We start from the raw sequence: 72,089 nt of genomic DNA on the forward strand, positions 1-72,089 counted from the left end.
TCCTGATTCTAAAAATATGTACTTCATATATTAGCTAAATACCCTTTTAAAGCAGATGCAGCAGAGAGAAGGGCACCTAGCTATCACACTACTGTCAAAACCTTGTCTTAAATGTCTCGTTATTTAATTTTTCCGCCGATATATTTATAGCAAATGGTCTCTATAATATTTCTGAAGAACGTATCAATAGTGCTATGAGCAGCGATTTATTGCAATCGATCTTTCTGTCGATACAAGTAGATTACTTGAGTTGACTTATGTTTTACGCGTCTGTTCGTTTTGTACACTTGTTGTCACCGCATTTTTCAACGTTTTATATTAACAAATGTCAAAAACTAAGGAGTTTCATTGCTGTGGTATATTTGTCACAGGAATTATCACAAGCCCGTAATAGAAATCTAATTAAAAATGACGAAATTCTTACTTCGCAGCGAAGCGAGCTTAGGCCTAAACGTTCACCAGGTAGTGCTTCAAAACGCAAGTTGAAACTTCTTTCCGTAAATGAACAAGTAGTGTAGTAAATAGTGAAAATAATGGTTATATTATAATAACTAAATGCAAGCTTTCAGAATTGCTTTTGTCTGTCACACAATGTAAATAGTGTAATAGTGAAAGACTCCTTATATTCAGGAAAGACATAAGTAAGAGAAAAAGCCTGTGTAGCAAAATTATAATGAAATGCCAAGTGTGTAAAGTTACGGAAAGTACAATGACATCTCCTGTAGCACGCACGAAACACCACGACCAGATAAGGCATCTAAACTGGGGACAACATGAAAAATTGGTTCCTGCGTGTGTGTAGGCAACGTGTCGCTGAAGATGAAAAAGCTGCCGAAAGCATGATGGAGGAGGCCAGAATAGCAAAGAAAAGGGAGAAAACTAAACAGCGTGAGACCAACACTCAGAAGTGACAAGAGTATATAGCTTGAATGTTTTAACATGTTATCATTGAGAAAGTGACATGCAAAAATTTTGTCGGATAAATCAAAGGGAAACGGACTTGAACCATGTTATTTATGCGTAAGTGAAAACCGATTCAGGTTTTTGTTGAGATATCTGAGGTTTCATAATATCCGTGATAGAGGTGTTCGCAGAGAGATTGACAAGTTGGCTGTTATCAGAGAGGTACTTTAACTATTCACGTACAATTGCCAAAAATATTTTTCACCAAGTCGATATCTTACCGTTGACGAAAAGCTTTTGATATTTTGAGGAAACTGCCCATTCAGACAACATATTCCTGGCAAAGTATGGGTTAAGTGTTTGCTTTGGATCATGTGAAACCAGCTTACACTTTGAATTTAGAACCGTAAGTCGGTAGGCAACCAGAGGAACCATGTAATGTCACTAATTGAGCTGATGATATTGTTCTTCGAATGGTCGAACTGATTCAAACGTTAGAATATATTATACTGTCTACGAATATTAAATAAATCACAAATCAGTCATAAAGGCCGTTCAAAGTATACATATAGACCGCTCGCTTTGTGGATGACACTTGTCAACCACGGGAGTGACACTGTCACGAATTTTAGCGCGAGTAACGGAGGGTTAACATCGAATATAGATTTCAACAATAGGAAGTATTTATTGAAAACATTTCTGTGGGACGTAGCCATGTATGGAAGTGAAACATGCACGATAAACAGATTAGACAAGAAGAGGATAGAAGCTTTTGAAATATGGTGCTACAGAAGAATGCGGAACATGAGACTGATAGATCTTGTAACTAATAAGGACGTACTGAAGAGAATTGGGAAAAAAGAAATTTGTGGCACAGCTTGACTAAAAGAAAGGAAGAACAAGAGATGAATAGAGTTAGCAGATTCAGAAGGATGTCGGCTGCTTTAGTTCTCCGGAGATGATGAGGCTTGCACAGGAGCATCAGGCAGACTTTGGACTGAAAACAACAACAAAATTTCAAAATGCTATTAAAAATAGAGATCGTGACGTCCAGGTCACCGCCTGACCACACGATAATTGACATAATTTAATTTTAGATCTACACTACTGGCCATTAAAATTGCTGCACCACGAAGATGGCGTGCTACAGACGCAAAATTTAACCGACAGGAAGAAGATGCTGTGATATGCAAATGATTAGCTTTGCAGAGCATTCACACAAGGTTGGCGCCGGTGGCGACACCTATAACGGGCTGACAGGAGGAAAGTATCCAACCGATTTGCCATACACAAACAGCAGCTGACCGGCGTTGCCTGGTGAAAAGTTGTTGTGGTGCCTCGTGTAAGGAGGAGAAATGTATACCATCACGTTTCCGACTTTGATAAAGGTCGGATTGTAGCCTATCGCAATTGCGGTTCATCGTATCGTGACATTGCTGCTCGCTTTTGTCGAGATATGGAATCGGTGGATTCAGGACGGTAATACGGAACGCCGTGCTGGATCCCAACGGCCTCGTATCACTAGCAGTCGAGATGACAGGCATCTTATCAGCATGGCTGCCACGGATCGTGCAGCCACGTCTCGATCCATGAGTCAACAGATGGGGACGTTTGCAGGACAACAAATACCTGCACGAACAGTTCGATGACGTTTGCAGCAGCATGGACTATCAGGTCGGAGACCGTGGCTGCGGTTACCCTTGACGCTGCATCACAGACAGGAGCGCCTGCGATGGAGTACTCAACGACGAACCTGGTTGCACGAATGGCAAAACGTCATTTTTTCGGATGAATCCAGGTTCTGTTTACTGCATCATGATGGTCGCATCCGTGTTTGGCGACATCGCGGTGAACGCACATTGGAAGCGTGTATTCGTCATCCCCATACTGGTGTATCATTCAGCGTGACGGTATGGGGTGCCATTGGTTACACGTCTCGGTCACCTCTTGTTCGCATTGACGGCACATTGAACAGTGAACGTAACATTTCAGATGTGTTACGACCCGTTGCTCTACCCTTCATTCGATCCCTGCGAAACCCTACATTTCAGCAGGATAATGCACGACCGCATGTTGCAGGTCCTGTACGGGCCTTTCTGGATACAGAAAATGTTCGACTGCTGCCCTGGCCAGCACATTCTCCAGATCTCTCACCAATTGAAAACGTCTGGTCAATGGTGGCCAAGCAACTGGCTCGTCACAATACGCCAGTCACTACTCCCGATGAACTATGGCATTGTGTTGAAGCTGCATGGGTAGCTGTACCTGTTCAAGCTCTGTTTGACTCAATGTCCAGGCGTATCAAGTCCGTTATTACCACCAGAGGTGGTTGTTCTGGGTACTGATTTCTCAGGATCTATGCACTCAAATTGCCTGAAAATATAATCGCTTGTCAGGTCTAGTATAATATATTTGTCCAATGAATACCCGTTTCTCATCTGCATTCATTCTTGGTGTAGCAATTTTAATGGGCAGTAGTGTACCATCGCATTGTGTTATGGAGTGCCCTGGGTATATGTAGCTCCGGCGGCGTGCAGCGCGCATCGTGTGGGGCAGTTATCGGCTGCGATACGGAACTGAGATATCTCTCAGTGAGCCGGAGGGACGGCGAAAAGCAGCCGCAGGCTGCGGTCCCTGACGGAAGTCTGGATGGGCTGCTGGTGGCCAGGATGGCACAACCGGCGCTGCTGCTTCCTGGGGGACTTCTGAGTGGCGACCGCCGACCCCGCCCCACCGAGGCCATCTGACGGTTCCCGTTTGCGCAAGCGGCCCTCCATACCGAAAATAAAAGATAGCTCGAACAGAGCATCGCTTTTGAAAGGAAACCTTCTGCGTTCGAGCACCGGCCGGGCACGTACACTGCCTGGATAAAAGAGTGGAGCATCCAGAAACCATGGTTCGATATCAGTGTAACTTCCTACTCCCACACACTGTTGACGTGTATCTAATGATAAGCGTTGCAATGCTCAGTGACAGGTAGCCACTCTAGCACAGCTGTTGTTCGTGCCCGGTGTTGTTATAGGCCTTTTATGGTATACGAAGTCTGTTCAAAACATTACGGAACATTCGTAATGTTGCTCCTGAGATGCGTTGGTGCGAAATGCGGTTGGCATCCCTGCAGACTGCCGGAAGTTTCAGTGTTGTATGTCTGTTAAGTTTCAGTGTTGTATGTCTGTTAGTTACTGTTCAGTGCTGTATTCAGTACAACGTTGCGAATTTGGAGATGGCAGAGTCAGAGGAGCAACGCGTCTCGATTAAATTTCTCGTGAAGCTCAAGAAGACCTTTAAAGAGACCCGCCAAATGATGCAGGAAGCCTACGGTGGTGAGTGCTTAAGCCGTACTCGGTGTTACAAATGGTTCATACACTTTAAAAACGGCAGTACGGAAGTTAAAGGTGAGTCCTGTTCAGGACTCCCTGCGACGTCTACCGACGATGCCAACGAAATTGAACACGCAAATCGAAGACTAACTGTCCGAGAGGTAGCAAAAGAATGTAACATTTCAATTGGATCATGTCATGAAATCCTGACACAGTATCTTGAAATATATCGTGTTGTCGCCAAGTTCGTCCCACGGCTCATGAGCCAAAGCCAGAAAACCTTCACCTCGCTATCTATGAAGAGCTATTGGATCTCGCAAATGAGAATGAGATGTTTCTTAAAAGAATCGTAACTGGTGATGAACGTAGCTCTACGATTATGACGTTGGACCAAGCTTCAGTCTTCAAAACGGGTCAGGAAAGGTTCTCCGAAACCAAAAAAAGGTGGTCAGGTCATGTCAAATGTCAAAGCCATGCTGATAGTTTGACGTTAAAACACTTGTTAATTATGAGTTCGTGCGACAGGGACAAACTGTTAACTGATGATACTACCACCGGCCGGAGTGGCCGAGCGGTTCTAGGCGCTTCAGTCTGGAACCGCGCGACCGTTACGGTCGCAGGTTCGAATCCTGCCTCGGGCATGGATGTGTGTGATGTTCTTAGGTTAGTTAGGTTTAAGTAGTTCTAAATTCTAGGGGGCTGATGACCTCAGACGTTAAGTCCCATAGTTCCCATAGTTCCCAGAGCCATTTGAAGCATTTGATGACACTACCGGAACTTGTTTTGACACCCGTGAGAAAATTTGAGAAGGAAATGGCTTGAGATGTTACAAGATAATTCATGGCTCTTGCATCACGATAACACACCCGCACTTTTATACCTGTTGGTGCGTGATTACTGCTCAGACAACGAAATCCCAGTGCTGCCTCATCCTCGGTACTCTCCTGACGTGCCCCCAGCGGATTTTTTTTTTTATTTCCATAGCCGAAAACCCCGTTGAAAGGACAATGGTTTGCAACGATTGACGAGATAAAAGATTCGCGGACGACGCTTCGCGATATCCAGCAAGAGACGTACCAAGAATGCTTTCGAAAGTGGAAACGGGGCAGGGAGCGGTATATTTATTGTGCAGAAGAGTATTTCGAAGGAGACCATGCACAACAAGGAAAAGATAAACGTGAAAAAATTTGTGCACGAAGTTTCGGAATTTTTGGACATACCTCGTATAAGGCATGTGAACAGATTCAAATGTTGACTAATCACTGTGAACGACACGGAGACGCACTGTACTCGTGTGAGCCAGCGTCATCAGCACCTGGCACGGTTTGAAAGGGGCCTCACTGTGGGATCTCCATTTGGTTGGCTGATCGAATCGCGCAATATCCATGATTTCGAACATTGATATGTCACAGTAGCCTGATGTTGGACTGCGTGGTAATGTGAAGACAGGCGTTCTTATCGTGGAAGTTCCAGTACTGTTGGCACAAACTAAATTGACACTCGGCGCAATGGCTGAGAGTGACCGTAAACGGGAATGCCTTCATGTTCACTCCCATCAGCCACCGCACCGAGTATCAACTTAGTTTGCGCGAACAGTACTGGAACTTTGGTGATAAGTATCACGTCTGAGCGCCATATGGGAAGGTGGCCTTATTTTACACCTGGCTCATCGTAACCTCTTCACAGCTGTGCTACTCGTTCGAGAACAAGTAGTGGACTTCCTGCTACATTTTATGTAATCCCCCTCCGTTACTCGGAGACCAGGAGCAGGTAGACTAGAGAATTACCATCCCACGTGTAGGCTGCCATTGAAACTATAACCCAGACAGTTGCGTTTGGAGCGGTGCCGTGACCTGGAAGCATTGAATGCTCATAAATGGCTTCACACTGTCTTCAGCGATGAATTGCAGAGTTTTGGTGAGGCGCAGCGTTGTTACTCCTGGGGTCATGCCGGGGTTGGTTGGGGTGTCACCGTCTACGTCTTGAGGTCACAGCTGGTGGTGACGGAAGGAACTCTGACGGCACACCATTACGTCGTGGACATGCTGCGTCCTCATGTGGTACTTTGCCAAGTATGTGTTTTAAGGAGACCAAATAACTAACTTCATCAGTTTCCTATTTACTCCCAGGACAGAAGCAGTGTACTCATTCTGCATGTGTAGAGTACATTATGCGTTCTGAATGTTTAAGTAATGTGTATCTGAAGCGGAACGTGGGGACCTGCTTGGTATTCATGTAGTGGGGTGTGGGAAACCGTCTAAAAACGGTATCTAGCAAGTCCTGCACACTGACCAATTGTCGATCTGTCGGGCAGATTGGATCCGGGTCCAGCATATTTCCCCATCCCACATTAACAAGCGTAGCTACCAGGGTGGGTGTGCTGGTTACATCTCATGTGGCAGTACTGTGGTGCCATTTTCTAACAGCACACTGCTCTACCACACTTCACACCTGCCTGTACAAACTGTGATGCTGAGATACTTCTGTGGCCAGTAATATCACCAGATACCCCAGATAAAACACCTGTGAGAACAGCTTGGACATCAGCCGTGTCCACCCCCAGTATCCAGGATACAGGGGACCCATTCCAACAGTTGGGGCCAGCTTGTCTCAACACAGATACCATGGCTTCATGTGACGCCCTTTCCAACATAATCATTGTATGTATCCAGGCCAGAGAAAGTGTAACACCGTACTGATAAATGGGCTGATACTGCCAATCTCTTTGTAAAATTACTCGATCTTCAAATCACTGCGATTCCATCGCATACCCTCTCAATCCGTCAAGTTTCGTTTCGTCACCCGCTCCCTTTTCGGATATTTCAATATTTTTGTGAGGCAGTGTAGTCCTAATCTTCCACTAAGTTTCATAACGTGTCCTCCATCACGAGTAGCTACGACATGAAAAGAAACACATTTCACGTGTATTGAAACTTAGTGGAAGATTAGAATGATCATATTGCATGGAATTATGGAGCACAGATTTGCTACAAACTCATAATTGAATAAATGATAACAATAAATTTTCAGTAGTAATATCAGTTGCCGACACGCTCCTTCGGAAACTATGCAGTTCATACAGTGGTGGCGCACTCGCTTCCCGTGTACGTTGTGAAGTGGAAGAGAAGTAGAATCTGGGGCAACTTTAAGTCCTTTTACAATAAAATATCTCTCACAGAATTAAGTCATTTAAACACAGAACTCTAGTTCTCATCAAGGGCTGTGTAATGAGAAAGACAGCAAAAAAATCCTGAGCAGTGATAAGATTGTAATTGTATTTCGCAAAAGCTGTGAGGAGATTCTTAATTGAGGTAGAATACTGGTCCATTCTTGACGAGGTTACTTAATGTTTCCGCAGAACAGGTTTTTCTGTGTGCCGTGCAAACACTTGCTGGTCTGCAGCCGTAGTTCCCACCCCCCTCCCCTCCCCTTCCACCCATCGACCCAGACGCAGCTCTGTTCCGCTCATTTCGCTCCTCCGTCTCCATTCATTTCATCAGACCGCTACAGTCTGTTGGGTGCGTTGGTCCGTGCGTCACAAATCTCTCTGTCAAATACGTAGAAGAAACACGGAAGTAGTGTATAGACGTAACCAGTCAGCTGTGTACTCTAATGAGGCGTTCATCACAGTCACCTCTGATATTTCAATCGGAAAACAATGATGGACGTGGGTTACTTTTTGCTTTGAGCTCCTACTTGCCTCACTTCTAGCTAGCACTTACTGGTACGCCACTAAGTGCTGGGTCAGTATTACAATGCAGCCGGGAGGCGAAATGTTGTAGTGCTGCCGACAGACACACATAAAAGTAAAACTGACGCACTTGCCTGTTTCCAGAACTAACACTTCCTTCGTTGGGACAAGCTCAGCAAGGTTGATAGAGGAAAGGCAGGTCACTGGCATCATACTATCAAAAGAATCCACCCACTGCGAAGAGATGAAGCGGGAGTTTGGTTACAATGTTCCATTGTTTTGCAGTCGAATTTCACTGTTTAGCTATAACGCTTCCATTTTTCTTCGTTTGTACACCAAATTTTGTTGCATGATTAATGTTTTTCTGTATTTTGTGTCAAGTCAGTTGATAAAATGTCGATATAACGATAGTTTCTCCAAAAATATAGACATACATCGACGACTTTTTTCACCTATATATCGATACATTTACATCTAAATGGCAATATCGGGTACCGATATTTTTATTTTATATTTTTTTCGCAATTTCCGGCAAATAGTTGAATTGGTTCTTTGGAAATTGTAGAAGAACGTGATTTCACTTTCACTGTGCGAAGGAGACTTAAAAGTTTTTGAGCTTTCATCAGTTCCAGTCTTTGTCGTTGACTGTGTGAAGCCATTGTAGGTGGCTTACGTAATCGGCGCTGAGCGTTACCAACAGAAACTGCAACATTTAACTTCACCACGCAGTTCTGACACTACAGTTGCTAGGTCGCTGGCGTTTACCAAAATGAGGAAACAGGGAAGTTGACATGAAGTGTTCCGAACAAATTCGATATGTGACGAAACCGGACGTACCCATCGGACACCTTTTACTGTGCCACTTACATGCAGTTACCGTTGTTAGCAAAGTGGTCATCGTCAACGCGCATCGTTTTCCTTTCAATTCTTACTATATGGGGATGAGTACGCTGCTAGCTTGTTGATGTACAGAATATCTAATAAAACATCAGTGCTTAAATATACAGCTCTAAAACCGGTAGTAAATTTACAATGTGCAAAAAAATTTTTATACAGCGCTTAGTCGATATTTTACCGTGGCCTATCGATACCTCTTTTCTATACCGATCTCCTGTAATACTACTTTCTTACATATCGATGATCGGATATCGAATATTTTTAAAAATATCAACAGTCCTGTTTAGTGTTATGACCATACGGAACTACAAGTATCTGGCAATAACTTTGAGTTCTTTGATTGCTCTGGGATGCGGCTCATTGAAACTGCAACATATGACAAATCAGTTCATTTTATTACATGAATGAATAAAAAGATTTAATTAACTTGATACAATCCCTTGAAATAGGAGTACTTTATAATTTACAGCTGTCATGGGCTATTAAAGCATAACTTGATGCACTAATTAAGAAACTCCTCTCTTGAAGCACAATGTTCAACATCTAGAAAAGTACCTTTCCAACTGAGACTTGAGTAACTCGATGATGTCGACCTCTTCATCTGTGGTCACGCTTCCCATCCTGGCTCTATTGACCTCCGTGTGAGGGCCCTGCTATGCAGAGAGAGGGAGTGTCCTCGTCAGGCTGTCCCGCATGTTGTCGCAGACTGTAGCAAGACATCACCAACGCCTGTGGTAGCGACGTGTATTGCATACTTTCGTGTGCCACCACGAGTTCTGAACAATACAACATTTGGCGTTCTTCCTCAATTTACTGATCGTCTTATTTTATTATCATTTCAATTAACAACTGTCTCATGTTTCGATTTTACTGTTTATTTTCCGGACATTTTTACAGCAGCCAATGAAACCTTAATTACTTTCGTAATTCGGTCATCTTTTTTGGTTCTTAACTGACTTTCCTCATGTTCAGTGACCTTTATCCAGTAGGCCTACTTATCGACCTCTTCTTACCTATTAAGCGATCCCTTTCCTTTGTATGCCGACTTTCCTCTTCATTTCGGGACTGTTCTCAGTGACAAACCTTTTTGCTTTGGCTGGAGACCTTTTTTCTTTATTTGACGATCGTTTTCCTTTGGAAGTTTCTTTGTTTATCTCTTTCTTTTTATTGTTCAACAGTCCACTTGTTTGTCTACGTTAGGAGCTTGTCTTTCTACGTTTATCAACAACTGTTCTTATTTGGCAACTGCTTTCCTGTATTTAGCTACCTCTTCCTATTTCTTCGCTGTCTTATCTGCTTTCCAGCTACCACTGCTGTGTAGTTGAGGACTGTCTCTTTTCTGTTATTTTCCGTGTCCCACGCAGGGACCCTCCACTCTGCCCTCCCCCTGGCTATTGGTGGGTCCCTCTCCTGCCAGGCCGGCCTCTCAGTGACCTGCCCTCCCTTTTTAAGTTCATCCAATCTGTGCCTCTGTCCTCGCCAACGGTGGAACGCTCTGCTTTATTAACGGCTAAAACGGACGTCTCATTCCAGCCGCCGTATTGCTGATTCAAAGGGCAACAAGTATTTGATTTTTCAGTACTACATATAATTATTGACCGAATTAACAAATTTAAAGTGATGTCATAATCCGGTCATTATGAGGTATATTCTTACTTTTAAAGGTTTAACACAAGTCAAGTACTGACGTTACAAACTCTGTACATGTACTGAAGCAGTGTAACTCATGGCGCGCAGATTATGCAGACACTATTCGTCCAGTATTTCAGAGTGACAGCACTTAGCCACTTCCAACAAACTTTGCACATAATTTCAAACATTTTGAAACTTTTTCCTCGCTGCCATCTTCAAATAAGATAATGAAAAAGACAAAGTTTGTCCATTAGTACATTTTCACTGTGCATACTGCAAAAGTTCAGTGCCAGAAACGATGTTTTATTTTCTTACCTCTTTACTGCTAACTCCATTCTTAACGCATGTCGCAGGCGAGTGTCCACGTATGCCACTGAATGTATGTGCAAACTTATACCGTTGTGCGACACACAGTGCACGAGAAATAACGTCATAAACATTGAGATTTGTGAGAAACCAGATTGTGCTTGAAGAGGACAAAGTTGCCCACGCTATGCCCGTCTAGGGTTGATAACGATAGCATTTGGCGACTTTCAACAACCTTTAAATATAATGCCAAAACGTGTCTATCTTTTCCCACTTACACACTTGACGTCAAATATTTAACGCAGTAACTCATTTGTAAAGTAATCAAACGTTTTAAACCGTTTTATACATGGGAGATTAGATTCTTTAAATATCGTTGTTGGAGGGCAGGGCGGGGTTAGTTCTAAAAGCTAGGTAGTGTGCTAGTTTTACTTCTGTCGACAGCTCTGTACATTTAAAATTCTGAACATTACTCCTGGTCAGTGACTGCGTCAAATTCATTAGTTCTCTCCATCGAATTTTCCTCTGATACAAGTACACTTCAACTGGTCGTTTCTAAAATGCTCTTTTTCACATTTTTTGGTAAAAGTGTTTTACAGCGGTTTTCAGTTCTACAAGGGTGAATGCAAGTTATCTACGTCTATACTCCTACATATTACGGTTTGTGGTGGAAGGTACTTCTGGTACCACTGTCTGATCTCACTTTTCCTGCTCATCTACATCTACGTGATTACTCTGCTATTCAGAATAAAGTGCCAGGCAGAGGGTTCAATGAACCATCTTCAAGCTGTCTCTCTAACGGCACTCGGGAAAAACGAGCACTTAAATTTTTCTGTGTGAGCCCTGATTTCTCTTATTTTGTCGTGATGATCATTTCTCCCTATGTAGGTGGGTGCCAACAGAATGTTTCCGCAATCGGAGGAGAAAACTGGTCATAGAAATTTGATGAGTTGATCCCGTCGCAAAGGAAAACGCCTTTGTTTTAATGATTGCCACTCCACTTCACGTATCATGTCTGTGACACTATCTCCTCTATTTCGCGATAATACAAAACGAGCTGCCATTCTTTGTACTTTTTCGATGTCATCCGTCAGTCCCGCCTGATGCGGATCCCACACCGCACAGCAATACGCCAGAATAGGGCGGGCAAGCGTGGTGTAAGCAGTCTCTTTAGTAGACCTGTTGAACATTCTTAGTGTTCTGCCAATGAATCGCACTCTTTGGTTTGCTCTACCCACAATATTATCTATGTGATCGTTCCAGTTTAGGTTATCTGTACTAGTAATCCCTAAGTATTTAGCTGAATTTACAGCCTTCAGATTTCTGTGACTTATCTCGTAATCGAAATTTAGCTGATTTCTTTTAGTACTCATGTGAATAACTTCACACTTTTCTTTATTCAGTGTCAACTGCCACTTTTCGCACCATACAGATATCTTATCTAAATCATTTTGCAAGTCGTTTTGCTCGTCTGATGACTTTACAAGACGGTAAATGACAGCATCATCTGCAAACAATCTAAGACGGCTCCTATGTCGTTACTATAGATCAGGAACGATACAGGGTCTACAACACTTCCTTGGTGAACGCCAGATATTACTTATGTTTTACTCGATGACTTTCCGTCTATCGTAAACGGTGCATGTGAAAAGAATGATTGTTGCTAAACCACTATATGAGCCCTAATTTGTCGCCTTTTCTCGCTGTGGTTATTACGCGAGGCAGATGTGGGACAAAGTTAATGTGTTGTGCGACTCTTCCCAAAATGTGCTCTCCCGGAATTTCAATAGTAAACAGCCGCTTGATGTGCAATGCCTCTCTCGTAGCTTCTGGCCACTCGAGTTTGTTGAGGATACCCGCAACGCTCTCGTGCCGACTAAAATTTTACTGGCACAGTTGTGTGATGTATCGTAAAGTGTAACACAGGCAAAAAAGTCAATTTTATATGTGAAAGCTTAGCTTTTCTTGTAGCTTATTAATGTCTTGTAGCTACATTGCGTACATTAATTTAAACCATTAACTTTTCCTATTTTTGTGTTCACACTATATAAAAGTGATGTTGCTATTGGCTGACTACGTCAACTCTCCTATGCCCTGAATATCTGCTGTCTTTCGTTCTCTGAAGTTCCACGCTGGTGTATAAAACATTTACCATTCAAGGGATTCATATTTTTACAGTTCCGAGGGAAAGTATACTGTCACTTATCATGGGCTCATCATGCAAAATGTGTATTTTTAAACATAGAAGTAGTGTAATTCACGTGGGAAAACTGCAATTTTAACCGGGAAATCCAAAAAAAATCCGGGATTTTTTTTTCTTATCCGCGTGTACACCATGTCAACGTAATCATCCTGGCGACGAACCCCTTTCTCCCAAGAGACCAGTTTATTGATACCGCCAAGGTACAATAGAAAGTTTGACTTTGTTGACGGAGCCACAAGCTCGCTTCTACTTGCACCGCTTCATCACTGTCAAGTCCTCGAAGCAGTCGTTTAAGTTTTGGAAACAGGTGAAAATCGAATGGGGCCAAGTCGAAACTCTATGGAGGATGATGGATGGCAGCAAACCGGAGAAGTCGCAGAGCTGGTGTGTGGACTGGCATTGTCGTGGTGAAGGAGAGGACGCCCCATGTGTGGACCAGCTCTTAGAATTCGAAACTCGATTACAGCACGCTTTTCTCACGCACCGACATTGTTACGTTATATATCGCCATATTACATTCTACAGTTTGGAGCAGTCTAGCGGCAGAGGACTGCAAATATGTAGACATGAAGAATAAAGACGTAGGATGTTAATAACGTCAGTGTTATTGAAAATGTCTTTGTGTTTGCACACTAAAAAAGGAGGCGTTACATTCCAGCGCACCCTCGCATCTTTTCAGTCTAACAGTGTACCCATCGTCGTGAAGAGTTTCATCCAGCTCATACAATCAAACACCTTTTGCTGATGAACAAAGCCTATCTAAGTATCCCGATACATGCCAGCGTCTCTATAGCAAGTCTGAGGGTAGACATTAAAGGAGAACAACCTAAAGCTAAAATCAGAAAAGGTGTACGACAACGACGTTTATTACCATCATATTTGTCTAACCTTTTCACCACAAAAGCCATGAGAATATTCAAACTAAAATCGTCTGGACCTCAAACGAACAGAATTTCTTTCCACTGCATAAACTTAGCGGACGATATTGATACGTGAGCGCTAAATACACGCAGGATGTGAGAGCTCGTTTCTCAGGATGGGGCAGGATGAGGTTACGATTGTGGATGGCGCCGTAATCAGCTACTCTCGGTTGCACAACAACTACGTAAACTTTATTCAAAGAAATTAAAATTTTAAAACAATCTATTAAAAAAACACAAATGACTGTATGACTGTATGACGGCTGAAGGCCTTATCACAGAAAAAATTCCACAAACAATAACCTCAAACAACAAACGGCTGAAGGCCTGAATTAGAAGTCAGAAGAGCAATTCCAAATAGCACACATTTCAACAAATACTTTGCTTTTAAAACAAGTTGCTTTAAAAAACGACTTATTGTAATACAGCTGAAGGCCTTATTATGAAAGAAGTGAAAGTATTGCTCGGCTGAAGGCCACACACAACTTCAAGTCACAGACTTCTGAAGGCCTGAATTAGAAGTCAGAAGAACAATTCCAAATAGCAGATATTAAGATAAATACTGCGCTTTAAAACAAATTGTAACACGGCTGAAGGCCTTATTATAAAAGAACTGAAATTATTACTCGGCTGAAGGCCATAAACAATAATTAGGAAATTACAAATATCCTTAAAACAAACATCACAATCCAAGGAACCAGGACAAGCGGTTCTCAGCAAAGTGTGCCAAGGATTGGGCTGGGATGGTAACTCAAACATAAGGTAAGGTGAGACAGGCAGCCAAGAGTTGTACTCACGTAACAGGATGGCAACTCAAACTAGGGGCAGCTTAAGCGCTGACCGACCGACTAACCAATCCGCCTAACGTCCAATCAACAGTTCAACAATGGAATATTTTTAAGCAATGGTGAAGAGACAGACGGCACTACGTCTTCAGGAAACACCCAACGCCGAAGGAAACACCAGAACCAAGGTAGACCTCCAAAAAGCATATGCACAGTACAATTCAATAGGCTGTCGAACTACACCCCGTGTCGGACAGCATCAACGCGACAAGGAAAGGTACACTGCCGGGAAAGTACACTAACCTCCAGGACAGGTAACTGGGGCGTTAGCGGCCCCAAGGCAGAAAATACCGCTGGCTGCACTTCACTAATAAGAATAATGCTAAATTCAATGATGAACTACAAGTAGAAAAAGACAGCTGCAATATTTCACCGCCACGGAAGACTTCACTCGTTGCTGCCAGGCTCAGTGGCCCTAGGGGCAAGAACCCGCCAACCAAAGGCGCGATCTGAGAATAGTCGAGGTTGCATTAGCAGTTGACTCTTCACTCAAACGTCCAGGGTTCGGTGTGCAACGAAGTCGTCGCTCCCGCAGCTGCCCCTCCTCGACCCGGCAGTGGCAGCACGCCACGCCACGCCGCCAGCTGCCCCGGCCTGCCCTCGCGCTGCACGGACCTGCTCGCTGCTGCTCTGAAGTGACGTCCGTTCGCAACTACCCCCCAATCCCTTCCACACAACGCGACCCGGAAATACAAGCGGGCGCTCCAAACGTAGTACCACAGCACTCGTATCGATAAGTGCTGCTGCTGCTGCCACTCACGGACAGGCAAGCCAGCAACATAGTGACGCCAGTAAATTGAATAAGATACGAGATGCCATAACCGCAATGACAAGATTCCAAGCAATAAACGGCATGAACACAAGCCACGCACGGCTCACAATATATTTTTTAAATTTGCAATAATTGCGAAAAAGTTTGGAAAGCAAAGTAGTATAATAAGCAATTGTAACATGAGGACACCTGACATAAAAATTGATACACATACAGTAATTACCGTGATTACTGAAGATAACAGATGCAGCATGAAAATCACAAAATGAATTGCAACAGGAAAGCGCGTTTTAGCGAACAAGTTGTTTAGTATAGGAAAGATAGCTTGTCAAGTCGTTCTTCTGAACTGTTCATCCATATTATTGCGAGAAAGGTGCGCACTGTTCAAGACAGTCAGAAAGTGGTTAGAAGTGACTGAAGAGCGGTAAGCGGGAAGCAGCTAGACAAAACACATCTACGTCCACATAGTATTAAACATGAGTGAAGGATTTTCGAGGAGATCAGTGAGCGAATAAACCACTTAGCAGCTGTCTATAAAATAAACAAATAAATAAATAAAAATCTTAATTATTGTAAATGTATGATAGTGATTGGTTGTAATTAATATTTGCTTATCTGGAACGTGGACGTTTACTTATTTGGTATCAGACGCTTGACCATGGCTTTTTCGTAAATGCAATGTTATTCGTAGTTGACCGTGAAATAAGACTCAAATAATTGGACTTCGCGTTTAAATCGTTTCCAAAGACTGCTGCGGTAGGTGCGGACTCAAAATCTCAATATTAGAATAATTTGCCAGCCATGTCAATACGTCGCACAGAGGTGACTGTCTACTAAACATAAAGTTTACACAGTTAGTTAAATCAGATACATTCAACGAATAAGCCTACAGTTAAATAATACAACTTACTTTCGTAAATATAGAATCTTTACAGAGTCGTGTGGTTAGTGAGATTGCAACTCGCAGTGTTCTTATATAACATCAAATATGGCGGTGTGCCAATTAATAAAATATACGTGCTTCCCGCACCAGTTATTGTACAGGACCTACTTCTTCTTAATGAAACATAAGAGTGTCGTAATTGTATTTTGTTTCATCAGCGGCATAGCGCTGCAGTTCTGTGCCATAGGCTTTATTTATTTGTCAGAGATTAATTATTTAATTAAGATTTCGTGTTTCCGAGGAAACTCACGCACGACATGCAAATGTGCCTTTATATGTCCAATAAAGGAAAACGGAATTTTTTGGATGTTTATTTAGGTACAATAAGTGTGTAACAAATACATCGGAAGGAATCATTTTGGAAAAGAAAACCAAGTTGAGGTTAACAAACAATTGTAAACGATTTATTGAAAGCAAAAACGAGTTAAAATTATCAGGAAATGAAGAAGACAGCCTTATAATTGACTGATATTTTCTACTATAGGTAAAATGCAGTTAACGTTCAGTTATCAGAATCTTCCGCTCAACTCATTAGCGCATTTTGCGTCACAGCTGAAACGATGTAAAGTTTTTTCTCTGCACTCTGTGTTGAGATCATTTTCACACACGCAATATCCACGCGGGACGTGCAGTGCTGTTAGAGAGATATAACTGGACGGATCAATGGGTTTTGCTTTTCAGTTTGACGCGTAAAGCCGTGCTCCATTATGCATCACACGGATTACCGCGTTGGCTTCTGAACTGCTGGTCATGAATATTCCGTAATTCCCCATTAAACTCGCCGTCATTCCAAATAACTGAAATTATGTGAAGCTCATGATGTCAATCACACATATATCTATTACTTTTTTATATGAAACAGGTAGAAGTGGCCACGCAGTATCATTGCCTCGCAAACACGCACGCAACCTTATAATACTGTACCCACCCCCTCACGTACTGTTGGTGCACACGTTCTTTCGTTTTCTGTTTTATTATATTGTTTGTTCCAACACATGCCTCACTTCACTGTGGTATACGTCTATGTATCCATCTATTCTTTTCCTTTTTACACCTTATACCCTTCAACGACTTCCTTTGCAGAATCTTATCGGAAGACCTGTTCCAATATCGGATAGATTCTAGTCGCATTCTTGCTCAGATAATATAACGATGACATAGGAACTGAAAGAGAAGGTAGTAAAGCAAATCTTGATGTACGTAGACAAATTTTTCTGCACGAAAAGAGATCCAAATATACTGGCCACTACAAAAATGAGTGATATAGGTACTAGCGTCAATGGCGTTGAAAAATAAGTATAATCGACAAAACTGAACAACGCTATAGAGCCTGATGGAAACCCTGTCAGATTCTGAACGGAATTTGTAGTTCTTTTGGTCCATCCCTTAACAATAATTTACTGTATATGCCTCTAACATAAAACTATGCCCAGAAGGACAAAAAAAAAAAAAACATTCACAGGTGACAGTCGTCTACAATAAAGGTAGAAAAATGTGACTCACAAAACTACCGTCCAGCATCATTGACTTCCTCCTGTAGTAGTACCTTAGAACATCTTCTCAGCTCAAATGTGGTGAGATATCTCGAGCATAATGACCTCCATGCGAACCAATGAAAAATACCTGTCACGAAAAATCCAGCTCTCATCTCACATGACGTCCTGAAAGTAATGGCTCATGGAAAACAGGTGGCTAGAGCATTTCTTCCTGAAAAATCTCATTTAGTGCCAGCCACACTAAGGCTTAACAAAAGTGCTACTGTGCAAGATATCGAACGACTTTGGTGACAGGACTGTCGACTTTTTGGAACGGAGGACGTACCACGCTATGACTTCAGATGTTTGTACAAAACAGAGGATAGGGAAGGAAAGGGATGGGCGGGTGTGAAACTCCTGACTTCCAGCCACATCAGCCGTTGCGGCTGCACAATGGCGCAAGTTGAAAATTTGTGCCTCTAGAAAGGTTGCCATCCACACACGCTTTCCGTCCGACCCAAATTCTGAACTTATCGCACGTTATAATGCAGAGTCCCTCGTCCCCTTAACCACCTATTCGCAAATTATCGATTCCCATAGGAGTTCAGACGGTACTAGTGCATCGGCACTGAAACAAACAGGAAAGTATACAGCCTCTCCCCTCCCTTCACCGTCCTTTTATATACAAACATGCACCAGCCGCATCATTGTGAATGGTGTCTGTTCTGACGGACTCGGATATATAACTTCGGGTGTGTCGCAACGAAGTTTTTCGGAATCCTCCATGATCGTGTTGTATATTAAATACCTAGTAGACAATATTGTTAATGACCTCTGACCTTTTAGAGATGACAGAGTGATCTACAGTGAAGTATTGCTGAAAAACCTGTGAAAATATCCAGGCAGATCTTCACAAGATTTCAAAAGAGTGCAAAGATTGGCAATTGCCTAAAAAATATACAGAAATGCTAAACTAAGCACTTAAGAAAAGCAGTAAGTACCCTGTGACTACTATATCAGTGAGTCGTTGGGACTCAAGTCATTCAAATACCTGAGTCCTCAAATTTGTGAAGATGGGAAATGTTATGATCACATAAGCTCAATCATACGGGGTGGGGCAAATAAAAGTGGCCTGGGGAACAGAGTTCCAGGGTACAAAGAAACAGCAGAAGAAAGGAAGTACAGTAGTAACCTGAATATAGGAGATGTTGAAAGTGCCCACCATTCTTCTCTTGGAAATTTTGGGCAGTTGTCTGCAGGTTGCTGAAGGAGGATCGAAGCTAGACTGCAGGAATTACTGCAATCTCATCCGAAGGATGAGATGTTCTGCTGCAGTTCTGGAAGGCTATAAGTGTTGTTGCGATACACCCTAGACTTGAGAGCTCCCTACACGAGGTAATCCCACATTGACGGATAAGGTGACTCGGATGGCCAGCTGGAGCCCCGACCAGACTGACTAAACCCTGTCAGGCGTGAAGATGTGTAAATGTGTAAATGTGTCCTAAGGTTCGGCCGGCTGTGCAGTTGCTCCATCCTGTTGGATGTTGGCGTTGGTGTGGTTGTTATGCATACATTCACGTCCAACTGTATCAACTCTTCCAGGCCACTTTTATTTGCCCACGCTGTATATGCAGCATGTGGCAGACTTGAGTTTATTCACAGGGAAAAAGTTTATCAGTCTTCAACGAAGATTGCTCACAAAACAGTCGCGGGGTGCGTTCTAGAATATTACTGAAGCGTGTAGGACCGATTGCAAATAGAACATAGGCACTATTGGCAGTACTTCAGTAAGTCTAAGCCAAATGACAAAGTGCTGTACTACAGAGCCAAAGGTCTGAGATTCGACTCGTGGTCCGTCCTGGGATTATTATCGGTCACTTATCACTTGATTGCCGTCTGGCAATATCTGTTACTGCTAAACATGAGTTGCACCGTGGTTTAGAGTTTACATCAAACTTTAGGTCGTCTGATAAACGGGAGGAGTAGTTCAGAGGTGACAACAATGCTAGGGCGTACTACCGCCAACAGGTGAGTGCCTTTGGTGGCCAAACTACGAGCGTCCGCAGAAATTTTTAGATGAAAGAAACTTACCAGTTGGGATACAACTGATTCGGTAGGTCTGAAGGCATGTCGAGGCCAAAGAGATAAATTTCACAAGAATTACACAAAACTTATTCTATCTCAAAAGATTAACAGTTAGTTACTCAGTATTGTAAGGTAAATTACTTTGCTACCTAAACAGTAAATACATTTCAATAGTGTTGCGACCAAACAGCTGTAATCGTCCGGTCATAACTGAGGGTACTTTGATTACTTGGTGAGGTGGCACATAGGAACTGAAACTAGCGAAATATTAGTTCACTTTATTACATTAATGAATGAAAGGTTTATTTGTTACACCTCTTTGCCACAGGAGTAATGAATAATTTGTAACTGTCATTGTCCTAAACGATGATGTTGACGCCTTCAGATGAGGTCACGAATTCTTCCATGCCTGTCACTAAACTGACTTGAGTGTGAGAGGGAGGCGTGGTCTTCTGGAGTGCCTCCCATTGGTTGCAGCGAGCCGTCGCTAATTCCGTGGAACCTATCTGCGTTGCCGACTTTGGTGTTGGACCGCTATCTCTGGGCGGTATCAGAAATCGGATGAGCAAAGTACGTCTTCTTATGTTATTAATAGGAATATGAATGTTTGATTCAACGATCTGAAATCGCATCGCATCCAGAGTATCCAACGAGTTATGAAATAAAGCTAGAAAATATCACAAAAATATTTTTTTCTACTCCCCTAATGTTGGACTGCAACAGACATTTGACAACCTGAAAACGAATATTCTACTCGATACCTTAGTTGCACTAGATGTGGAGAAACAGGGAACAAACTTTTAAAAATGCTTATTCAACTTCAGTATCACCTACAACACTTTGTTCGATTACAAAACTTCACAGTTGTCTACCGAATGTGTTACGAAAGTTACATTTTTTTGGAATGCTTTGACAAAGTGTAGCGCAGGCCCAATATACGACGAGCTAAGTGTGAGAATTCAGACCAAACCATCTAGAATCAACTTTTGGCAGCCTATGACTACACTAAGGTAATCCTCGTCTCTCCAGTTCGTCTAGTTATTGTGCAGCATGCCAGAACTGGTACCTCAATGACTACTTGCAGCGCTGTATTGCACCCATAAACTTTGTGAAAATTCCATTCAGAACAGTTTTTCGGCCTTGATACATCCCATTTTTACCCTTCTCGTGTATCGCGGAGTGTGGTATTTTATTTTTTCGATTGATACACTTGGGATTAAGCATACATGTGCAGACCTATAATGCAGCATGGCTGCGTTCTTCTGAGCTACCAAAATAGCTCTCTCTTGTAAAACTGAATGCAGAGTTACCAAGCCATCATGGGTTTCCTTTTCCCACAGACTGTCCCGATTTTGTTGTGCGAGGGGAGGATGCGTCCTAATGGAAATTCGAGACGAAGGACTGGTACGTACGCTGGTGCCACGTTTGTGTGTCGGGAATCGAAGACGGAATCCGTGACAGACCGACTGCTTTCCGTAGCTCACTAAAAACTAAAAGAGGAAGTAACAAAGAAAGACTGAAGACATTATTAGAGCACATTCCACAAAGGTTCGTATTCATATTGTCTGCAGATCAGCGCCAAAACCGTAGCCGCACCAAATAATCTGCAAAAGTTTTCGTGAAAATAGTGATAACTAACGAGGTACCTTTCGAGAACAAGGTCGCAACAGACCAATGATATTTATGGCATTCGACGCCCCGCATATTGTTTCTCATGCAGTCACAATATTGTCTGCTTGTGACAATAGGGGGCGGAACTGGAGGTACCCAATAGAGAACAGAGCATGTGACTACGGAGTGAGGTTGAGCTGCTTAGTCGACAAATAACTGACAGCAGTGCTACACTGCTAGTGATGTTGATACAAAACAGACCAACGGCAACGATAAACAAAAACAAAAATTGGACTATATCTACAACAGTTGCCGAAATCGACATTTAGTCAGAAAGGAACCGAAGGATTTGCAGAGAATGAGAAAGAATCAAATGGCTCTGAGCACTATGGGACTTAACTTCTAAGGTCAACAGTACCCTAGAATTTTGCAAAAACAGACATAATATCTTATGGGACAACCGCAATCAGTGATTTTATAATGTTACTTAAAATCCGTCTTGATTGCAAATTTTTTTTATTATTCATATGACCGGTTTCGGTTCATTCAGAACCATCTTCAGATCTGATATTTAAGTTACAGGAGTAACCCGTCCAATTCAGCAACTTTCACATGCTACGTCACATGTGAAAGTTGCTGAATTGGACGGATTACTCCTGTAACTTAAATATCAGATCTGAAGATGGTTCTGAATGAACCGAAACCGGTCATATGAATAATAAAAAAAATTTGCAATCAAGACGGATTTTAAGTAACAGTACCCTAGAACTTAGAACTACTTAAACCTAACTAACCTAAGGACATAACACACATCCATGCCCGAAGCAGGATTCGAACCTGCGACCGTAGCAGTCGCGCGGTTCCCGACTGTAGGGCCTAGAACCGCTCGGCCACCCCGGCCGGCTTTGAGAAAGAAGTGGATCATGAGATATTAGCATTTCTGCAATGTGAGTCAGTGGAATGTGTAGTGTTGTATACTCTCGAATGTACTGAAAACTCACGCGAGTAGCACAATGAGGACTATACGAGTTTAACAAGTGATGACGATGCTTAGTATGTTTGTGGGGCGCTGGACTGTACAGTCGAATCCAGCCACGTTCATGAATGATGGTGGAATGATGAGGACAGCACAAACACCCAGTCCCCGGGTAGAGAAAATCCCCAACACGGCCGGGAATCGAACCCGGGACTCCGTGATCCAGAGGTAGCAACGCTAGCCACTAGACCATGAGCTGCGGACAAGTGCGTAACAAGTGAAAATGATACTGGAACAGGTGTGAACAGTGTAGTTCATCATCCTTGTAGAACGGGGAGCAACAAATTCCGTCCCCAGTAAAGGACAATCGTTGTCCAAGGAGCGGGTACAAAGCATAATTACGTACATGAAAGATCATACGCAACACAATAAAAAAGTTATAAATGGATATCGAATAAGTCTGCACCAATATGAAAGTGTAGTGCGTAAGAATAACTGAGTATGCAACGGAAGACGAGGAGCACTTGTTACAAAAACTGTTGTTTGCGCATTTCAAGGATGCTCGATACAATTTACAGAATGCTCGCGATACAAATTACAGTGATTTCAAGGGAAGCAGCAGACGGTTGCGTAATTCCAAATAGTGCTACTCAGCTGCAAGACGTATGATAACGAGATTTCCAGAATTCGAATCGAGAACAGTTGCCAACATGAGTAACGTAGAAGAAAATATCCTCGGAGTAGTGAAGCAACTTAAATCACTTAATAAAAGCAAGTCTTCTGGTCCAGACTTAAGTATGGACCTAATGCGTCAGCATACTCCTAAAGGAACCTAATTGGTATACAATCATATACAACCGATCCCTCGACGAAAGATCCTTACCCAAAGACTGGAAAGTTGCACAGGTCACACCAATATTCAAGAAAGGTAGTAGGAGTAGCCCACTAAATTATAGACCCATATCGTTAACGTCGATGGGCAGCAGGAGTTTGGAATATATATTGTGTTCGAACATTATGAATTATCTCTAAGAAAACGGTCTATTGACATACAGTCAACATGGGTTCAGAAAATATCGTTCCTGTGAAACACAACTAGCTCTTTATTCGCATGAAGTGTTGAGTTCTATTCACAATGAATTTCAGATCGATTCTGTATTTCTGGAAGGCTTTTGACACTGTGCCACGCAAGCGGCTTATGGAATATCATCTCAGTTACGTGACTGGATTTGTGATACCCTGTCAGAGAGTTCACAGTTCGTAGTAATTGACGGAAAGTCATCGAGTAAAACAGAAGTGATTTCTGGCGTTCCCCAAGGTAGTCTTATAGGTTCTTTTGCTGTTCCTTATCTATATAAACGATTTTGGAGACCATCCGAGCAGTCGTCTTCGGTTGTTTGCAGATGACGCTGTCGTTTATCGACTAATAAAGACATCAGAAGATCAAAACAAACCGCATAACGATTTAGAAAAAATATCTGAATGGTGCGAAAAGTGGCAGTTGACCCAAAATAACGAAAAATGTGAGGTCATTCACAGGAGTGCTAAAAGGAACTGTTACACGATAAATCAGCCTAATCTAAAAGCCGTAAATTCAACTAAATACCTAGGTATTACAATTACGAACAACTTAAATTGGAAGGAACACACAGAAAATGCTGTGGGGAACGCTAACCAAAGACTGCGTTTTATTGACAGGGCACTTAGAAAATGTAACTGACCTACTAAGGAGACTGCCTACACTACGCTTGTCCGTCCTCTCTTAGAATACTGCCGCGCAGTGTGGGATCCTTACCAGACAGGACTGACGGAGTTCATCGAAACAGTTCAAAGAAAGGCAGCACGTTTTGCATTATCGCGAACTATGGGACACTTTCTCACAGAAATGATACAGAATTTGGGCTGGACATCATTAAGAGAAAGGCGTTTTTCGTTGCGACGGAATCTTCTCACGAAATTCCAATCACCAACGTTCTCCTCCGAATACGAAAACATTTTGTTGACACGGACCTACATAGGGAGGAACGATCACCACGATAAAATAAGGGAAATCAGAGCTCGTAAAGAAAGATATAGGTTTTCGTTCTTCCTGCGTGCTATACGAGATTGGAATAATAGAGAATTGTGAAGGTGGTTCGATTAACCCTCTGCCAGGCACTTAAATGTGATTCGCAGAGTATCCATGTAGATGTAGAAAGCGTCAACGTGGCGGTGCACAGCAAGCTACGGAATCGGCCCGAAAATTTGTAGATGAGATAAACAAACTTATTCCTCCGTTCAATAGGGAATTTGTTTTCAATTCTGACCAGTCGCGATCTGAAGAGGAAATGTTGATGGAAGGAACCCCGGAAATTAGAGGTACAAAGAGAGTTGTATCGAGATCAACTAACATCATTCTCTTAACTCATTTCTTATCAAATTATGCCGACTGTAAAAATATGGGTAGTAAAGTGGCTAGAAATTTATTTATTGTGCTACGAGAAGTTGGAGGTGCTGACCCCTTCGATTCTTTCTCGTGTACGTGATCTTGCACGGGAAGAAGGAAACATTTACTTCACAGAAAGCAAGGGTAGGAAAATAGGCATAAGAAAACTATAACTATGGTATGAACACTGCTTTCAGCCAATAGCCAGTCAAAATAACTTGCTTTTACGTGATTCATGGGCTGCGTACAAGAATCATACTCCGTTAGAACAAATCCCTCCTGAACAGTGTGTGACATTGCATTTCATACCACCTGCAACCATTGGACAAATTCAGCCTCTGGGTGTTTGTTTTATTGTGCCTATAAAACATACTATCGCAGTTTCTTCAGCTACGCTTTAAAGGGTGTCAGTTTCACGATAACCTCCACAACAGACTGTTTCGCATTCGGTTGCGTTCCATAACATTCCATCAGTTCTCATCACCCCGTTACATCAATATGCATTCTTTAATAGCGGGTACCCAGCTGAACGTACAGCTACAACTACAGGACTTCGACTTCAGTCTTGATGGTGCCAACCATTGTGATCACTAAAGACTGTGATTAATAAGTCTGAACCCGCGATCTCGCGCTCGAGGGTTTCTTTTTAAGAAAATCCAAGATACAGTGATTTCAAGAAATTCTAGAGAATTTCGTAGTGAAATTTTTAGAGTTGCTTCGAGTTGCCTAGGTGGACTGATATTTGAGTTCTGAATTGTAGTACATAAACATAAAAAAAAGAAAAATCCAAGTGCCAAGTGTTCTTCTAGTAAGTAGTGTTGTATACATTTTGGAAATCAAATGAAAAAATTACGTAAACTTTCTTTCGTTTGTCATTTATAAAGTCAGTAGATCACTTCAAACACAGAAGTGTAAAAATGGGTCTGCAGACTTGCTGGCCTGGAATTTTTTTCCTTTATTGTTAATATCATCCCCCTCGCCCCATATGGGCAGAAGGGGGAGGGTCCGTCAACTGTACAGTATGCAGTACTACAGCGAAGAGCATTTTTACAACTATAACAAGGATAAGATAAAGAACATTAGGACTGACTTACTATTTCAAATTAAAAAATCAAAGATCGACATCTAAAAAACGAAAGTACAGGTTGTACATAAAGTCCGAGAACTCTTTCAATTTTTTATTCCACAAGGACTAAACACTGTACAGATGTCATACATATTGCATTTTGAAGAGAAACTCTGAAAGCTTTTTTTTGCAAGCATTCGATATGCGAACCATGAGTGACCCGGAAGACGTCATAACGGTAATCGACTTCTTGCCATACCCGTCCCAGCATGGCATCGTCGACTGTGGCAGTCACTTCGCGTATTCTCTCCCGGAGCTCTGCTGCATCACGTGGTAGAGGCGTTACATACACCAGATCTTTAATGTGTCCCCACAGAAAAAAGTCACACGGAGTGAGATCTGGTGATCGGGGAGGCCATTTCGTAAAATAGCTGTCCCCTTCTGTAGCACGGCTCGCTCCGCACTTAACTCGTCTGTTTCCGACCACCGCTAGCGGCAATTTACCAAACTACGCTGTGGTGGTATACATGAAAAAAGATTTCAGGGTTTCCCTTCAAAATGACGTGTGTATGATAGCTGTTCAATGTTTGGTTGTTGTGCAATAAATAATTGAATGTGTTCCCAGACGTTATATACACATTGTATTTAAAGACACATTACAGAATGGTGAAACCCTTCTAGGTAAAAGTACTGATGCATTCAAAATCTGAAGGACCAACACTGGGCGAAAAGTATTTCTGGAGGACAGAATATGTTTCTTTGGATTGAAGGGTGGGAAAAACTATGGAGGGTAGGTGTTACGATGGATAGTGCGAAGACAGAAGGAAAATATAGAGGAAATCGAAGGATTTTGTGTGTGTGCATGGTAGTGGTAACAAGAGGAACTGGAATGGGATGAGTGGAGAGGGTGTAGGTAGAGTGCGGTGTGGTGGAGTGGGGTGGGTGGGGAAGAGTTGAAGTTGGTAGGAGGGAGATCTGATTGTATGTGAGAGGGAGGTGATTGAAGTTGCGTTGGCACAGGATATACAGAATGAGATTTTTCACTCTGCAGCGGAGTGTGCGCTGATATGAAACTTCCTGGCAGATTAAAACTGTGTGCCGGACCGAGACTCTAACTCGGGACCTTTGCCTTTCGCGGCCAAGTGCTCTGCCATCTGAGTTACCCAAGCACGACTCACGCCCCGTCCTCACAGCTTCACTTCTGCCAGTACCTCGTCTCCTACCTTCCAAACTTTACAAAAACTCTCCTGCGAACCTTGCAGAAGTAGCACTCCTTTCCGCAATATCCTTTCTTTCAGGAGTGCTAGTTCTGCAAGGTTCGCAGGAGAGCTTCTGTGAAGTTTGGAAGGTAGGATACGAGGTACTGGCAGAAGTAAAGCTGTGAGGACGGGGCGTGAGTCGTGCTTGGGTAGCTCAGTTGGTAGAGCACTTGCCCGCGAAAGGCAAAGGTCCCGAGTTCGAGTCTCGGTTCGGCACACAGTTTTAATCTGCCAGGAAGTTTCACAGGATATACAGTCTGTGTAGGTGTGCGGACGTAGGGATGTGTGTGTGTGTGTGTGTGTGTGTGTGTGTGTGTGTGAAGGAGCAGTAAGGTACCAGGGTTGGTGATCAGAGGGGAGGCAACGTTGTTATTGGAATCTAGTTTTCGAATAGTGATGGAGATGCAATGATGTTTGCTGTGGATGACAAGGGGTGGGAATTTGATTAGAAGATAGAGGACCTGTGTGTGGGAGGGTTAACATACGCGGAAAACGTGACGGAGCGCATGTCTTTCGAAGATTTGGAGGGACTTTGGCGGGGCGTAGATCCGTGCAACATTTTCTTAGTAGAGGATCGGTCGGATTAGGGTCTTGTAGGTGTGGAGAATAGTGGAGGGGTATAGTCCCCAAGTTCGGCCTGTTCGTAGTTTTAGTCTATAGCCCTGGAAAACCAACGACAAAAAGACAAGTAAATCCGCAGGAGTTGTCGTTTTGGGAATCTACGAGGGCTCGAATTAATCCCATTTCGAATCTCACCATGGTGTCACTAAATATAAAGTCTGAAAATCCTGTTTACCGAGGTTACAAAACGACGTGCTGTAGATAAGAGGAGAGGTGGAATCACGGAACGTGCGGGCTGCTGCGTAGCCCCCGCCGTCCAGATAGGACAGGTGGCGCTAGCGGTGGGCTTTTTAATTAGAACAGTTGGCGGATCGGCCGGCCTCAGTTTTGTAATTAGAGCCGCTGGCGCTAAGCGGGGCGCCAGCTGCCTCCGGTGTTTACGCTGGCCGAGGTGAGAACACGCCGGTAAGCGAGTTAGCGTGCGGCTGGCGAGGCGTGCGTGCCGGCCGGACACAACCGAAAGGGAAGCAGCAGCCGTCCAAGCAGCGGGCCAGCCGCGGTTAAAAGTGAAACCGAGCTTTCCCCTGAGGACAGAGCGCTCGAGTTAACAGAAATGCAGTCGGGTAGCGTACTCAGCGGCCAGGGATACGAGCTTCAAGGCACAGTTGCTACAAGGGATGACTGTGTTAGAGTTTGCTCTACATGCTCACCTGTAGCGGTTTTTCTTTATATTATTCTTAATTTCTAATTCTACACGTTTCAGCTCTGACCCATTTTAGAGTTTGGGTATCTTCTTCTCGTTCTTGTTCTCTTCAACCAGTCCAGGATTGGGCCTCGTGGCCTGTTCCGACCTCACCATCTCTCCTCGGCCTCCTCAGATTCCTTCTACTACGACTGTATCCCATCGCTTCTCGAGGAATTCCCTAAGGTGACGCAATATGAGCTCTTTCCCAACTCTTCTTTCGATGGATTACTTCTTCACTTAGTGGCCGTACCCCGAGTTCCTTCCTGATTTCTACCTTTCTTACGTATTACGTCTTCTGTTGCGCCGACTTGATGTTTTAAACTGTCTTAGCTCTTTCGATCTTAATACACAACTTTCTCTTCCACATAGAAATGTGGGAAATGTCCTGGCTTTATAAAGTTTCATTTGTATTTCACTTCTCACTACACCCTTTAATGTTAATATCCTGATTTGAGTATGTTGATAGGCGTTTTCTCATTTATATCTCTCTCTTCTTCAAAATTTATTTTACGTCATAGATACTGAAAATTGGCCATCTGTTCTATTGTTACGTTATTGATAACTGTTTTAGTCCTTATCGGGTGCTTTCCTAAAAAGGCCGTCGTTTTTAATATTTGGCCACACGAGAGGCACTGGACACTCAGTTGTGAAACACATGTCAGACTTGTCGTTTCTCATGTGTACACATGTTGTTGTTGTTGTTGTTGTTGTTGTTGTTGTCTTCAGTCCAGACACTGGTTTGATGCAGCTCTCCATGCTACTCTATCCTGTCTAAGCTTCTTCATCTCCCAGTACCTACTGCAACCTACATCCTTCTGAATCTGCTTAGTGTATTAATTTCTTGGTCACCCTCTACGATTTTTACCCTCCACGCTGCCCTCCAATACTAAATTGGTGATCCCTTGATGCCTCAGGACATGTCCTACCAACCGGTCCCTTCTTCTTGTCGAGTTGTGCCATAAATCTCTCTTCTCCCCAATTCTATTGAATACCTCATTAGTTATGTGATCTACCCATCTAATCTTCAGCATTCTTCTGTAGCACCACATTTCGAAAGCTTCTATTCTCTTCTTGTCCAAACTAGTTATCGTCCATGTTTCACTTCCATACATCGTTACACTCCATACAAATACTTTCAGAAACGACTTCCTGACACTTAAATCTATACTCGATGTTAACAAATTTCTCTTCTTCAGAAACGATTTCCTTGCCATTGCCAGTCTACATTTGATATCCTCTCTACTTCGACCATCATCAGTTATCTTAGTCCATAAATATCAAAACACTTTTACTACTTTAAGTGTCACATTTCCTAATCTAATTCCATCAGCATCACCCGATTTAATTCGACTACATTCCACTATCCTTGTTTTTCTTTTGTTGATGTTCATCTTATATCCTCCTTTCAAGACACTGTCCATTTCGTTCAACTGCTCTTCCAAGTATTTTGCTGTCTCTGACAGAATTACAATGTCATCGGCGAACCTTCAAGTTTTTATTTCTTCTCCATGCATTTTCATACCTACTCCGAATTTTTCTTTTGTTTCCTTTACTGCTTGCTCAATATACATTTGAATAACATCGGAATAGGCTACAACCTTGTCTCGCTCCCTTCTCAACCACTGCTTCCCTTTCATGCCCCTAGACTCATAACTGCCATCTGGTTTCTGTACGAATTGTAAAAGCCTTTCGCTCCCTGGATTTTACCCTTGCCACCTTCAGAATATATCTGTATATATCTGTTGACAAACACGTCCGCCCCGATAACTGAATGGTCAGTGTACGGATTGCCGTCCTACGGGCCCGGGTTCGATTCCCTACTGGGTCGGGAATTTTCTCCGCTCAGGGACTGGGTGTTGTGGTGTCTTCATCATCATTTCATTTCCAGCCGGCGCACAGGTCACCAAATGTGACTGCACCAAGGCGGCCGGACCTACACCGCAAGGGGCCTCCCGACCATTGACGCCAAACGCTGATTTCAATTTTTTGTTGACAACTATGTACTAACCATACGCTAAATAATAATATGTTCGTTGGTGAATGACGCAGCCAGCCACATATTTTTTGAATGTTTTATTTTATTGCCATAACCGGTTTCGGGCTGTCATGCTTATCTTCAGATGTCTTGTATTTTTCGTTATATCTATGTACCGAAAAAGAAAGAAATTAGCCATCTGAAGATGAGCATGGTAGCCCGAAACCGGCCACATTAAAAAAGTATTTGCGCCTGGTTGCGTCATTCACCAACTATAATTAAAGGCCGCGGAGCTCACAAGATCCAACGTGGATAAAATAACAATATGCTCTGTTAAGAATTTTTCTGCATACTTGGCAGATTATGTTCCACTCTGGCTTTTGATTTTTTGAAACAGGTGTCATGATAGCTGTGGTGTCACTGCCAGACACGACACTTGCTAGGTGGTAGCCTTTAAATCGGCCGCGGTCCGTTAATATACGTTGGACCCGCGTGTCGCCACTATCAGTGATTGCAGACCGAGCGCCGCCACACGTCAGGTCTAGAGAGACTCCCTAGCACTCGCCACAGTTGTACAGCCGACTTTGCTAGCCATGGTTCACTGTCTACATACACTCTCATTTGCAGAGACGACAGTTTAGCATAGTCTTCAGCTACGTCATTTACTACGACCTAGCAAGGCGCCATATTCAGTTACTATTCTGAACAGATAATATTGTGAATCATGTACCGTCAAGAGCGAAGTTCATCATTAATGGATTCGAGTTAAGTATGAAACTAATTACGTCCGCTTTCTGAATTCTAATTCCCTGTCATGTTCCAGACCTCACGTCAGTATAGGCCTTCCCTCCTCACGCCAGCCTGCGTGAGCTAAAACGCGTGCATTTCGCCCTCCACTCGTAACACGGTGTTGACTCTTCTGCCAACACAAAAATAGCAGAAAGCCGAAACCGGTAATTTTGTGTATTATACAGTATAGTAAAATTGGATCAAGACCGACAACAATTAATCTAGTGCTGCGTGAAGAGCCCACTTCGTGTGTAATTTTCTCAGTGGAGAGGAGACATCAAGAGAGCCACCTGTTACTCTGCTTTAGCGCCGTGGTGTATCGCGTGGGCGGTGGTCAGCGCGACACTGCTGGTGGGCGGGAGGCGCCGCGACCTTTGACGCACTGGACCGCCGGCAGGTGGCGCTGCACAAACGCGCTGGACGACTATAAAGTGCGGCCGGGAAACGCTAGTAGTGCGGCAGCGCCCGCCACCGCCACTGCAGCAGCCCCTCAGCCCTCAGCCGACAGCCAGCTGTCAGCGGCGCGGGCGAGGTCTAGGCTGGGGCTCAGCGAGTACTCCACCGACAAAACTTCGGAGGTCGCTGCCGGACGTTTCCTGGCAGACGGGACGCCGGCTTCCCGCCGCAGCTGTGGTCCAGGCGACCGCAGCTGTCCTCAGATAAGCCGCCAGACCCGGAACTGGAACTGGAACTGCCGGCGCCAGCGCCTCGTCTCTCACGGACTTCAGCTTCCCGGGAGTCGCCAATCGAAACGGGAACTCATTCCCAGGGGCGTAAGCACGCCACAACTGAGTGTCGACTTCGTATGTCTACGTTTCAAAACTTTCTGTCAAATGATTTCTCAAACAACGTGTGTTCTAAAAATAAATTCGTAATGCTGGAACAGATTACCTATAGACCAAATATTCACCCTGCGTCAAATTTTGGAAAAGAAATGGGAATACAATAAACCAGTTCATAATCTTTTCATAGATTTTACAAAAGCATATGATTCGGTATTGCAGTCAAAATTGTACAGAATTCTTTTGGAACTCGGAATACCAAAGAAGTATGTTAGACTTATAGAAGCGAGTTTGAAAAACACAAAAGGTAGAGTACGCCTGGGGAAACTGGAGGCAGAAGAATTTGTAATATAGAACGGACTGAAGCAGGGAGATGCCCTGTCTCCGCTACTTTTTAATTTAGTCCTAGAACATATTGTACGAATAGCAGCAGATAATTCAGAGGGCGTGGAGTTAAATGGAAATATTAAGATATTAGGGTATGCAGATGATCTAAACATCATTAGCGATAGGAAAGAATCTGTAACAGCAAATGCGAATGCGTTAATCAAGGCTAGTGAAGATGTAGGTCTAAGAATAGGTGAAGACAAAACTAAATACCTGATTACTACTAGAATGCCAACAGCAGTAGATAAGGAAATGTTAAGAGTTGGAGACATGCATTTTGAAAAAGTGAACACATTTAAGTATCTAGGCGTGGACATCACTTCGAGAAATGAGATTGAATCCGAACTGAAGAAGAGATTACGGGCGGGAAATGCGTGCTACTTCTCACTGAATAGATTACTTTTATCTCGGATATTGTCCAGGAATTTAAAGATTAGAATATACAAAACTATTTTCTACCAGTTATGCTGTATGAGTGTGAGACTTGGTCTCTCACTGTGCAAAATGAAAAGCCATTTCGAGTATTTGAAAACAAAATTTTGAGGAAAATTTTCGGAGCACAAAGGGATGACATTAGCGGAGAGTGGCGAAAACTGCATAACGAAGAGGTTCACGAACTCTATTCAAGCCCTGACCTTAAGCAGTATTATTAAATCACGTAGGCTGCGATGGGCGGGTCACGTAGCTCGCTGAGTAGGGCAGCGCGCAGAGTACTGGTAGGGCACTTAGAAGGAAAACGTCCTGTGGGGAGACCGAGGCGTAAATGGGTGGACAATGTGAAGGCTGATTTCAGGAGCCTTGGTATTGAAGGCGAATGGAAGGAAGTAGCCCAAGACAGGGACATATGGCGAAAATACGTTGCTGCGGCAATGGACACTAGTCCGGTACGACCAGTAGGTAGGTAAGTAAATAAGTAAGTAAGTAAGTAAGTAAGTAATGCTGATTCTGAAAATTACTCCCATTTTGCTCTACCATGTCGGGATTTTTCCCTATATAGGATGTCATATTTTGAAGATGTAAGTCATTAATGCCCAAATATTTAAAAAGTTTCAATCAACGATTATATTATTATGATTTTTGTTTTACTGTTTAGGCATATGCTAAAAATACTACGAGCAGTTCTATCCGCAACAGTATGGGTGCGCTGTTACAATTAATTTTCGAGCTTTCATTTTTTTATTTCCTCGCACACCATTTTTACCGTCCTCCTTCAACATCCAACAATAATGTGCCATCATAATTTAATTACGTCTTCCTAGTACATCTTCTTCCCCTCCCTCTTCCCTCCCCCTTAACATTCACGTGACCAAATTCATTATAAAATCACATATTACTGTAAAAATTGGTTTCCTGCTTTGGGAATGGATACTGAGTCATCCCATGTTTGTAGATTTTCATACTTCTACGCTTATTTTAAGTGGGACGCGTATGTTCCACTCAAATCGAGAAGGCATAAATAGCTCCCTAAATTAATTCCTCCTCTAGTCCAGTGGGACATATACGTCCTGTTTAAAAGATGAAATTGCCATTATTATGTCAAACAAATTTATTTATTCACAGCTAAAAATTTTTCAAAACATGACTGAATGCATAATTGTACTTAACAGCAGCTTTATATGAATACAGTCCGTATCTCTTGCTTCCGTGTGCTACATTGTCACCGGCCGGAGTAGCCGAGCGGTTCTAGGCACTACTGTCTGGGACCGCGCGACCGCTACGGTCGCAGGTTCGAATCATGCCTCGGGCATTGATGTGTGTGATGCCCTTAGGTTAGTTACGTTTAAGTAGTTCTAAGTTCTAGAGGACTGATGACCTCAGAAGTTAAGTCCCATAGTGCTCAGAACCATTTGAACCATTTTTGCTACATTGTCGCTTCCTTGTGTTCCTTGCCGTAATATGCAAGTATCATCATCTTAACAAAAAGGTGTGTTATGTGGCACAAAATGGCAAGATAATAAGCCAGTTAGAGTTTTCTCAGTTGTTCTCGATTAAAAGATATACTATCTGTCACAAGAAAAAATAGATATGGTACAATCTCAGCATCAATAGCAGAGTACATAGCTGTAGTGGAAGGTATACAGGGTGTTACAAAAAGGTACGGCCAAACTTTCAGGAAACATTCCTCACACACAAATAAAGAAAAGATGTTATGTGGACATGTGTCCGGAAACGCTTAATTTCCATGTTAGAGCTCATTTTAGTTTCGTCAGTATGTACTGTACTTGCTCGATTCACTGCCAGTTGGCCTAATTGAAGGAAGGTAATGTTGACTTCGCTGTACGTTTGTATTGAGACAAATTTCCAGAACGAAGGTGCCCCGACAGGAAGACGTTCGAAGCAATTGATAGGCGTCTTAGGAAGCACGGAACATTCCGGCCTATGACTCGCGACTGGAGAAGACCTAGAACGACGAGGACATCTGCAATGGACGAGGCAATTCTTCGTGCAGTTGACGATAACCCTTATGTCAGCGTCAGAGAAGTTGCTGCTGTACAAGGTAACGTTGACCACGTCACTGTATGGAGAGCGCTACGGGAGAAATCGTCATTTCAGCGCAAATGTTCTCTTTACGGATGAGGCTTCATTCCGACGTGATCAAATTGTAAATTTTCACAATATGTGTGAGCTGACGAGAATCCGCACGCAGTTGTGCAATCATGTCATCAACACAGATTTTCTGTGAACGTTTGGGCAGGCATTGTTGGTGATATCTTGATTGGGCCCCATGTTCTTCCACCTATGCTCAATGGAGCACGTTATCATGATTTCATACGTGATACTCTACCTGTGCTGCTAGAGCTCTTCGTGCTCGTATTGTGGACGGCTGTGATACAATACGCCATTCTGCAGGGCTGCATCAGCGCATCAGGGATTCCATGCGACGGAGGGTGGATGCATGTATCCTCGCTAACGGAGGACATTGTCAACATTTCCTGTAACAAAGGGTTTGAAGTCACGCTGGTACGTTCTGTTGCTGTATGTTTCCATTCCATGATTAATGTGATTTGAAGAGAAGTAATAAAATGAGCTCTAATATGGAAAGTAAGCGTTTCCGGACACATGTCCACATAACATATTTTCTTTCTTTGTGTGTGAGGAATGTTTCCTGAATGTTTGGCCGTACCTTTTTGTAACACCCTGTGTACCGGTTCGTCCAACGGAGGGATGGCTCTGAGCACTATGGGACTTAACTGCTAAGGTCATCAGTCCCCTAGAACTTAGAACTACTTAAACCTAACTAACCTAAGGACATCACACACATTCATGCCCGAGGCAGGATTCTAACCTGCGACCGTAGTGGTCTCGCGGTTCCAGACTGCAGCGCCTAGAACCGCTCGGCCACCACGGCAGGCCAACGGAGAGAAACACTTGCTATTGGCAGTAGGTCACTCAAATTGTTGTATTGTCTTTGTTTTCTTTTTGATGTCACAATATGGAACTGGAATAATGGAGGAAAATATGACTAACATTCTTTTCACCTTGCTCTTATAAAGCAGCTTTCAAATGGAAACATAAAGAGAAGATAAAGGCAAGCATTCGTAACAGAAAACAAACCAGGAATTTTTGGAGGTTCCTGTTTCGTATCAAATCAAGGGAAATAAAAGAAGTTTACAGTACTGAATAAAATACGTAAATGTAGAAACATGAACAAAAAGCACAAATCAAATTCTTTACACAGTGTCAATAATGCAAAACTATTAAACGAAATTAAAAGTGTTCGATCCATAAATACGTACAAAAATTTGTATATTTGTAGAAATAAAGTAAAAAAAAGACAAGAAATACGAGTCCCTTTACTGAGCTTATCAGTTGCAGACAGGAAATAAAGTTACATAAAAACCCAGAACACAAGGAAGAAAAAGCACAACTGAAACCATTATCTAATATCTCGCACATAGATGCCAAACAATGCGAGTGTGGTCTCCAACCAGTTGATACATTCAACACTGGATGGCGGCAAACTTTCATATTCCTTTGACCTCCGGGTTCAAATGGCTCTGAGCACTATGGGACTCAACTGCTGAGGTCATTAGTCCCCGAGAACTTAGAACTAGTTAAACCTAACTAACCTAAGGACATCACAAACATCCATGCCCGAGGCAGGATTCGAACCTGCGACCGGAGCGGTCTTGCGGTTCCAGACTGCAGCGCCTTTAACCGCACGGCCACTTCGGCCGGCTGACCCCCGGGAAATAAATTTGTAAGTGGGACACACATTCCCCTCTGGTCAATAAAGGGTTAATGTCCTGTTTGAAGCGTTCGTCACCTTTTTCACTAGAACATACTACATTTTAGGGGAACAAGTCAATATGTGAGGAATAAGACTTTTCCACTCCCTTTACAAACGAGTTTCTTCAAAGTTTTGCAACAAGGTTTTCAAACGGGTCTCGAAATTTGTGTTTTTTATCCCTGGAAACTTTTCTGTTACAGACAGGACGGCAGCCGGTACTTCTTTTTATGTAACATTCATTCTATTCTAAAATCCGCGGTCGACCAAACGTTTAGCATCTAATATTTTTGTTTTACCCAATTCCTCATTCACACAAAAAGCAGAACATTTTCATGTGTGCACCTTCCAGTAACCAAAAGTATGAGAAATAAAATATATTCTCTTATTATTATATGTGATAGAACAATTTTTAAATGACCATAAGAAAGGTGATCAAGAACACATATTCATCTTCAGTCATCTAATGTTATACAGACTTGTTCTCTGACATAATTAAGGATCGGGGAGTTCGAATAACTTAATTTTTGAATAAACAATCAATCACAGGTACAGTTCGTAGCACTGTTGGTAGGAATGTCAAAGACTGTAACACGAAACTTTATTGTAGAAGGTGTTTCAGAATTCTATTACCGGCCTCTAAGGGCTCCAGAGGAGACTTAGATAGTAGACAAAGTTTTGAGAAGGGACAACTATGTTACAGACAGTAAAGCTGAGAGCACTACAATGTAACGGTATAGAAGCAGAAGGAGGCTGCCCAAACTAGAAGAACGTTCCACAGACAGCTTTACTGTCTTTCGCGGTTGCCTATGATTACCTTGAAAAATAATCAACAGAGTACTTACGGACTCTCAGTGACATAATATTAATAACACATACAAAAACTGAATTAATATTCACGAAGCATTCACTTTTAATGACATAAAAAGGCAGATTTAACTTACGAAAGCGTTTATGAATAAGAAAACTATTCGTTCCCTTATCACTTACGGTGTTAGAATCTGTTAGAGCACTCTGAGTGTTATCTCAAAATTATTTATTTTCTGCGAAAAGGTAGCTTTCAGTTTCTGACACTGTCTTAGAGGCTGCCCCAACCCGTCATTCTTTCAATCCTCAAGAAGGAAACGTTCTGAGCATATCCTTGCATTACGGTCACTTACTTTAACCACCCGTTTGTACTGAGATGCCCATTTGCGTCGAACAACTGCGCTTTTCGGGAAACGATGACACGTAACGTCCCGAGCTTTATAGACAGTGGATAGAAAACAGTAATCACATTACAAATCGCAGCTCCAGCCGCACACGAAACCAGCACTACTTGGAGCTTCGACGCAAGATGACGGAGACCTTGCATGACGTCAGTACACTGAAACCAACATTTCGACCAGCTGACTGGTGGCTGCGTCCGTCTGCACGAGACTTCTAGAAAACTGTTCAGTTAATCTTACTGGTAGGGTTTCCATATGATTCATTTGCCACAATGGTGAAACTCAGTGCATCGTTTGGTTCCACCGAAAGATAGGTGGGAAAGGAAATAAAATTTCGTCCACAGATGCAATTAATTTAAAAAATGCAGAATAAAAAAATGGTTCAAATGGCTCTGAGCACTATGGGACTCAACTGCTGAGGTCATAAGTCCCCTAGAACTTAGAACTACTTAAACCTAACTAACCTAAGGACAACACACATATCCATGCCCGAGGCAGGATTCGAACCTGCGACCGTAGCGGTCGCGCGGTTCCAGACTGTAGCGCCTAGAAACGCTCGGCCACCAGCGGCCGGCAATGCAGAATAATTACGAACATTTCTTTTCACAGTATGTTAACGAATTTCCAGTACGAAGTTAAACAGTGGCAGCAGTAACAACGAGATGTGAATGGTCTACATCCTGAGGGTATTTATTTGTGTCCAAATTGGTGATTGGGGGAGGACAAAACGTTAATAGCCAATTAACTACAAGTTTTATATTATACTTATTGTCTCTATATTGTTTCGGAATATGTATTGCATTAAACGAAAGTTATAATAAACGTTCATTTGGTGTAAAAAATTGGGCATTATTAATAGAAACAGATGCATTTCTTATAAAAGCACAAAAGAAAAATTCACGTGTATTGTCGAGAAATCGTCAGAGAACTAAATTCATCCTGCCATACTGGTAATCTCATGCTCCTGTGAAAACGGAGAACTAAATGACTCACAGTCCCACAAATATAATAATTCACTGCAGAACCCTAATTGTGTCAGTTGTTGGTTGGTTGGTTGGTTTGGGGAAGGAGACCAGACAGCGTGGTCATCGGTCTCATCGGATTCGGGAAGGATGGGGAAGGAAGTCGGCCGTGCCCTTTCAGAGGAACCATCCTGGCATTTGCCTGGAGTGATTTAGGGAAATCACGGAAAACCTAAATCTGGATGGCCGGACGCGGGATTGAACCGTCGTCCTCCCGAATGCGAGTCCAGTGTCTAACCACTGCGCCACCTCGCTCGGTGTGTCAGTTGTAAAAGTAAACAACATTTCAAAATGTTTTTTACCTTATCTGGGCAAACGATAAACATCGCACTAGTATTTCAGTACCACACAATCGGCTCACAGTGAAATTGCGTGCTTATGGAATATCGTCTCAGTTATGTGACTAGATTTGTGATTTCGTATCATGGAGGTCACAGTTCGTAGTAATTGACGGAAAGTCATCGAGTAAAGCGTAAGTGATTTCTCGTGTTCCCCCAAGTAGTGTTATTGACTCTTTTCTATTCCTTATCTATAAAAACTATGTGGGAGACATTCTGAGCATCTGTCTTCGGTTGTTTGCGGATGACGCTGCCGTTTATCGACTAATAAAGTCATCAGAAGATCAAAACAAACTGCAAAACGATTTAGAAAAAATAACTGAATGGTGAGAAAAGTGGAAGTTGAACCGAAATAACGAAAAGTGTTAGGTCATCTGCATGAGTGCTAAAAGGAACTTGTAAAACTTCGGTTACGCGATAAATCAGTCTAATCTAAAAGCCGTTAATTCAACGAAATACCTAGGTATTACAATTACGAAGAACTTAAATTGGAAAGAACACATAGGAAATGTTGTGGGGAAGGCTAACTAAAGGCTGCGTTTTATTGAAACGACACTTAGAAAATGTAACAGACCTACTAAGGAGTCTGCCTACACTACGCTTGTCCGTCCTCTTTTAGAATACTGCTGCGCGGTGTGGGATCCTTACCAGACAGGACTGATGGAGTACATCGAAAAAGTTCAAAGAAGGGCAGCACGTTTTGTATTATCGCGAAATGTGGGAGAGGGTGTCACAGATAAGGATTTGTGCTGGACGTCATTAAAAGATAGGCGTTTTTCGTTGCGACGGAATCTTCTCACGAAATTCCAATCACCAACTCTATCCTCCGAACTCGAAAACACGGTAAAATAAGGGAAATTAGAGCTCGTATGGAAAGATATAGGTGTTCATTCTTTCCGGTCGCTATACGAGATTGGAATAATAAAGAATTGTGAAGGTGGTTCGATGGACCCTCTGCGAGGCACTTAAATGTGATTTGCAGAGTATCCATGTAGATTTAGATGTATTGGAAATTCTGGAGAAATTACATAAAATATGCTTGACTCTGGCTATAAATGAGAAAAACTGTCAACGTCGGCTCTACGCAGTGCTTATTTGAAGATGCTTTTTTGGCTTAGTCTTCACGACTAAGGTGTTGGTTTCGAAGCTTAACATGGCGTGGTCTATACGTAGCTATGGTGTAAGACTTGGAGACTGTTGCTAGCGACGATAGCCACTTTACCGAAGTGTTTCTCGGGGTACACGAGAAATATGGGACCCTCAGCGAACTTGTGACGTCACACTAGTTGCCTTGTCCGCCACACATTGTGAACGCTAGGCTCCATGTAATTGAAAAGGTACCCAGGAAAGGTCTTACCCTTATCGTGTACTATCGAGAGCTTGCATGCATTTAAATGCACAGTCAAGAATTATCAAACTCGTCTGAGATAGTCACTCGCTCCGCACTGGAGACAGATGCTGGCGCTCGTGAGACCGGCATTGTCACGTGCTTTGATGTACGCGCCACGACCTGTCTTTTTCGTGGGCATCTGTGGTGAGTCCATAGTGACGTCACAGCAGGTAGCGACGGGGCCAATGAGATAAACGGGTCCTCTGGCGTGCGTCACGGCACGTGACTCTACATGTCTTACGTGTTTCAGCTGCCGCCTCCAGCGGAGAGTGAGTTACTATTTTGGGCTAGTTTCATACTTTCAGCTCTCGATAACCCAAGACAACTATGACGACTCCAGCGGATGTCTTTACATTAAGACGCTAATTTTCCGTCTTACCGGGACGTAGACGGGCGTTCGTGTACATCACACCCCGCAAGCCACCTAGTGGTGTGTTTTGTGTTCGGTTGTATGTTTCCGATGTATGTCAGGCAACGCAACTAGTCTGACGTCATATGTCCGTTGCGGGGCCAGTATTTCCCGCGGTCCCCGAGGTAGCGCTGGCGGACACTGTGCCAGCCTGGAAGCCGGAACACAACGCAGCCCCCTGGGGTCCGCTGTCGCTCTGCCACTGCAGCAGGCGCCATCAGTCAGGTGGGCGGCTGGACATGTCTCCAGATCCGGACAGTTATCACTCAACCGAGCAGCTTGCTGCTGCGCCGTCGCTGCTGCCAAGCCGTCCATCGCTCTCCTAGTGACATATCTTCCATAAAAAATATCATGGTAGGGTTCTCCGCTCCACAGAATTAAGTTCATATCGAAACTTGGTGGCTACCTCGCCTTGTTGTCTTCCGCAGTTCTTGCTTCCCCCAGTTCACGGACGTGGTAAATGTGAACAGGTCGCCGTGATTTTAAATTGACTACCCATGCAGCATTCGACCGTTTAAGGCGTCGACAATGTTCCTACATGCAATGGCCCCTGCTTTGCTGGATACTGGATATGACAGCTCTAAGAAAGAAATATTGACTTACTCCGAAATTAGAATGAAGCGAAACATGATTTTTACCTACGACAGCTTGCACTGACGTTCCGCAGTGATAAACGACACATGCTCTGAAACCATAGTTGGGTTCACAAAACTAAGATCAAGCCACAGAGAAAGTATTGAACCGAGACAGCAGGTCACCATCACAAAGAGCCGTACTTGCGCTCGCCGAGGCGATGAAATAACACACGTACGCGAGAGGCATTTCTGTGTTCTGAGGTGATGATCAGCTAAACTGGTACTCGAGCGAATTACCTGAACAACTTTCTCTTAAAACTTCCTCGATTCGGTCGTTTCCGGAGCAGGGTCCCTCGCCTCAAATTAGTACACTTACCACCTTCCACAATTGTGAAATGAATTCGCATTTTGCGATACGGGATAGACATCAGCTGTCTGCGATACATAAGAATTTGTGACGGGCGGGACTCTGATTTGCCGCTAACCGCGATCGGTCGCCTTAACCATTTCGCCTGTTCGAGCACGCCTCCGGGACCTGGCCAAATTGAATATGTGACTCTTATGAACGCACATATGGGATTTTCGCACGGGGAGAAACAAATTTTTTATCATAGTTTCATCCCGTCAGGGAACGGATACATTTATGGCTGGCCGGCCGGTGTGGCCGAGCGGTTCTAGGCGCTTCAGTCTGAAACCGTGCGACCGCTACGTCGCAGGTTCGAATCCTGCCTCGGGCATGAATGTGTGTGATGTCCTTTGGTGAGATAGGTTTAAGTAGTTCTAAGTTGTAGGGGACTGATGACCTCAGATGTTAAGTCCCATAGTGGTCAGACATTTGAACCATTTATGGCTACAATGTCTATATTTATACTGTATCTCCATCTTCACATTACAATGTGACATTGTAATGTGAAGTAACCGACATAACTTCTTCATCTTCCTTGAAACTTTGTAGCATCATCACGGAATCACCTTGTGGAGAGAATAACTTGGTCAGCATGTGCACTAGGACTGTTGAAAAAATGTCGATATATCGATAGTTTTTGCGATAAAGGCGGCGCTTTCCATCGATGTATCGATAAGCACTCGGAAACAGTGACTTCTGACATTTTTATTTTATATTATAGATTTTTCACAATTTTCGATAAATATTTCAAGTTGTACTTTCGATCTTGTAGTAGAAAATAATTATAATTTCACTGAGTGAATGAGTCTTACCACTTTTTGAGCTTTCATCACATCCAGTCTCTCTCTTTCGCTGTGTGAAGGAAGTGCGGATGGCACAAAGCAGTAGTCCGACCGCACTGGGCGGTGGCGATTTGAATGGAATAACAAGACACCCGATGTGGGGAAACAGCACACCAGTTACTTTAAGAAACAAGTTTTTTTAACGCAACTTGTGTGCTTCAATAATAGCTGCTGAAACTGACGAACAAAAATCTAAATGACAAGACTGTCTTTGCGGTGGGCGGAGGCGTATGAGGCGAAATGCTGACGTAATTGGCACTCGGCGCTACCAACATAAACTGTGAAGTTTAACTTCACCACGCAATCTTGACACTACCCCTGCCAGATCGCTGGCGTTTATAGAAATAAAAAAACAGGGAAGTCAACATGAAATGGTCCAGACAAATCCGGTACGTGACGAAACCGAACGACGGACCCATAGGCACCTTTTGTTGTGCCACTTACCTGCACTTACCATTGTTAGAAACGTGGTTATCGCCAAGAGTGAACGCGCATCGTTTTCCTTTCAGTTCTTGCTCTGAGGGGGATAAGCAAACTGCTAGCTTGTTATGTACAGAATATCTAATAATAAATCTTTACTTATGTATGCAGCTCCAAAACTGGTAATATGTTTACAATACGCGGCCTTTTTTTTATCTTTAGCCTGAACGTCGATATTTTTACCTTCGGTACATAGATATATAGAAAATTTTGTTCGATATACCGATGGCTTGTACTGAAATTTTTTTTACTATCGATACATCGGACTGCCGATATTTTTAAAAATATCAAAAGTCCTAATCTGGACAAGACGGAAAATGTTCGTTTTAATCAATACACGCGGTAAAAGAGGAGCTGTTTTTTTATAAATGCTAAATGTAAGCACTAAGTAAATATTGCCACTTTCATTTGTGCTGAAAAAGTAAAATGCTTTATAACAGACTCTGAAGACACGCCAAAGCAAGTTTTTATATATGCGTAACGTGTACAATGTAGAAAGGTAAAGGCGACAACTGCCGCTGGAGAGCGCTGTGCTATGACAGGGAGTTTCTCAGCGTGCACCGGCCACGTCGGAATCAAAGCGCGGCGCCCTTCACGCTGAGGAGCGCGTTCCGTGTAAAGGCGGCACAGGAGCCTCTTCCTGCACGTGATGGCTGCACTAGAGCTGAAGAGTCTGTTTCCTCTTTTCTTGGAGAGCGATTCCTGTAACGTTTTGTACAAAACAATGAAAGAAAGTATTATTTTGGAACGAAAGGTTTTATTGTTTTTCAAAAGTTCATATCGTGTTACTATATCCACTTGAACCGATTTTATAAACTTTGTTCACGTCTGGTGTCAATATCTGAAGAACAGTGTTCGGTAGCATTTAACATCTTGAGGCAATGGAAATAGCTTTCTCTCTCTCTCTCTCTCTCTCTCTCTCTCTCTCTCTACTGCGTCCGTGTTGAGCCCCTGTCTGCCAGCTACCCGCACGGCTGAAGCGCTCTGCGGAGTTGCCGCCACGACCAGTGGAAGGCGCACAGTTAAGTCGTTGTTTATATCCAAATAATTAGTATTGAGTGGGTGACCCGCTTTGTGGCTTTTTGACTGGCGCACAGTATTTATCTGGCACAGCATTATCTCTCGGACACACGTGACCGTTTGATGTAGCTATCGGTGTCAGTGAGGTGTGTTCTCTTTTCCTAAGCCAGGGGCGTTGACACTCCCTCGCCGACTACCTGTAACGAATGCATTTGTTGCGTATGGTTTTCAGATATGAGGACTCTAAGACAATACAGGAACTGACAGTAAAATCTCGAACAAGCAAATTAGTGCTGCAGTGCTACTGGAAATGTGAGAACGTCGCCTAGCTGTGGCCGGCTAGAATCCTCCGCTTGTACACCGGACATGACACACGTGGGTGAGAACACGAAACAAAACCACAAACAGACTAAGATTGAATTTGAGTGTTTTAAAGTTCCTATTGAATTATTTTCTTAAATTTCAATACTGCCTCGGTAATAATGGCCAATTTGAACATAGGTCTATGGACTTTTGTTTCCTTCAGTTGAATTCATTACCTATAATTCAATAAGCACCGTTTTTGTGTTGCCTTGAAAACAAGTGAAAGTGTGCTTTAGTTACTGAGTCGAAGAACGAGTAACGACCGAATGAGGTGGCGCAGTGGTTAGCACACTGGACTGGCATTCGGGAGGACGACGGTTCAAACCCGCGTCCGGACATCCTGGTTTAGGTTTCCCGTGATTTGCCTAAATCGTTTCAGACAAATGGCGGGACGGGTCTTGCAAGGGTACGGCCGACTTCCTTCCCCATCCTTCGCTAATCCGATAAGACCGATGACCTCGCTGTTTGGTCCCTTCCCCAAAATCAACCAACGATCAACCAAGAACGAGTAACTGTTTTGCAGCACCCTGACAGAGCTATTATGAAGCTAGCATCTTTTCTTCGTTTTATTACATTAGAATAGAGATTAGGAAACAACTGAAGCACGGTGAATACGATGTCATAGAAGAACGTATAGCGACCAGGACGGCTCGCTCTTTCTCGTTTGCACGTTCGAAAACTGCACATGGCAGAGGGGACGGAAGAGGAAGAGAGACATTACGTCACGAAGAACGCTGACCACGCTACAGTGTGCAATGGGTTACCCAATTAGGTGCCAAAACGGCGATACTGATTAATAAAAGGCTATAACTGTTACACTTGCACATCTCGCAGAAACAATTTATCTGCCATATAGCAGTAATAGCTCAGAATAAATGAATCCCTGATAACGGAAACAAGCAAGGCAAACCACAGAGTCTGCCAAAGCAGAACCCAACTTGCTTACGCGACCGGGTATAAGCACGCTCCGGATAGAACTGTGCGCGTGGTTACAGACAGGGAAAGATTTCTGTTGGCTATGAGAAGATGGGAACAGTGCAGACAGAGAAGATTACGGAACGCGAAGGCAAGAGGTTAAAAGCTGAGAAGTCCCAAAGTGTGTAACGTGCAGCGGAAGGGGCACGATGTTGACATGAGTGAAACTGAAGTACACTACTGGCCATCAAAATTGCTACACCACGAAGATGACGTGTTGCAGACGCGAAATTTAACCGACAGGAAGAAGATGCTGTGATATGCAAATGATTAGCTTTTCAGAGCATTCACACAAGGTTGGCGCCGGTGGCGACGCCTACAACGTGCAACATGAGGAAAGTTTCCAACCGATTCCTCATACACAAACACCAGTTGATCGGCGTTGCCTGGTGAAACGTTGTTGTGATGCTGCTCGCGTTGGTCGAGATTCAACGACTGTTAGCAGAATATGGAATCGGTGGGTTCAGGAGGGTAATACGGAACGCCGTGCTGGATCCCAACTGCCTCGTATCAATCACTAGCACTCGAGATGAAATGCATCTTATCCGCATGGCTGTAACGGATCGTGCAGCCACGTCTCGATCCCTGAGTCAACAGATGGGGACATTTGCAAGACAACAACCACCTGCACGAACAGTTTGCAGCAGCATGGACTATCAGCTCTGAGACCATGGCTGCGGTTACCCTTGACGCTGCATCACAGACAGGAGCGCCTGCGATGGTGTACTCAACGACGAACCTGGGTGCACCAATGGAAAAATGTCATTTCTTCGGATGAATTCAGGTTCTGTTTACAGCATCATGATGGTCGCATCCGTATTTGGCGACATCGCGGTGAGCGCACATTGGAAGCGTGTATTCGTCATCGCCATACTGGCGTATTGCCCGTCCTGGTGGTATGGGGTGCCATTGGTTACGCGTCTAGGTCACCTCTCGTTCGCATTGACGGCATTTCGAACAGTGGACGTTACATTTCAGATGTGTTTCGACCCGTGGCTCTACCTTTCATTCGTTCCCTGTGAAACCCTACATTTCAGCAGGATAACGCACGACCGCATGTTGCAGGTCCTGTGCGGGCCTTCTGAATACAGAAAATGTTCGACTGCTGCCCTGGCCAGCACATTCTCCAGATGTCTCACCAATTGAAAACGTCTGGTCAATGGTGGCCGAGCAACTGGCTCGTCACAATACGCCAGTCACTACTCTTGATGAACTGTGGTATCGTGTTGAAGCTGCATGGGCAGCTGTACCTGTACACGCCATCCACGCTCTGTTTGACACAATGGCCAGCCGTATCAAGGTCGTTATTACGGCCAGAGGTAGCTGTTCTGGGTACCTATTTCTCAGGATCTATGCACCCAAATTGCGTGAAAATGTAAGAACATGTCAGTTCTAGTATAATATATTTGTCCACTGAGTACTCGTTTATCATCTGCATTTCTTCTTGGTGTAGCAATTTTAATGGGCAGTAGTGTATTTCCGACAAAGAAAATGCACGAATGTGCACAAAATATTTTACAAAAGCAGAGATAATGTCTGCAGGGACACCGCAACCACTTTTTATGCATTCTTACTTATAGTCCGTCTTGATTGCAAAATATTTATTCACATGACCGGTTTCGGTTCCTCTAGAACCATCTTCAGATCTGCAATTTGGGTTACAGGAGTAACCCGTCCACACTCATCAACCTTCACATGCTGCGCACGCAGAAACCGGTCATATGAATAAATATTTTGCATTCAAGACGCATTATAAGTAGCAGCCCACAAAATACGTATGTCCTGACTTCGTGTTACTAGGCAGCAGATTGTGAGACATTCTGAACAACACAAGAAAATAAATGCTAAGATTTCACACTTTATGTCGTATAAAACTTCATTTCAAAGCTGGCAGAGGAAGCCTGACAAGGGGAGTGCTCGAGGTCGGAGATAGGGGACAGAGAACCGACTGAATGGTGACGCAGTTTAAGGAGAGCGGTGCGTAACCCTACAGCAGTTCTCCCTGGTGGGCTTTCATTCAAAATACGTGGACAAAATGAACTTACTTATGACCTGCTAACATAACCTAAACTTGGTATGATAACGTTGTGTGGAAGGTCGCTAGGTACTAGGCGTTAGTTCTTGGGTTCTATCGCACTACTGAAAACATTTTTCTCTCTTTTTACTTTATTTTTCTCTACTTTCACTTTTTATCACATCTGGCAGCCACCTTCATTGCGTTGGTTGCAAAACAGATTGCAAAAGGAGAAATAAAATTGATTTCGTATGTTACACCAAACAGGTATACGAAAAATCATTTATTATGTTATAATTTATAATTTTTTAGAGACAGTCGTCATAGAAACTTCATAATAAATTATCCTCATACCGTTAAGATTATATGGAGGGAACCTTGCCACGCCGATATTTAATTTTCAATTTAAAGGGGAAACCTTCTTCCCTATTGGTTTCTCACAGATTACTTTTGCAGCCGTAAACCAGCGCCCAATTTAAATTCAGCCGTCTTTGCCCGTACTTTGTGGCATATACACCAAGGCACTCAGACGCAAACACAAAGCATTTATTATATGACTAGCACGCAGTTACTGTTGCGATGGATAGTGCGTAATTTCATGTCGTCCGGTTACCGAGGACGAAGCTCCTTCACGAAGGCACACGACTGCGAACAGATTTGCTATGAGACAGCTAGCACATTAAGATACAGCACCGTTCAGTCCGTTCTCCTACCGCCTTCTTCGACTCGAAACCTACATTTGAGAGAAAAATTGTTCTCTCTATGAAAATTGTTTTCGAATTTTGAATCAATAAACGACTTATCAAATACGAACGAGACAACATACTTTTAAGAAAGGTAAACGACGCTAGATTTTTAACGAAAATACGAGGCCTGAGAATTAAAAGCGGCCACTGATTTATTTAGACGAAGTGTTGTTCTGAGAATAAATGCTGACAAAGTGACATATCCGAAGGCTGTTGTCCAACAAGTTTGCTGGTTGTGCTGTGAAGGGCGTTGGCGCGCAGACGAATAGCGGCAGTGCTTCATTTGTAACGGTTCCGGACTGTACGCTGTAACTACTTGCCCTCCCTGTAAACACGACGGTGTTGCCACCCTGCCCAGGTCTTCAGAACGCTCTGCCGGGAAAAAGTAACACGGGGCGATCATTTCCTAGCGCAAATGGAGCTGGACGAACTGTTGTTCAAAGCGCGAAGTGGAATTCAAAAGTTTCAGGAATATATTTATTCACATTATTACGTATTTCCCAAATGGTATTCGACACCATGGCCTTCAGAGTCCCCTTGGAATGAAAACACGGAATCAATTTTCTGTCACATCTGAAATTTATTCCTGAAGACTTTATTTCTTATGGTGTTTATTACTCTTTGAAATTCCACTTGATTATCTATCCTCCGTAGTATTAAATCTCGACACTTCGTCTTGGTTTTCATCTCGAAACACGAGTCACACGGAGCTAAGAACCAGTATTTAATTAATAGTATTCTGAAACTTATACCGTTTTCCAGAATTATGAAATACTTGGAAGACAACGGTCTGCTTTCGCTTAACCAGCACGGATTCCGAAATGTTGTACATGTAAACACAAATGGCACCTCATTCACACAAAGTAAAGAGTGCTACCGACTAGGGACCCCCCACTGATTCCATGTTTATAGCTGTCTGTGGAGTATCGTCTCATCTGTATGACTGGGTTCGTGATTCCGTGTCAGGAAGTTCACAGTTCATAGTGATGATGATGATGATGATGATCATGATGATCAGGATTCTATAGCATTGACGACCTGGAGCCCCACCTGGGGAAGTGCGGCCGTCGAGTTGCAAATTTCTTCAGTTGACGCCACATTAGGCAACTTGGGTATCTATGATGACGACGAAATGATGATGAGAGCAACACAACACCCAGTCCCCGAGCGGAGAGTATCTTCTACTCGGCCGGGAATCGAATCCTGGTCCGCTGCATGGCAGTCAGACCCACTAACCATTCAGCAAAGGGAGCGGTCACACTTCGTAGTAATCGACGGTACGTCATTTAATGAAACCAAAGTGATTCTTGGGGTTTCCCGAGGAAGTATCATAGGCTGTCTGCGGTTCTTTATCTATACAAACTACTTAGGAGACAATCTGAGCAGCCCTCTTACGCTGTTTGCAAATGACGCTGTCTTTTATTGTCTAGTAGAGACATCAGTAAAAAAATTCAGTTATAAAATCATTTAAACAAGATACCGGAATGGTACTAAAAGTGGCAGGTGACCCTAAATAATAAATAGTGCGAGCTGCTCCTATTGAATCAATGATGCGATTTGCTGATGACATTGCTATTCTCAGTGATACTGAGGTAGAATTTCATGATGTCCTGAATGGAACGAACAGTCTAATGAGTACAGAATTTGGATTGAGAGTAAATCGAAGAAAGACGAAAGTAATGATAAGTAGTAGAAATGACAACAGTTGGAAACTTATCAGGACTGATGGTGACGAAGCAGATGAAGTTAAGGAATTCTACTACCTAGGCAGCAAAATAACCAATGCCGGACGGAGCAAGGAAGACAATAAAAGCGGAGTACCACTGGCAAAAAGGGCATTCCTGGTGAAGAGAAGTCTTCTAATATCAAACATAGGCCTTAATTTGAGGAAAAAATTGCTGAGAATATACTATACGAAGCTGCAGAGGGCAAAAACTGTAGACGAAGACAGAGATTGGAATACATCCAGCAAGTAACTGACGACGTAGGTTGCAAGTGTTACTCTGAGATGAAGAGGTTGGCACAGGAGAGGAATTCGTGACGGGCCACATCAAACCAGTCAGGAGAATGATGACACAAAAAAAAAGAGGCAAAAGCTGGCTGGGCTGGAGGTATTCAGAGTTGAGCACAGCATGATACTACGTAGCGCAGCAGAACTGCTTAGTTAATCAGTAGCTCGCAACAGTGCTACAGTGCCAGTGGTGTTGATACAAAGCAGAGCAATGGCAACGATAAACAAAGCAGTCATTGCAGCATATCTACAACAACAGTTGCCGAAGTTGACATTTCGCCAGAAAGGAACCCGAGGAATTTTGCAGAGTGAGAAAGAAGCGGCAGTTGAAACATTAGCGATGAGTCAATGGAATGTGTGGTGTCGTATACGCTCCACTGTGAGGACAATGTACATGAGAAGGGCAATGGTGAATATAGTGCTTAACAAGTGAAAATTATATTGAAACTGGCGTCAAGTCGTTCATCATTCTTCTTGGACAGGGAGGCACAAATCCAATCTCCAGTGAAACGTAGTACAGGGTAATCGTTGCCCCAGAAGCGGGCACTAACAATCACGTACATGGTAGATCACTCGCAGAATACTAAAAAGCAGTTCTGAACAGATATCGAATAAATCCCCAGCAACATGACAGTATAGTGCAGAAGAAAACTACAGCAAGGCGCACTTCTAACAAAAAATGGTATTTGCATTTCAAAGATGCGCGATACGATTTACAGAGTGTGTATGACAGTGGCCCCCTACGTTATGGACATCACACTGCGCGTGAGATAGATTTCAAAGGAAGCAGTGGGTAGTAGCATAACTTGAAACAGTGCTACAGAACCGGAAGACGTAAGATACGAAATTTAAAATAAAGCGTCAACCTGATGATGCACAGCAATCGGCCCTAAAATCTGTAGATGAGATAAACGAAATCACCCCATCGTTAGCCGGCCGCGGTGGCCGAGCGCTTCTAGGCGCTTTAGTCCTGAACGGCGCGACTGCTACGGTCGCCGGTTGGAATCCTGCCTCGGGCATGGATGTGTGTGATGTCCTTAGGTTAGTTTTAAGTAGTTCTAAGTTCTAGGGGACTGATGACCTTAGATGTTAAGTGTTGTGGCGTAACAAGCTAGCTACGCCACATTGAGAAGAGAGCCGAAAGGCACGCGTACACACACGCCGACGGGCGTCAAGTCTGGAACAGGATACGTTATGACTGCTATAAAGAAAATACGTAGCTTTGGAATATACTTAACTTTTAATCACTCCTTGTGATACATCTCTCTTGACTATACAAATGAGACTCGTAAGATACATGCACTGTTACAATTGGCGCCTTGCTAGGTCGTAGCCATGGACTTAGCAGAAGGCTATTCTAACTGTCTCTCGGCAAATGAGAGGAAGGCTTCGTCCGTATTGTCGCTAGCAATGTCGTCGTACAACTGGGGCGAGTGCTCGTCCGTATCTCGAGACCTGCCTTGTGGTGGCGCTAGGTCTGCGATCACACAGTGGCGACACGCGGGTCCGACATGTACTAAATGGACCGCGGCCGATTTAAGCTACCACCTAGCAAGTGTGGTGTCTGGCGGTGACACCACATTGAGTCCCATAGTGCTCAGAGCCATTTGAACCATTTGAACGCCATCGTTCAGCAAGGAATTTCTTCTCAACTCTGATCAGTCGGGATTCGAGGAGGAAATGCGTATGAAACAAAGCCTGGAAATTAAGAGGTACCAAGACAGCTGTATCAAGATCAACTAACATCGTCTTAACGCATTCGTATCAAATTATGCCGACTGTTAAGATGCCTACTAAATTGGCTAGGAAGTTAATTATTGTGCTGCGAGAAGTTGGAGGTGCTGTGCCCCCTACGATTCTTACTGGTGTCCGTGATCTTGCAAGGGCAGAAGGGAATATTTACGTAACAGCAAGCAGGAGTGGGAAAATAGGCATAAGAGAACTAAAACTGTGGTATGAGCACCGCTTTTGGCCAAGAGCTGGGTAAAATAAGTAGCTTTTGGTTGATTCCTGACCTGCGTTCAAAAATCGTAATGCTTTACAGCAAATTATCCCTTCTGAAAAGTGTGTGACATTGCAGTTCGTATCATCTGGGACCACTGAACAAATTCAGTTTCTGGTTGTTTGTTTCTTTCCAGGTCTATAAAACTTATTATCGCAGTGTCTGCTGCCAAGCCTTACAGAATAGCCAGTTTCACGATAACTCCACGACAGACTGTAACGCATTCTGTTGCGTGCCATCACATTCAATCAGTTCTCATCACGCCGTTACAGCAATATGATTCTACATGGATTCTTTAAGAGTGGATACTTACAAGGGAACCTCCCCATCGCACCCCCCTCAGATTTAGTTGTAAGTTGGCACAGTCATAGGCCTTGAAAAACTGAACACAGAGCAATCGAGAAAACAGGAAGACGTTGTGTGGAACTATGAAAAAAATAAGCAAAATGTACAAACTGAGTACTCCATGCGCAAGATAGGCAACATCAAGGAGCGCCGTGGTCCCGTGGTTTGCGTGAACAACTGCGGAACGAGAGGTCCTTGGTTCAAATCTTCCCTCGAGTGAAAAGTTTGATTTTTATTTTCAGTTTGTGAGACAAACTTATGTTTTCATCACGTTTTTGGGAGTGATTATCACATCCGCAAGAAAACCTTAATCGGGCAAGGCAGAAGAATCGTTTTACCCATTCGCCAAATGTACAAGATAGGTGGGTCGACAACATATTTCTGTCATGTGACGCACATGCCGTCACCAGTGTCGTATAGAATATATCAGACGTGTTTACCTATGGAGGAATCGGTTGACCTATGAGCTTGCGATCAAATGTTTTCGGTTCCCACTGGAGAGGCACGTCCTTTCGTCTACTAATCGCACGGTTTTGCGGTGCGGTCGCAAAACACGGACATTAAACTTATTACAGTGAACAGAGACGTCAATGAACGAACGGACAGATCATAACTTTGCGAAAATAAAGAAAGTAGACTTTCCACTCGAGGGAAGACTTGAACCAAGAACATCTCGTTCCGCAGCTGTTCACGCTAACGACGGGACCACGGCGCTCCTAAGCTTTCACTATCCTTGATGTTGCCTATCTTGCTGATGGACTACTCAGTTTGTATATTCTGCTATTTTTTCATAGTTCCACACAACTTCTTCCCGTTTTCTCGATTGATCTGTGTTCAGTTTTTCAAGGCCTATCCACTGTGCCAACTTATAACTAAATCTGGGGGGGGGGGGGGGGGGGTGCGATGTGGAGGTTCCCTTGTTAGGTGAACGTCCTACACGGTTTCTAACTCCCGTCGATCTCCATGGTGCGAAGCTCTGTGGTCACTAGACCATGTCATTTTTCATTCAGTGTTCACGGTAATGGTTTGTTTTGAACATTTGTTGAATGTGGACGATGTCCACTTTGTAAAATCTAATACATACATCCAATAGAAGATTGACCTCTGTACCATCGGACACTCATTTACTGTGGCCCTCCTGATGCAAATAGTGAGACATTAGCAGGTAATATTTTTCCTGTCATAATTGTTAACACAACACTTTCAATGAGCCTTACTAAAGAACGAGATTGAGATCTCGCTCTCAAGGCGTTCCTTGTTAATGTAAATTATGGAGTTATCACGTAGCCGTAGATGTAGTTAAAATACGTTCAAATGTGTTGCCGTACCGGCCAAAGCAGCCGCAGTGTATCGCATCCTCCAGTAGTGGCCGCTGCTGCCGGCGACGTCAGGCGGAGACCGCAGCACCACGTCTTGGCCCCGGCCCGCCAGCCCTCGAGTAATCGCCCTGGAGAAGAGGAGACGCCGTGACGCCGTCCCGCCGAGTCGTTAAAAATACCGCCTGCCCGCCCCGCGCCGCCTGGAGCCGGCGCCGGCACTCGCCCGCAGCTCGCGCGTCGCGACGTCTGGAGCAGCTTCCAGCTTCCTCCCCCCCCCCCCTCCCCCTGCTACCACCAGCCTCCTTTTCCAGCCGCCCCTCCCCCCCCCCCCTCTGCCTCTGATGAAAGGCAAACAAAGTCGGCTCTCTGTGCCCGGGGGGACGGAGGCGAAATCGAGTTTCGTTTAGAAACTCATTCGGGGAGCTTCCAGTTGTCCCCTGGGAGGGGTGAGACGGTAGTTGGCACGGCGGCACCCCTTACGTGAGCTCCTTCTCACCTCCCCCCCCCCCCCTCCCACTCTCCGCACCCATTAGCCGGACACCTGCACATACACACACACATGGCGAGCCGCTACTCGCGGGCCACGTCCTCCGGAATAGGCTTCCATTCTTTAGTTTAATCTTCTCCACTCTCCCCGTAAAGCGCAGTCTCCCCCCCCCCCCCCTCTGTGGCAAGCGAGCCTCTGTAGCGTACAGATTGTAATCGGACTCGGCTTCGAGCCAGTAAAAATGTAGTTTATGAAATACTCACTGCTGATGTGTCGCAGTAATATTTATTTAATAGAGAGTTCTGAACCGGCTTTCGGCTTATCGACTCCCTCCTGCCTGAAGTGACTTGAAAGACACGTCCATGTAAAATGCCTGTTATCAATGAAGAGTACGTTTTAAGTCAAAAAGGTATTGTCTTGGCATTTTCTGTTTTCTACTTTTTTGTTATTCACTTTTTAAAGACTTTTCATTCCCCACCTCTGAAGGGACAGCTGGATGTAGCATCAGAGACTCGTCGTCAAATACCTTGAGAGTCGAACGTAGGCACAGTAACTCCCAATAGGAAGTATTACGGAGGGGGTTGCGGCACTTGCCTAACAACCAGGGGAATCTTTCCGAAAACCTTTGTCAGAATTGTGCGATGGGAACTGTTTTTCATTTAATGACGAGACAATGTGACAGAGACAATGTGACAGAGACACTGTGACAGAGACACTGTGACAGAGACACTGTGACAGAGACAATGTGACAGAGACAATGTGACAGAGACAATGTGACAGAGACAATGTGACAGAGACAAAAGATTCGCAGTCTAGTGTATGTTGAAGTGTATTTGTTTATATGTATACATGGCAAAGTCTATCACTGGCCCGGCGTCTGCAATGTACGTATGGATCCTGTACAATAGCACACTCCTAGAGACAGTAGTTGCTGTTACGCTACAGGTTTAGCAAACCCACCATCTGCTGTATCCTTAGTGGGTAAGCAGAGCAAAAGTGTGGGTTCAATTCGAGGAAGTTTTTCAGGATGTGAGGATTTGCAACACAAAGCAAACAATTAGTAATAACTTGTATTAAGAGAAATAAACAGATTACATAACTTCTGATATGATGAGCGAAGCAAAGTACAGGATACAATGTTCATAGATGGTTTGTTCTTCTCCGCTGGATCGCTGGTGTACGTCTGCTGTATGGCTCGACGTCTCCTCAGCAGGAAGACTCGGTGCTCTTCTTCCATTGGCTGCCGCGTGGCGGGGCGCCCCCGTGGCGGCCCGCAGCAACTTTGCTGCCAACCTGCGTTTCTTCTCGTGGCAGGCGCAGTATCGCAGCTATCGATACTGCATCATCGATTACCAGACAAAGACCAGTAACTAAAACACCCTATGTTACGGGGTAAAGCGCCAGCACGCCAATCGAGAACGATAGGGAAGAGATGGCTGTGAGAAGACGTCAGCCAATCAACGCTGACCGACCCCTCTACAGCACGACAACGCGACAGCAGTGGCTCCTGTGTGAAGAAGAGAGAAGCGCCGCGACCGACTTGCGACGCCCCAGTTGAAGAGCAGCTTCAAGACTAGCGACTTGGATGGATGCGTCAACGCTCGTTACTTCCCTTGTACTATGTAGCACAGACTTGTGAGTGTTTATACTGAAGAACACCGCTTATTTTGTATGTTGCCCTTTGCTTGTGACACTTCTGCGTAATTGTCAAAGTATTGTCATTTACTCTTTTGTAATAAAACTCATTCATGCGGAATGAGATTTTCACTCTGCACCGGAGTGTCTGCTGATACGGAGCTTCCTGGCAGATTAAAACTCTGTGCCGGACCGAGACTCGAACTCGTGACCTTTACATTTCGCGGGCCCGCTCTACCAGCCGAGCTACCCACAGCACTCACCCTCGAAAGCGAAAGATCCCCAATTCGAGTTTGTTTGGCACACAGTTTTGATCTGCCAGGAAGTCTCATTAATACTACACCTCTGGCCATTAAAATTGCTACACCACGAAGATGACGTGCTACACACGCGAAATCTAACCGACAGGAAGAAGATCCTGTGATATGCACACAAGGTTGGCGACACCTACAACGTGCTGACATGAGAAAGTTTCCACACGATTTCTCATAAACAGCAGTTGACCGGCGTTGCCTGGTGAAACGTTGTTGTGATGTCTCATGTAAGGAGGAGAAATGCGTACCACCACGTTTCCGACTTTGATAAAGGTCGGATTGTAGCCTATCGCGATTGCGGTTTATCGTATCGCGACAAATCTCCTCGCGTTGGTCGAGATCCAATGTCTGTTAGCACAATATGGAATCGGTGGGTCCAGGAGGGTAATACGGAACGCCGTGGTGGATTCCAACGGTATCAAATCACTAACAGTCTAGGTGACAGGCATCTTATCTACATGACTGTAACGGATCGTGCAGCCACGTCTCGATCCCTGAGTCAACACGTGGGGACGTTTGCAGGACAACAAATATCTGCACGAACAGTTCGACGACGTTTGCAGCTGCATGGACTATCAGCTCGGAGACCGTGGCTGCGGTTACCCTCGACGCTGCATCACAGACAGGAGCGCCTGTGATGGTGTACTCAACGACGAACCTGGCTGCACCAATGGCAAAACGTCATTTTTTCGGATAAATACAGGTTCTGTTTACTGCATCATGATGGTCGCATCCATGTTTGGCGACATCGCGGTGAACGCACATTGGAAGAGTGTATTCGTCATCGCCATACTGGCGTATCACCCGGCGTGATGGTAAGGGGTGCCATTGGTTACACGTCTCGGTCACCTCTTGTTCGCACTGACGGAACTTTGAACAGTGGACGTTAACATTTTAGATGTGTTACGACCCGTGGCTCTACCCTTCATTCGATCCATGCGATACCTTATATTTCAGCAGGATAATGCACGACCGCATGTTGCAGCTCCTGTACGGGCCTTTCTGGATACAGAAAATGTTCGACTGTTGCCCTGGCCAGCACATTCTCCAGATCTCTCACCAATTGAAAACGTCTGGTCAGTGGTGGCCGAGCAACTGGCTCGTCACAATACGCCAGTCACTACTCTCGATGAACTGTGGCATTGTGTTGAAGCTGCATGGGTAGCTGTACCTGTCCAAGCTCTGTTTGACTCAGTGCCCAGGCGTATCAAGTCCGTTATTACGACCAGAGGTGGTTGTTCTGGGTACTGATTTCTCAGGATCAATGCACCCATATTGCGTGAAAATGTAATCACATGTCAGTTCTAGTATAATATATTTGTCCAATGAATACCAGTTATCATCTGCATTTCTTATTGGTGTAACAATTTTAATGGCCAATAGCGTGCTTGCTCCATTACAATTTATTTGCCTCGAAATGGGCATGGTCATTGGCTTTGGGGTCAAGGGTGGAAGCGTTTCCGTAACTTCTATGTATTTAAATTGTTCACCACGTGCTTCTATCGTCAAAATACACTGTGCATAGCAAATTGCCGCTATCCGCCGCCGAGGCACTTTAGTGCAGCACGACCCATAGATGGCAGATTGGGGATGTGTGCAAGCGAACAGACGTGCAACTGTTGACCAACTGGCCGCCCAAACGAACCAAGGGGCTGCCAACAGTGTCTCCCCAACGGCCGTATGGGCCTCCATAGCAGACGGCTGGTACACGCGCCCTTGCTGACTGCTATTCACCGGCGACGAAGGCTTTAATCTGCACGGCAATACCGAAATCTGACGTTCAGTGTGTGGCGATAGGTGGCCTTTTCATGCGAATCTCGCTTTATGCTCCATCGGACAAATGGCCTTTGGCGCGCACGGCGTGAAACGTCTGAAAGCAAAGGGATCGGAGAAGGCAGCATTAAGGTCTGGGGAATGTTTTCAAGGCACTGCCTGAGTAATCACGTCATTCTGGAAGGCACAATGGCCCAGCAGAAGTACATCTCGACCTTCGAGGCCATGTCTCTCCCCATACGCAGTTTGTTTTTCTCCCCGGCACCATACGGTGTACGAGCACGACAATGCAAGGTGCCACACAGCTCGCAGTGTACCGGCATCGTTTGAAGAGCACCAGGATGACCTTACCGTACTCTCCTGGCTACCAAACTCTAACTACCTCGAACACATCGTTGGCCCCGTGAATCCTCATCGGAGACAACTAGCGCTGTTGGCCAGGCTGCACGCCCCTGCCGCTGCCTTCCAGAGCTTCGCTGACTCTCTACCCGCACGCCTCACAGCAGTCCGGGCCGCACAAAGGCTTTCGACAGGAGGTCACATTCGTGTGATTGGACACTGCAAATGGAGCGCTAAATAAACTGCCAGCAGAAAGAGCTGGTCTCCAAATATCCTTTAAAGAAACAGTCGTGCCTAATAACAGTCAAGCTCCCATAATTTTAGAGACCAAATACCGAGAAACAAATAGCACTTTTGTTTCCAAGTACATGGCTGGAACTGTTCAAGAGATTTGCATAGAAAAGGTTTTTTTGTGAATGGTATAAACGTTTCCCACCCACAGAGCTCTGCACCTGGCACGTATTTTGTTTGTCTCTAGCGTAGACCACGAACAGTTAGAACAAGAAGAGACTGGAAGATTTTGAAGTACGCTACAGTAGAATGCTGAAGATCAGCTGAGTAGATCGAATTACTAATAAAGAGTTGTTGAACGTAATTCGGTAAATACGGAAAATGGGGCACAACTTGAGCAAGAGAAGAGATCGGTAGATACGACACATTCTCAGGCTTCAAGGAATAGTTAATCTGCTCATGGAGGGAAGTAGTTGTTGTTGTGGTCTTCAGTCCAGACACTGGTTTGATGCAGCTCTCCATGCTACTCTATCCTGTGCATGCTTCTTCATCTCCCAGTACTTACTGCAACCCACATCCTTCTGAATCTGTTAAGTATATTCATCTCTTGGTCCCCCTCTACGATTTTTACCATCCGCCCTGCCCTCCAATACTTAATTCATGATCCCTCGATGCCTCAGAATATACCCTACCACCCGATCCCTTCTTCTAGTCAAGTTGTGCCACAAATCTATCTTCAATTCTATTCAGTACCTCCTCATTATTTATGTGATCTACCCACATCGACAGCATTATTCTGTAGGACCACATTTCCAAAGCTTCTATTCTCTTCTTATCTAAACTATTTATCGTCCATGTTTCACTTCCATACATGGCTACACTCCATACAAATACTTTCAGAAACGACTTCCTGACACTTAAATCTATACTCGATGTTAACAAATTTCTATTCTTCAGAAACGCTTTCCTTGCCATTGCCGGTCTACATTTTATATCCTCTCTACTTCGACCATCATCAGTTATTTTGCTCCTCAAATAGCAAAACTCCATTACTACTTTAAGCGTCTCATTTCCTAATTAATTCCCGCGGCATAACCCGATTTAATTCGACTACATTCCATTATCCTCGTTTTCCTTTGTTGATGTTCATTTTAGAGACACTGTCCATTCCGTTCAGCTGCTCTTCCAGGTCCTTTGCTGCCTCTAACGTCTTGAATACGTCTAACCAGTTCAAATAGTTGTACGCTACAGTAGTTATGCAGAGAACGAAGATACTTCCATATGATGCAGAACTGCATCAAATCAGTCCTCAAACTGGAGACCACAGCACAGCACAACAGACGCGGAGAGCGTCAACACAGGTGGTGGACACCGGCTCCCTTCAGTTCCGCGTGAGAGCCGGGATTAACTCTTAGAGGCACTATCTACAAGTGAAAACCTCATCTAACTCCCTGCAGTAGTTCCTGAGACCAGCCTTCAGTTAGAGACTGAAAAATGTGGAGGTGGACATTAATTAATGATATTTAAAGATGTTAAAGTATTTCCCACTTTTATACCAGATTTTGACGCTGTTTTAAGTCTGTATATTACGTCCTCCCTATGTCGGCAATATACAGTTATTTTGCAGTACAAATAGGAAAACAAATTTACTGCTTCTAGTGTTTCATATCCTTATGTAACTGCCTCACAATCGCCTTATTTAATTTGACTACTTCTTTCACTTTTGTTGATACTCATAATTCTTTTCAAGCACTATCCATTCCGTCCAACTACTCTTTCAAGTCTTTTGCCTTCTCTGAGAGATTTGCAATGTCATCAGCAAACAACGCGTTTGTTTCTTCCGCTGGACTTTTAATTCTCTTTCCACCTGCAGTCTGAGTTGTGCGAAACTTGTAGGTAATCTTTCGATACCTGTATTCTATGCCCGCTACCTATATAATTAAAAAGAGTTGAGTGTATTTCACTTAACTTTTTCTGTGGATCTATGAATGAGCAAATGTAGATTTACTTTCCTTCAGGCTCTCTTCTGAAATAAGGCATAGCGATAATATTGCCTTGCGTTTTCCTAAATTTCCCCAAAATCCAAATAGATCTTCCCCGAGTCACTCTCCTGCCAGTTTCTCCGTTCCTCTGTCCATACTTCGAGTCGGTATTTTGCAACCATGACCTAAGAAATGGCGATACGGTAAGACTCTCAACTGTCGCTAACTGCCTCTTCGTGGAACTAGCACCAGCATGTGTTTATTGCTATCTTGTGTTTGTCCATCTCCACCACCACCCTCTCTCTGTCGATGTTCACCATCCGCTCTCCATGTCCACGTTCCCCATTCCCATCCTCTGTCCATTTACTCCTGCACCTCTCTCTGTCCCTATGTCAATCTGGCCCTCTATCCATCTCCTCCACCTACCTCTCCCTGTTCGTCTCTTCCTCTTCCCTCCCTCTGTGCTTCTCCTCCTCTTCCCTTTGTCTGTAAACTTCCCCCTCCAACATCTCTGTCCACCAACTGCTCCTCCTCCTATCGGTACCTATCTTCTCCTACCCCTCCCCCCTCAGTCTATTCATTTCCTCCTCCCCTATCTGCTTCTCTCTTCCTCCCCATGTCTCTGTCAGTCTCCACCTATTTCCTTTCTGTGCCAATCTCCACCTGTCCTCTGTCGCTGTCCATCTCCTCCTCCAATCTGTGCCCACCTTCCCGTTAATGTCTATCCATCTCCTCGTCCCCCTTCCATCTACACATCACACATACCCCAATAGGAGGAGGCTGGTGTTTCTTATCCTTATAGTATTTCTTTCGAGACTGTGCTAATATGTGAACCAAATTTGACTCAAACCGTTCCAGAGTTTTAGGATTAGCTTTTTACTCGCTCTCATGCACACATGTCAAATAGATTTCACAGATATTTAACATATTTCACTCGTATTTGTACACACCGTCTCTTAGTAATAAAGAACTAATAAATTAAAACGTGATGCTTCATCTGGCAGTTTTACTGCATAAACAGCGAAAATGTAGTACGCGATAAACAGTTTTTCCTTTCATCATTTCGTGTGGGTAATCAGCGAGAAAATTTTTCATTAGGGATTGAAGTTATGCGTAAAGTTTGTTGCAAGTCTCTAAGTGCCATCATTCTCAAATACTAGACGACTAAAGTGTGGGTATTCCATGTAGCGGGCTACACTGCGTTTTCATCCTCACCTGCATCCTTTTGATAACCGGATGTTTCTTAAACCCACAGTGATTCTTTCGAAACAGTAAATTATATGTGCTCCAATTTCTGTTGAAATCGATCCAGTGGTTTAGGAGGAGAGGTAGAAAATACGTACGTCAGTTTTTATAATTTGTATGTGCTGAAGAAGTATCAGAGTATTTCACTTGTTTCGGGCATTTTGCATATCAGTGAAAATAGTTTTGTTGCGGTTGATTCTCACAATGATCTCAGAGCTCTGAGGGAACGTCAGCTACGCCAGGTGCCGTCTCGACTTAGGTCTTTCAGCGCTCTTTCAAATTGCTCTCGCGTTATCACATCTCCCATTTTCTCTTCATCTAATTCCTGTTGCCTTCCCATAATATTGTCAACACATATCTTTTCTTTGTATAACCCTTCTGTATGTTCCTTTCAACCAGTGCCCACTGTGTGTGTTACGGACGCTACAAGTACCCTCCCGCCACGGTCCCGTTCTACGGCCGTTGCGTCACAGGGCGGAGCGGTCAGCCAGTGATGCAGGGCGCACTCCTACCTGTCAACAGCGGCTTTCGCAGGCAAAGCCTCCACTCGTCCTTCAAGTCTCTCCTCGGCTGTCGCCGCAAGCCGGAGAGGCCGTCCCCTTCCCAGTGTTTGTACGTTCCCTGGCGGTACCAGGTATCGAACACAGTCCTCCTCCCCCACCCCACCTCCCCCCTCTCTCATCCACTCACCACCGGATGTCAGACACTTGACCACTCAGACGTGGGGCCGACAGCTTTACAAACTCCGTATCTAACATGCCATAACATGCCGAATGAGCAGATCAGCAAATTACTACCTCCTGGGGGAAGATTAACGAAGATGCAGTTTACAATGACGTAAACGAATTATTGCTGTAGCTGCCAGATTTTCAAAAATTTACTCGACTCTGGCAGACATATCAAACAAATGCCACAGCAGAAAATTTTTGCAGGAATTATTTTAGTCATGTGAGAGTCAAAACGTGGAAACGAGAAGCTATGTTCTGCTCAAAGCACAATCTTCCAGACACATTTATTGTTCTAGCAAACAATGACACAAATAATAAGCTTTTTCTAAGGAAAAAATGTGGACAAGCACGAGTAGGAATTGTGCTCTTAGGGTTCCGTACCAACTTAGTTACATATATTTTTTCATTCTTTTTTTCCTTGAGTCATCAACCCGACTGGTTTGATACGGCCCGTCACGAATTCCTCTCCTGTGTCGATCTCTTCATCTCACAATAGCATATCCAGCCTACGTCCTCAATCATTTGCGAGATGAATTCCAAACTCTTGTCTTCCTCTTGAGTTTTTACCATGGAAGTGTGGAATAGTGCCTTTCTATGCAATGACGATGGACCGCCAATGGTATCCACAGGAGATCAGCCAACAACGCCCCTTCTTCAGCCATCAGAGCGGGAATATTAGCCTATGACTATCGCCCACCAATGGTAGCCATATGAATTTCAACCAATACTATCACTTCTCCAGCACGAACGCTAGAAAACTCCCCTTTATAAGAAGACAAGACACTCGTATCTGACGGTGTTCTACCAGTAGTGGACACCAGAAGACCCTAAGGAAGTTCCCAGCAGAGGGGTCGAAACGTCGATCATTTTAGTAGAAATATGACGCGGTCTAGTAACCCAGAAGATTTTAACTACAGCGTATGCATTATGTTGTCCAGGTCCCGGCTGTCAGTTTGTGAGATGGAGTTCTAAGCCTGTTGCACTTGGTCGGTTAACACAGGGATGGTTAATGCTGTTTGTGGATGACGGTGGAGTTGTCGTACGATGACGTCACATATGTGCTCGGTCGGAGACAAAGCTTATCATCGAGAGGGCCAAGGAACATGTCGACACTCTGCACAGCATGTCGGGTTTCAACTGCGGTATGTGGGCAAGCGTTATCCCGTTGAAAATCTCCCCCTTGAATGCCGAAAATTCTTCCGGGTAGTATGGCCGCGGTCCATGGAACTCTATTCCTGACGTTTCGTCCAAAGCTGCGTTGGACATCTTCGGAGGTGCTCCTGGTTGTGCTGAGTCTTGCCGACTGACGAGTCGGACGTCGAAGAACGGCCTAAATACCGTGGAAAGTGGGCGTGGTCTGGATTTCACATAAACCTTGTCAAGGATAAAACATAACTATCGATAATTGTACGACAAAGATAAAACTACAAAGAGGAGTGTGAATCCACGGTTGGAGTAACATAAGTCTTTGTCAACCAGGGAAAACAGACGAGTAAGCCGTGGCGGAACACGCTCTTCAGTCGGATGATCACGTAGGGAAGTTTTCGGAAACTGAAGTTTTATGTACCATGACGAACTATTATCCACGGCTATATAGAGAAGCCATTGAAATATATAAACATGCGGATAATTTCAACAGAAAGGAAGAAGCTATGAAACTCAGCGATATATGGACAGTAGCGCTACAGAATCGATGAGAAGTTTTTATCGTTGAAGTACTATGATCGATAGTTATTTTATCCTTGACAAGGTTTATGTGAAATCCAGACTACGCCCACTTTCCACGGTATTTAGGCCATTCTTCGACGTCCGATTCGTCAGTCGGCAAGACTCAGCTCAACCAGGAGCACCTCCGAAGATGTCCAACGTAGCTTTGGAGGAAACGTCAGGGATAGAAGAGTTCCATGGAGCACAGTCATACTACCCGGAAGAATTCTCGGTAGCTGAAACATCCAGCCGTGAAAGCCTTCCTTGTATGGCCCCCTTGAATATTTTTCATGAATGGCAACACGACAGGTCGAATCACTGGACTGACTTACACACTCACAGTCAGGATCCGTAGGATACGACGAGAGTGCTCCTGTTGCCGTACACCCCATACGCCCCACAGCGTAATTCTAGGTATAGGGTCAGGATGTCCAGCACACAGACAGGTTGGCTACAGGCCCTCAGCTGCCCTCCTCCTAACCAACACGAGGCCACCACTGGCACTGAAGCAGAACCAGCTTTCATCAGAAAACACAATACATTTGCATCCTGCCTCCAACGAGCTCTCGCTTGACAGCACTGAAGTCGCAAATGACTGTGGCTTCGGGTCAGTGGAATGTACGCAGAAAGGCGTCTGGATCGGAGCTGTTCTTGAATTAACCGCTTTTTAAGAGTTCGTTGTGTTACTGTGGTGGCAACCGCTGCTCGAATTGCTGCTGCACATGTACGATGTGCCAGAGCCACACGCCGGAAACGATGGTCGTCCCTCTCAGTAGTGCCACGTGACCCTCCGGCCTACTTGCTAGTCATGTACGGTGGCTACATTCCTGCCAAGTCTTTCTACAGTATCGCAAAAGAAACATCCCGCTTCTTGTAGATCTATTAGACGACCTCGTTCAAACCCAGTCAGGCGTTGATGAAGCCGTCTTTTTCGCCTTAAAGGCATTCTTCATTAATAGCAACTCACCACGAACAATGTCAAAGGAAAGTAACGGTCCCCGAGCGAGGTGGTGCAGTAGTTAGGACACTGAACTCAGGTTGGGGAGGACGACGGTTCAAACCCGCGTCCGGGCGTCCTGAATTAGGTTTTCCGTGATCTCCCTAAATTCCTTCAGGCAAATGCTTCTTTTGAAGGGGCACGGCCGACATCCTTCCCCATCCTTCCCCAATCCTACGAGACCGATGACCGCACTGTTTGATCTCCATCCCCGAATCAACCAACCAAACAAAGTAACGGTCAGGATCGTTAAGCCGTAGGCACACGGACCGTGCATCCGAACGTTGAGCGTTCAGCGTGCCGAGTTTCTGACGTCATAGCGTGGAATAGCACGTTCGGGAGTGTTTCCGAACGTGCAGAGCAATGTGTAGCATGTCAGATATTCTGGGCGTTGACCAATGAGATGGCACAACGCCACCTACGTCACACGCACCCCGCCTCCCTTCAGTAGTGTTGTGAGGCGCCATATTGGAATTCATTTCATCCCTGTACGCATATATACCGTTTCTGAGAACCATCAAATTGAGAATCACTGGAAAACCCGTTGTGAATTGTGTGATTCGTTAAAAAAATGAAAAACATGATATTCGTGGCAAAAGAATTATTGTAACTTGCCTATTATGAGAGTAGACTATTGGAAGGCAGCGACACACTGAAGAGTCACCCAAAACGCATTGAACTCGGTACAATTTAATTATAACAAAATGGCTCTGAGCACTATGGGACTTAACATCTATGGTCATCAGTCCCCTAGAACTTAGAACTACTTAAACCTAACCAACCTAACGACATCACACAACACCCAGTAATAATTCTAACAAATTTCCATTAGTAACATATCTACGATTAAGGTGTTCAGCACGTGGTAAGATAATATCATAGACACAAGGTGTACGTTGTTGGTTTAGCGTAATGAGTAGCGTCACTGTCAAACATCCGCGTTTTTTTATTATTACTTTAATACAGGTAAATACTATAGTATTTGGTGTTGTGTAAATATAATTTCACCTTTTTTGGGGAGTGACTTTGTTCGATTGGCTTAATCTACAGGACACCTTGCGCTACTTGTATAAAGACATTTTCCTCCTTTTTCTTTTACGCTTCGTAATTCACATGTTGCAAAGATTCTGCTACTGGGTACGAACAGTGATCAAGTAAGACTGACCTTGGGGTTTTAGTAAAATGTGGGAATGATGAAATAATGTTTATCTTATGCGGATAAGTATTCCCAATTTGTACAGCACTGTTTGAAATGGAACTTTTATAAGCTTGTATCCTTATTGATTAGACATGGTACTTTCCTTTTCGTGGACGATGGAGGAAATGTGCGTTTTAATAGAACGAACGTGGGAACTCTGCGCGCGGCGCCCGTTGAGTAAACACTGTGATTTACGAACTAGAAGCATCCCTTAACTGCCTCTGGAGTGCGTTGCGATCGCGTATACAACGCTGGGGCCCACGTACCGTATGCACAAGTCGCACCGTTCCTGAGCGTTCAGCAGCAAGCTGAACTTGCCACGTTTAAGTTTTTGATCATTGAGACTACCGCAATTCACGATTTCTAACTCTTCTAAAATTTTAAGGATGGGTCCATTTGATTGAATATGGAAGGTTTCTAAGTCATCCTTTATGTAACGCAAGCTGTGCATACTACGTGCCAAATGCACCGCTAAAGCTGACTTAGGATGGTCTCTGAACCTAGTCTGAAAACTTGTCCCTGTCTGCCAGATATACCTACACTCACGCTGTGGGACACTCGATACCGTAAATACCAGCGTTATTATACGGTCAAACTACGCGCCCTTTAAGGTACAAATGGGACCCACAGATCACAAACATCTCTCTAGTTTATGGGATATTGGACCAAAGTAATCGATTCTAGAATAGTTCTTCTTGGCCGCTTCATCGTCTATCCTGAGGAAGGTACTATTCTGTTTTCCGTTAATTCTATTTTGTTTCATTTTAGTAAAGAAATCGGCGACAATCTTATTTGAATAACTGTTCTGCTGTGCCATATCCTTAATGGTCTGTAATTGTTTTTCCGCAGCACTGGGACTTCACGGAATTTCTAGCAGCCGATGAAGCAATGTCCTGAAAGCAGCTTTTTCATTAGATTTTTGATGCTCGAACGAGTTATTGATGAGTTGTCAATGGTTTACGATGTACATAAAATACTAGATTACCGCCCTTCAGAGTCATATAAAGATAGAGGAACAGTAAGGTCCCATTTCCACGCTCCATTTCAACATTCGCAGCTTGCCTATTTAGAGCTGTATGCATTTGATGCATCTGTTCAATGCTACTATCAAAAATTACACTGAGATCTTATACTTTGCATATCGTTTGCACAGCGAAACTCTGTCTTTTAACTGAGGGCAGTCACTGAAAAATTTAATTTTTGAGGTGGGACATATAAATGTTTGCAATTGTGTTGAACTGAGCTTGTATGACCGGATACGTCATAGGTCACTCCACGCTCCTTCAACTCAGAACTTGTCAAGTACAGCGTCTGGCATGTGGTAGCTTGCTAGTCATCTGGTGACCCGTGACCAGATTTTTCCAGATCCGGAAAAGGTGATGACCAGGGCAACAGTAACACGTTCTCTGCGTCAAGGTAGGTGAACTGGAGATGATCATGTTGCGCAGTCAATGGCCGCTCATTCCATGACACTGGGTGCAGGGTCAATACGACGATGAATGCAACGTTCGTTCTCGTCAAAGCTACCATTGACGGATATGTCGATCTGATGCTTTATGGAGAAGCAGAACTCGCGTGGAAAGACGACTTTACGCCACTCCAGTAGGCAGTGTGGTCGCTGGTCGAAACACGGTTGGCAGGCCCTGTTCGGCTGCCGCATCAATGGACACCCCTACTACAGCACACAGAACACGACCAGGAGATACCGGGCGACCGGCCGAAGGTGTCGATGGTCAGTGGCCGAAGACAACAGCGACGGACGAACAAAAAAATGACACAAAGTAACAAATTCGGAGGATGAACAAAATCGAGAGCCTAGACGTAGGACTATCAGGAACCAAACGACGGTGAGTATGACGAACAGTAGTAGAGCGCAGTCAGAACACGACAGAGGTCCGGTGACCTGGGCTGCTGGCTTCCTTGCGTGGCCGCGACCGCCGACGCAGGGGGCGCGGCGACAGCAGTGCTCGCAATAGAGAGCCTGTATAGGGAGAGAGTGGTCAACCGGACCATACGGCGGCCATTTTTCTGCCAAACTGCGGGCGGGGCTTTTGAATGGCCAGTAGTGGAGTAGTGGAGCACACACTCACCGAATCAAAAGCACAACACAATACGGCGAAATCATTCGTTAAATGCCTTTCTTTACAGCTATAATATACTCATAGTAGCCTACTACGTACAGCACAGGAAAATTTGATACGGTGGCTGTAAAAATTATTTGTTACTTGCATTTATCTCCTTTGAAGTTCGTTTACTATACATATTGCAATGAAAGTAACGTAAACAAAAAATATAGTGTATAGCATTTGTTTCGTATCGGAAGTGCATAACGTTAAAGATTTAACGTACCTGTATTACGTCAGACGAATGAAAGTCGTAAGCAGTTGTTTACTTGTGACATGCAAAAAGTGTGAGACGTATTAGTAATTTGTCACGTCTTCAAACTTTTTGCATGTCACAAGTAAACAACTGCTTACGACTTTCTTCGTAGAGAAAGATTACAAACAACAGGTAATGTTGAATGTAGGCTACTGCAATAACGACCAAATATAACAAGGAAACTACCGTATCCCTTCTACTTCACAGTAAGCTGACCTATTAAAAACTGTCAAGAGTACCAACAATTATTTACTACGAATAATGTTTCAGCAACCATGACAACTGCGGAAAACATGCTTACAACATGTCTGCGTCAACAGTCCGGCAATAATATTGGAACCAAGTAAACGAAGTAAAGTTTGACGCTATAAAGTCGAATGAGGATGGCACAACAACTACAGGAACGTTCCGTTTCCAGCAACGACTGTCAGATGTTTGCTTAGAAAAGCTACCAGTATGCACGCGAACACTAATTACGTACTAAAAACGATATACAACTCAATCGAACATGCATGCACAACGCATAGCAAGTCTCTCAATAAGTCAAATACCTTTCAATCGTTTCCAAAAGTCCTCAGAACTTCAATTCAACTCAAAAGCATGGCTAACATAGGAAGTGCGAGAGACGTTTGGCAGAAAAATGGCGCCAAAGCTAATCAACCAATCACGGGCAACTTCACCTACGGCCACTCTCTCTCTGTATACAGGCTCGAGTAGCTCGCAAATGCTAGGAGCGCCACCCAGCGGCGTTCTCACAGCTTTTCAAGTTCGCCTGGGCCACGGTACCAGACCTGCAATACGTGGTCACATACGACCGGATTTATGCGACGCCCCAGGAAAGCAGGCCAGTTCTGTGCGTGCGTCTGGTGGATCCGGCCCAACGATCTCGGGCCAGTCGTTTTCCACTAACGTGCAGTCCCCGCCCGCCGGATCTAGCTCTCCGACCTGTTCACTGGCTGGGTTCGTTAGCGTGTGCGGACAGACCGGTGGATTGTCGTGATTTTTCGGCAGAACGTAGTGCGTGCTCGATAGGCCGGAGGCCGTGGCTAATGGGTTTCAGTAGTTGCAAGTGTGTCTCGCCGCAAGTTCGTTGCACAGTGCAGCGTATTTTATTTATTTTGAAATAATTAAATCAAGACCCTACGTTGCCGACTGGCGTTGATATACAGCAAAGAGGACAGTAGAAAATGTGAGCCCCGACCGGGACTCGAACCCGGGATCTCCTGCTTACATGGCAGACGCTCTATCCATCTGAGCCACCGAGGGCACAGAGGATAGTGCGACTACAGGGATTTATCCCTTGTACGCTCCCCGTGAGACCCACATTCCCAACTTGATGTCCACACACAACATTCGCAATGCCTCTGTCCATTACACTCATTACTCGCTGCAGACAATCTTACCGAGTGCCGTAAGAGTTCGGGCAATGCGTGTGCATCCGCACTGAAGAAGAAGGTTAATGGCCGGTTAGCCTTAACTGTAGGAAGATGGTATCTGTTCTTTCGGACATGTCTGAAAGAACGGATACCAGCTTCATATATTTATTTATTTTGGTAATCTGTAAGTAGTTCATATCTTAGAGACAAAGTATGGACGATGCTAAGAAGAAAATGGCGACGGTTCTCGTTTTTCTGAGCGTTTGTAAAGTGTAGTGATTCGTAATACCCATAAAATAATGGGCATAACGCAGTCATGGATAATATCCTACAATAACGAACATAGTGCAAGCAACATTTGATTGGCGCTCACTGTAGCGTTGGTTTACACGGTGAAGCGGCAAAGAAACTGGTATAGGCATGCGCATTCAAATACAGAGAGATGTAACCGGGCAGAATACGGCGCTGCGGTCGGCAACGCCTATGTAAGACAACAAGTGCCTGGCGCAGTTGTTAGATCAGTTACTGCTGCTACAATTGTTGGTTATCAAGATTTAAGTGAATTTTAACGTGGTGTTATAACAGGTGCACGAGCGATGAGACATAGCATCTCCGAGGTAGTGAAGAAGTGGGTATTTTCCCGTACGACCATTTCACCAGCGTACCGCGAATATCAGGAATCCGGTAAAACACCAAATCTCCGACATCGCTGCGTCCGGAAAAAGATCCTGCAAGAACGGGACCAACGACGACTGAAGAAAATCGTTCAGCGTGACAGAGGTGCAACCCTTCCGCAAATTGCTGCATATTTCAATGCTGGGCCATTAAAAAGTGCCAGCGTGCCAACCATTCAACGAAACATCATCGATATAGGCTTCCGGAAGCGAAGGCCCCCTAGTGTACCCTTGATGACAGCACGACACAAAGCTTTACGCCTCGCGTGGGCCCGTCAACGCCGACATTGGACTGTTCCTGACAGGAAACATGTTGGCTGGTCGGACGAGTCTCGTCTCAAATTGTATCGAGCGGATGGACGTGTACGGGTACAGAGACAACCCATGAATTTATGGGCCCTGCATGTTAGCATGTGACCGTTCAAGATGGCGAAGGCTCTGTAATGGTGTGGGGCCCTGATACGTCTAGATAAGACTGATAGGTTACTTGCCTTCCACCCGACCAGTACACAAGAAACTCCAAAGCCAAAACGTAAAAGGCGTAGCCGCCCACAACCAAGTATGCATAAGCTGTCAAAACTACACAAACGTGTTGGACAGCGACAACACGGTGAGGAAAGGACACTGCCTTAATTTTACGTCAGCGGCCAGGGCAGGTAACCGGAACGCTAACGGCCGCAAGGCAGAAAATTCCGCTGGTGCACTTTGACTTCAAATAACCAAAATATAGTTAAACACCGGATGATGGCCAAACTTTCGCCAA

General features: G+C 44.2%; 1 non-coding gene across 1 annotated transcript; it reads right to left on the bottom strand.

Annotated features, from left to right (window-relative positions):
- Positions 1–70,468: 70,468 nt before the first annotated feature.
- On the bottom strand, positions 70,469–70,543 carry Trnat-ugu. The gene has a single exon. It is a non-coding gene; the product is annotated as a tRNA-Thr (tRNA).
- Between the last annotated feature and the right edge of the window lie 1,546 nt (positions 70,544–72,089).

Source organism: Schistocerca americana, chromosome 8 (genome assembly GCF_021461395.2).
Source record: "Schistocerca americana isolate TAMUIC-IGC-003095 chromosome 8, iqSchAmer2.1, whole genome shotgun sequence".
Classification (NCBI taxonomy): domain Eukaryota; kingdom Metazoa; phylum Arthropoda; class Insecta; order Orthoptera; family Acrididae; genus Schistocerca; species Schistocerca americana.